The sequence below is a fragment of the Beta vulgaris genome, chromosome 3, assembly GCF_026745355.1.
Source record: "Beta vulgaris subsp. vulgaris cultivar EL10 chromosome 3, EL10.2, whole genome shotgun sequence".
In the NCBI taxonomy this organism is placed as follows: domain Eukaryota; kingdom Viridiplantae; phylum Streptophyta; class Magnoliopsida; order Caryophyllales; family Amaranthaceae; genus Beta; species Beta vulgaris.
The window spans coordinates 56,663,554-56,735,642 of NC_079204.1; the positions used below are offsets into that span (position 1 = coordinate 56,663,554).

A 72,089-nucleotide genomic window follows, 5' to 3' on the forward strand; every position below is an offset into this window, starting at 1 on the left:
CCATAAAGATGCTGAATCTTATATTCAATCCCTGATAAAATATCATTTTTCTTCTTGTTCAGAGACAACACTGCAAACTTTTTGTTCCCATGTATTGGGAATTCCTTGGAATGGTAAAGATTATGTAAGCAATCTTTGGTTTATCCTACCGGATTAGTTCCCAAACAATGAGCCACATTTGACTTTCAGTAGTGAAAATTCACAAAATTCAACTACAATTCTTATAAAATATTATATAGATCGTTATAACGTCAAAATAATATTTCTAGATTTCTCAACAAAATATACTCCGTAAAATAATCTTATTTTAGTTCTCAATATGATCTGATGGAAGAAATTTATCGTACAACTTGAGAGTCGATTGTAAACGTCAAATGTGGCATATTACTTCTAAATGAAGAGATAAAAGAATCATGAAACTCTAATAACATATTAATATATTATGTACTTCCTCTGTTTCGTTTTAAATGCAACAAATGGGTATTTTTTGTGAGATATAAAATATTCATTTATTGCATTTAAAACGAAATGGAGGAAGTATAATATTTCGTTTACCGGCCTAAAAACTTTCCGGAAATCGGCTAGTCAAGGGTAACAGACTAACAGCTTGAACTTGCCATATGATGGGCACATACAAATAACTAGCTGTAACTAAATTTTCCTTCATGTTGAATTCTCAAGTGATAAGACCTTTCAGCTAAGAAAAGTAGTGAACATGGATTAACTCAGATTATCAAGAATAGCTTCAAACTAACCACACTACTGTACAGTAAAACTTGTGCAGATCTTACAGAACAACATTCTTTCGGAAGAACTAGTCTCAATGCGTGCTAACACATATTCCTCTCATTTTCTAATATCTGTACAACCCAAACTGAGCAATATGAAGATTCAGTACAAGTGACAAACATGAGTGAGTTGAGGATGACCATCTTGAGGAACTTCAATCAAAGATCTCTTGAGCAGTAATTATGCTATGTTGACTGCAACAAAGTAGTTTAAACATCAAATATGAATTACTTTCCCATAGAAAAACTAGAAAGAACACCCCCCCTATTCCTCTCATTTTCTAATATCTGTACAACCCAAACTGAGCAATATGAAGATTCAGTACAAGTGACAAACATGAGTGAGTTGAGGATGACCATCTTGAGGAACTTCAATCAAAGATCTCTTGAGCAGTAATTATGCTATGTTGACTGCAACAAAGTAGTTTAAACATCAAATATGAATTACTTTCCCATAGAAAAACTAGAAAGAACACCCCCCCCCCCCCCCCCCCCCAAAAAAAAATCAACTCTCTTGTTTCGATACATGGGAAGTGAAGAGGAGAATGGAAAAGATTCAATTTCCTTCCCCTCTTACTAAAACCAGTTCCTCCAATGTTAGAAAGATTAACAAAAAAATATCAAGCTCACTCTTCCCTCCCCTCCCCTTCCGCTACTTTCTCTTCCCTCTCGTTCTTCCCCCGCCTTTCCCTCTTAACTAGTATGCAGACAAATAAAAAGAACCTATTTCTGCCAACAAATGAAAAAAGAACAATTAACTGAAGTATCTCTCATATTTGTATTTCAATTAAACTATAGAAAGTACCATCCTGTCTTTTATTAGTTGTACTACAACAGTTTGACGTTCGCACTTACCAATAAGTAACTTACATCAGGGATATCTTTAAGTATCTATTAGTGAAAATGATGGAAGTTGATATTGTGTAAGTATACATTAAGATAAATCTAACAATTCACATGCTAGAATTTGCTTTAAATACTAGTCCAAAAGTTTCGGTCAAGATTAATATATGAATAATGCAAAAGTCAAAGCGTTTTAACTAATAAGTGGAGGAAACTATTGCCCTTTTACATGAAATGATATAGATTTTTGAGTGTTATGGCAACATTCTAGGATTATTTACCTGAAATCTTTAAAGAGTCATTTTTTTTATAAAGATCAAAATCTTATTCATAAACTTTTAGATTTTTTCTGAAGCAGCAAACTTTTCCCAAAGAAACCCTACTTTTGAAAACATTAATTTTCGTTACTGTATAGTAGAATCACATGTTAATGTAGTTTCACACGTTGATAAATATCAAACATGAAAATTTACTTTAATAAAAGATGATATTTAGAGGCAATTTCGTAAACAAAAATGAGTTTTTGAGTTTGACAACAAGTTAAACTAGAAATTTAGGATAAGTTGGGATTAATATATAACATTCGGAAAGGTCATGCACTGCCTGCTGCTACATCTATCCTTGCCATTCCATGTCCTTCCTGAAAGACGCATTTCCCTGGTCACCACCCACAATGACATCTTCTGTTGCTACAACGTTCCTGTCTATGGCCATTACCACAAAGGTCACATGTAGCTTATTCACTCCCCCCAGACTTGTTAGAACCACAGTCCTCCTCATCTTGCTGCTATCTTTACCTCCTTCCGAATTGCCACCCTGTCCTTAAAGCTCTTAATAATGGCCAAGGGGTCACCTGAACCTCCATGTTTCATCAAGCCATGACCAAAATCAAACTCTAAGCCCTTAATATTTTTTGACTTGTGTACCCCCTGTTTGCTAGATTCCATGAATAGCAACGTTTGAGCCCTCTACCTCTGACAGACTATGGCCTGAGCCTAAGAGGCTCAACACCACTGCACAACTTTAATGAACTGATAATCTGGACAGTAAATCTGAAGGAAGAAGATGAAGATTAACTTAAAGAAGAAGAGAATTTGAGGGGAAATGGAATTGATTGTAATAGCAATGCAATTACATCATCACCAAGGAAATCACAATCCCAGACATTCGAGTGGCTGGACATTCCCAAGTCCCAACTACAAACTAAGCGAAAGTAAAATTCACTCGAGAAATTTTTGATTCTCTTCTCTTTCTACTCTCCTCTATTATAGCAGATTTTCCATACATTTCCTACTCTCTCCTCTAGCTAGCTTAGCTGCCATCCTCCCCGAGCTCATCATAATAAACTACTGTGCATTACCGAAAGTGCCCCTAGGCTAGTCTATTACAACAATTCCTAAAAGGTGACAACAACATACTAGTTCTGTTTTCCTTCTTTGTCTATCTCCTTTAATTCTTTAATGATCCTCCACAACAGGACATTCAATTTAAGTAGTTATAAAATTCAGACAGAATATTCCTTTATTCAACCATCGCCCAAGCATGCACCATATTGTTGGGTGTACTTGATTTGGCATATTGCACATGTGGGGAATACTTAGTGCTATGAATTATGATCAGCCAATTTTTCTAGTTCACAGCCAACTCCTATCAGAAGTAGAATTTTCTTTACTTTTTCAAAATAAGGTACATATGATTCTTGGGCCGAGCCACCTATCTTAGGTGCAAGTACAGCCCAATTAACATCCCCTCCAAACTCACCATGCTCCCCATGAACTTCAAACCTGTGACCATTGTGAACGGTTGTTGCTTGCTCAACTACTATCAAAATTTCGTTGTTACTGCGTTTTGAGATACATGATGTGTTAACTGTTTCTAAAAGAATTGGAATACGAAACATATCCATCGGGGACAAACTTGAATATAAGACAACTATGTATAGTAGGGAAGTAGCATAAGGTAGCAGGTAGAAAGAAGGCCCTTACTGCTCATCTTTGTAAACTCGGTAATATTTCTCCGCATGCTGCCGTTGTCCAATTAGTTGAGCAAATCGCTCATCATGAGTAATCACAATCAGCTGAAAATTTTCCTGGCCTTTCCTGTCCTCCATGATTCTTGAAAAGGATGAGCCAAAAGTAACATGATTAGAACTTACTGAATCAGTAGTAGAAACACGTGACGGTGGCATATATTATGTTTGTATACCTAAGAAGAGCAGCAGCCAAACTCTCAGAATTTGGGCCATCCAAGTTTGTTGTTGGCTCATCAAGTGCTAAAATACCACAATTCAGGCAGAAAGTTTCTGCTAGGGCCAACCTTATAATAAGTGAAGCAAGAACCTAGATACGCAGTTTCATGGAAGTATAATGTCATAAGAACAAAGAAACTATAAAACAAAGTACAGGCAATATCTATGGGGTAGCGACATGCAAGCTTTATTTGACAATCTCACCTTCTGGCCAGCACTGCACCTTCCTCGCATTTCCAGTTCTGCATCACCCGTCTGCATGAGCACCTAAAAAGATATTGTAGCTATGTCAAGATAGATACCATGAAGTTAGAGGGCCTCATTGAAGCATCAGATCTTGACAAGAATATGCTATTACCTTATAACTGTAAGATCTAGTTCCAACACCTTCAGAATCCGAATGTATGTATATGTAATCAATGTCTTGACCTCTGTATGTTTGCTGCCAGAGTTCCCGAATGATTTTATTTATTTCTTCCATTTTCATAGTGTGGAAACGCATGAGTGCCCTGAAGGAAGGTAAACTCAGTATCTGAGCTATAGTAGATATTAACACTAGCAACTAGCATAGAAAGCTGATAGAAAGCACCAAAAAAATATGCATGAGATGCATTCACAAACTTTCTGGAATCTAATACACAAAAGCGAAAAAGATTTGAGTCTGCTACAAGTTAATAATTAACCCTGAAAAATAGAATTCACGGCCAAAAAAAAAAAGAAACTCGTAAGATGGTATCCTTGTTAAAAAAGCAGCAAATTTTGAGACAAAAACAATGTAGGCTGTACACCTAATAGATAACCTCACGAGCAAAAGAAACATGACAATGAAATATGGCAACAATCTCTACATAGACCAAGCCAATACATTAGATGTCGCAATTTTTAAGAACAAATAATTTTAGAAAGGAAAGCATACTTCCAAATAAAATGAATAGTACTTGAATAATGAGAAAGTGCTTACTTGTCAAGAGCATTATAGTATCGATCAAGATCTTTATTTGCCATTTCTGTAGTCTGTCAGACAGAGACACCACTCAATAATGTAACTCAAGGAGCTTAAATAAAAAAAATGCAAAAGCTATGTGGAAGGTACCTTGAGCTGGATTAGTTGGTCGAAGTGGCGTTTGTCTATATCCTTGTACTGTGGCTGTTTGAGATCAATCTTACTTTTTGAGATATTACTCTCATACACTGACATTGTTCCATGAATTTTATTCAACTGCAGAAGCAACAGAAGTTAATTTTTATTAATAAACCCTACATCTTTTGGCTATCTAACACCAACTCGGATAATTATTTCATGTAGAAGCATATAGAACGACATGTCACCTTTTTTTATATGACAAACATAAAGTAAGAAATTCTAAGAAAGATATGAAAGATGGCTCCATGAGCAGACAAAAGAAGTGCCAAAACAAAGGTAGAAATGCATGCAGAAGAATAAGAGGATATACTTTGAGTGGAAATTTTAACTAAGATGTACAAAAGGGTGATGTATGATGTTGATTGAGCCAAAGTACATTTTCAAGATATCAACTTTTAATGAAAAATTAAATACATTAATAGTCAAAGTTGTGCATCAACAAGTATGAGTCAAAGAGGTGCAGCTCATAAGAATAAGGAGGTAGTATACTGTATAATTGCTAAAGCAGTACCACATAAGCAGGAGTGGCAGGTAACGGAACTTATGTTCCTTATTTTTCATGCAGCAAAGTAAAGGGCCCTAAGGCTAGATTGTCATGATACATCTGTACGCCGAACTCAGTATAGAAAGCTTGGGTCCCACCAGCATAGATGCTTAAGTAAAAGGCCAACAAACTTCAAGTATTGCAAAATGCATCACAGAATATCTAATTAATTGAAAAGATTGTAGCCTTTCATCTGATTAAACCTTTTGATAAAACCATATATGACTGGAATCTGATAGTAAGATAAAATTCAAGACTCCAAGTAATTAGGTTCAGACAGGTCATTACTCTTATTAAGCAAAACCAAAATCACCCTACCGCTGCAAGTAACCACATATCATCTGACTATACTAAAACAGATGGAAAATAGTAAAGGTTATTACAAAGAATCAAAAGAGAGAATGAACAATGACTACAGTAAAACCGATATCAAGATTAAGAGTACCTCTGACAGAAGCCTCTCTCTTTCTTGATTTAATTTTAATAGATCAGACTCGATTGTTTTCTCACTACCAATCTGTACTTGTCTCTGTTCCAGTAACTCAAGCTCACGAGTCAGCTCATCTACTCTAGCTTTTACTTTCCTATACATAATGTTGTCATCAATATTACGTCTCAGTAACTCTTCGCTCTGCTTGGTTTCCTCGGCGCTTTTCAGTTCAACAGATATATTCTTCTTCCTTTGATTACCGTTCTGAAGCTGTGATTCTGACTGTGAATTTCTTATTTGGAGCTCCTTTAAGCGCTCTACTTTTTTTATCTCATCATACCTGTTAGGAGAGTGTTATGGAATATTCCAACATGCAAAAATTACACAAGAAATGAAAACAAATAACAAAGACGGGATTGAGCCATGTACTCTTTGATCTTGGAGTTGAGTTTGAGGAGGTCTCGGACTTCCTGCCGCTTATTTCTTGTTAGTTCAGCATGCTGCTCGAGTTCGCAATTAAGTCCTTTTTTAAGAGCATCATGATCATCTGACAGTTTCTTTGTTTCTATGGTTAAAGGTTTGATGGCTTCTGCAAGTTGCTGCATATATCAAAAGAATCTAACTTCAAGTCATAAAGTTATATTCAAGATGAATCAAATTACTCCACTTTTATGTCTTTTAATCTACAATAAATCAAAAAAAAATAATATCAATGGTAGATCTAACCAGGGAATCAAAACTCTCCCGTTCCGTTACAGAACGGCCATTCTGTAACGGATTTTGGATTTGCCGTTCCGCGAAATCCCGTTACGGAACGCCATAATAAAATTCACGTACTTCTCGCCGCGTTGTCCGTTCCGTAACGCGAACTCGCCGCGTTGTCCATTCCGTAACGCGAACTCGCCGCATTAGAACGATTTTATCCCCGTTACATCCGTTCTTTTCAAACATTGGCCAAATTTTTTTTATGATTTAATTATATAGTTGAGGAAACATGATATTCTATTAGATTTGATGATATTATGTTGTAATAATGTTTCATAAACTAAAAAAATGCAAATAAGGTTAAAACATATTAATGTGAATTTTTTTAAAAAATTCACGCCGCGACGGCCGCGAAACGTTCTATTTCGCCGTTACAAGCCGTTCCCGCGACAACGCGACCGTTCCCGCGAACGCGACCGCGAGCGCGTTTTTTTTCCCTGGATCTAACAGAATTGAAACCGATTATAAAATTGTTAAATATAAGTCCAACTTTTACTATGTTCAACAAAAGTGGACTAAGAGTAATGTTGTCAACATATCCATATGCGGTGTCCCAAATAAATTAGGCAAATTGAAGATATACAATGATTACAATCACAACTGATGACCATTGGACAAAAACAGGAGAAATAATATGCTCTTGTTTATGATGAATACCAATGATAAGAAATAAAGATTGAGAACAAGTAACAGAGTGGCCACTATCATCAAATCAAAATAGATCTGATCTACTTATGAGACTAAATACATTGGACATATGCATAGAAGCTAATAATTGATAAAATAGAAAAAAATAGATTAAGGATTTGTAGGAAGTATAAGTCTTTGTATTCACATTTTATTTTGGAATGTTGTCATCTCATATAGCAAAATAGTTCAGTAGGCGGACAACTTTGTTGTATTCTGAAAGAACAAATGGCAAAATCATCCTAATTACCTATCTAGTCGAACAAATCCTCTGAAACACTGCTTTTTCCATTTTTTAGTGAGTCCCGTTGTCATTTACTTGAATCCTACAACCTTGTCTTCTCGGTTTGACAGTGATGTTTCTTCTGCATATGATTGTTTAAGGTTTCAAATAGGCTTTGAATCAACCATAGCTAAAAGCATTAATAAATATATCTTTATTGTTTTATTTGAATGCATCATCAAGAGTGTTAAAAAAATGCTTGTGGTCTTATCATAGGCCCACCCTTGTTGGATCTTTTCAAAATAAGATTATTCTCACATATTACTGAATTACATTTCATTCTCTAATATTTGACAACCACTTGAATGGCTGGTGGGTGAGGTATGGGAGCTAATCATGAAACATGAACCAGTAAAAACTTCAATTAATTTATTTCTGCAGGTATTCCACAGCAAAAGAGAAAAACATTGATAAGACCACAAAGGTAGAATATGGCCCTGCGCTTAACTTAAGACCCTCTTTCTGTATAACCAAGAGACTATCAGAAAGTCATTTCAACAATTAACAAAATACAGGCAACAGGTGTAAAGCCCTCATAGGCATAATATTCATCCAAGAGTGTCCTCTTGGCTAACGCAGTTTTTTGAGATGTCCTGGAACCAACACAGAGATATGACTTCCTCATAATTGATACTTCCAAATGCGTAGAAAGCTAAAAAGTATAAGACCCTCAACTACAGAATGGATGATGATTCTCTAATCAAGCACGTAACCGACTCAAAAAAATATTAACCACTTCTGCAGAAATAGTAATATATTTTTCATGCCTTCCCTGCAACAACCTGCTAAGAAGCATCCTCCCCCTCCCCTCAAAATAGAACTAATGGTAAATCACAATTTCAGGAGTAGCAGAATTTTGGGATGGAACAGTAGGTATTGTAGAAAAATCGACATTATCCATGCATATGATCAAGGTAGTACAGTAATGATAAATTTTACTAGAACCCTAGGTTCTATGGTTTACCTTCTCCTCAAGCTCAAATAAACTTCTCTCCTCCATCAAACGTTCAAGCTCATCCTCCACCTTCTTAAGATTTTCTAGTACAGGAACAGCTTTCAGTTTCTCCTCTCTACTTGCATACATCCGTAAGTTAGCAGTAGCTATATCTTCCAGGATGTTCTTTTTTTCCTCTCTTAACTTCTCTATATCATCTTGAATAATATCCCTGGACAGCACACAGTAAAAAGCCCTAACCATGAGACAAATTGCAGTCAAATGCCATATTAAACAAGTAAAGCTGTGCAAGTTCTCAGTCTCTTGCAGTGCGAGTGCACATTGCACTTTCATAATCATTGCTGGACATTTGTCCAATTTAATAAAGTAAATTAAAAAAGAGAAAGCAAATGGGAAAAGGACACTTGTCAACCGAGAATGTGAGTTTTTCTTGCTCTCTTAAGGGCAAAGGTACATTAATATATGATAAAGGTAATAAACATGTATATTCTGCAAGCAATGAGCTAGCACGAAGTACACATCTTCAAACATCAGTATCGAGCTTGAAGTCAAATTCATCTTCTTATCTCCTCATGCTCCTAGTCCAAGGGCTTCTATCTCAGAAGAGAAGAGATACATATCATGCTCCATAATGAAGCAGAAATTGAAGAGGATTCCTATGATATAATATGTATATATATATTATATATATATATATAGATATATATATATATATATATATATATATATATATATAGAGAGAGAGAGAGAGAGAGAGATAGAGAGAGAGAGAGAGAGAATAGAATTTCTTATCTCCGAATAGACGAGATACATAGCATGCTCTACCATATAAAAAAACATATAAATCAGAAAGATATATACTTCGTGTTTTGTAGATTATCAAGCTCTGACTTTATTTCCTCAATTGATCTAGCAATGGCCCCTCTATAATCAAGCATGCCCTCCAAATCATCCAGTTGTTTTTGCAAGGATTGTATCTCTAGGAAATGCCTGTTTGCTGTTTCCGCATGCGGCATCAAGGACTCAATTGAATCCTTGTCAGCCTGTACTTGGGCAACTACACCTAAAATCTTCATTAAGAAAAAATGTTAGATTAAACAGAAAAGTGTATCATTTTAGATAAAACATCGTCTACTCAATCTCTTTGCAACACAATCTTAAATTCCAAGTGGGGAACATAGAGAAAGCTACATCAGCTCAAGCACTTAGTCTGAAAAAAGAAAGGCAAAGATATACCTTTAGAACTTATCACCCAAATTACACAAAACATGATGCTAACAATCTATCTAGGAGATATCAAAGATTATTAATAGGCAAATGATTAAATGTCCACAAGATGTATATGCCAATATAATAATCTACATCTCAACTCAGACATCACCACCAGCGGGCAACTTGAAACAGAATACTTCACGTGAGATAAGATCGAGCTAGTTAAGTTCCTTTCGCACACAAGCAAAGTGGATAAATCTAGAAGACAAGACTAGCATAATTGCTGGAAGATAGACAAAACAAGCAAAAAAATTACATCATCAAGTGCTTGTGTCTTCTGATCCAATTCTTTATTTAATTCAGATGATTTTGCCTCTGCTTGAGGTATTGTCTCTTTACTAATTTTAATATACTCTTCATACACCACACGGAGGTTGTCCAACTGCTTGAAAATGGAATCAATATTTGCAGACTCTGTGCCCACTGCTTTCATACGCTGTGCAGAATCAGAAACTACGGCTCTTTGCTGTAAATAAACAGAATGAAGGACATCTTGTCAAAATAAAGAAAGACACTGCAGAGATCACTACCTTCAAGATCAAGCAACAAAATAATAATAATAAGAAAAAAAGAGTATTCAGTAAAGTAGACATCCAACCATATCAATACCGCAAATATTACCCAAGTCCCTCATAAGGCTCCTTGCCTACACTGAGGCAAGGAGCCAAATGTATGCAATCTTACCCAAGTGATTGAAGAGAGTAACTGCCAATGACTCTTGGCCACAAATGCATAGACTAAGGGATAATCCAATATTCGGGGACAACACTGCCTACCTTCTGGACAAACTCATCCTCCTCTTCAGCAGAAAAAGGGCGTTCACAGACAGGGCAAATATGTTCGCTTCGAGCAATCTGTAGAAAAGGTTCAAACATTTGGCGCATACCATCTGCCACGCTACATTTACTGCACCGAGTAACTAGAACATTAGTACACAAATGAAAGGTCAGACATGCTTTTAGAGAACATCATAGTACCAACCTTTTCAGGTCATCTCTTTTCTCTTTGGCCCTATTCAAGGCTTGAAGATAGGATTCAACTCCAAAATACTGCTGATCCAGTGATTGAAGTGTTGACTCAATGACCCTCTTCCTAGCTGTAAATTAAACAAGAAGAAACATAATAGATAGGTTAATAAGATGGCAGTCACAGACTCACAATGGTGCAGTTGACTGTAAAAGCTTCACATGATTGACCAGAAATTGAAGGTATTTCTTCCTCTTAATTTGTTTGTACTTCATATATACAAACATATTCCAGGAAGAGAAGGTTTCAACATGAGAAATGGAAAGCTAAAGTTCAACCATGGATCAAAACCTTTGATAACACGGCTGAGCATGACATACCAGTACAGTTCAAAAAAATTCCAATTATTAAAATCATCCTTAATCTTTGTGCAAAACTGCTGTTTCACATACATGGTGATGAAGGGAGTTAAAGCTTAGCCTCTACAATATTATCTTCCCATTAAATTTCAAAATTAAACTTACAGTTCATATCTATTAAAATTCAAAATCAAACTTACAGTCCATATCTTTTCGCATTTTGATTGAATTATCATTAACTTCCTGGATCTTCAAATGTAACTTGTCAACTTCCTTTTCAGCTTCACGGGACTTGAGGCTAAGGTCTTTAAGCTCGTTGCTTGTAAAGCTGCACATGGAATCGTGAAATTCAAAGGTCAAGCTATAGCCTAGGGGTTAGAAGAATATCTTCATTGGGATGAAAAACATAGAAGTACTCTTCAACCTCTGGTTTGGTTTAGCCTTTCCAGACAAGCTATCCACACAAGGCTCAAGAACAAAACTTTTTAACACCTTATATTTTAGAATAAATCTGGATATAGTTAGAAAAAAAAAAGGGTAAAATTTTTAGGTATCATTTCCTTTAGTGGTTACAAAGAGGAGACTTTTTACCATTTCCGCAACTGTCATGAACATTTTTGGTTTGCAGGGGGGTAATTTTGGAGTTTCTCTAACAAGAGTAAGCATTCATATCAGAAATGATAGTCCATTTCCATATACTATAAAGATTATGTTGTAGAAACTTCTTCATTTTACAAGTCAATCTTTTAGCTAATAAATACAACCCTAATTATATGGTTTACCTCATTTAGGGGTTAGGAACCAACCATATCCTATTTCACTTATATCGGTGCATAGCAAAATCAAGAAAAATAAAACAAAGCAAAAGATCAAACTAATACTTCAACAGCTTGAAACCAACCTTAACAATTGGAAAATTTCATTCTTCAAGTCCTTCAAATGTGGGAGTCTCCCTTTTAGCACTCCTCTAATCTTATCCTTGTGCTCATCCATTCTAGAAATAGCACACAATATGTTCAGTTCAAAGGAATATTAGACAGCACAGAAGTTTAAAAATACAAATGACTACAGTTAATGTACAAAAGTTGAAGGACTTGAAACAGTAGAAAACACGTGGACTGACATTTTATTCAACTTTTTCTTTTGATTTTCCAACTCTGTTTTCTTCACTGCCAATTTTATTCTATTCTCAGAATCACTAGACAAGACATCTCTTTCTCGATTCAAAGATTTGATCTTGTTGTCTATGTTAACCGATTCAAATTGCTTTTGGCTTATAATTAATTCAAAATCTGTTTCAGCAAGTTGTTTTTCCTTCCTCTGAACCTCAAGACACTGCAGCAAACAAATTACCAGACATAATAGTTAAAAGTGTAGCAGACAAGCAGGGAAAACATAATAGAAGGAAGCCACTAAGCTCATACGATACCGCATTCCTTTCTTTTTCATCTAAGCGAGACATATCAACATTAGATATCTGAGCTTCATATGACTCGCGATCTTTCTCTTTCTCTTGAATTTGTTTGGAAATTCTATTCTGTAACCAAGAGTCCAGACAGAAATGTAAGCATTTGTGGAGAGGAATGAAGTAGATCTTTTATAAAAAGTAGCAACCTTTGTGTCCACTTTCGCTCGTATTTTAGCTTGAAGATCCTTAAGATGGTTATCAGCATTCTCATAGGAGTCCCGTGCAGCCTTAATTTCTATTTCATTTGAATTCTGCAAAAACTTTTTCAGATTAATATGTTGTAGGCTCTGAGACATCGTTGGAATGAGAGTAGGTTTATAGTAAGTAACAAAAGCGCAAACATAATACAGATGATGCTGCTTCGCCTGCATCCATGCTAACAAGGGGTCAAAGAGGAATAAAAGTTGAGAACCTGTAAGATACTAGTATCAGGGAAATAAAATCACCCTCAGTGTTACCTTATTTGCTATCTAATTTGCCTTCCGGATTCGCGATAGCCCAAAATGGGCCAAAAATAAACCAAAACCAGCCATATTCACTTGTCCTAGTTCGCAATTCGCAGGGGGATTAGTGAATTAGGTAACACTGATCGCCCTTCCCTCGAGTAATTCTTCCTCCTCAACTCTCTCCTCTATTTCCACCACTTAAAAATGTCATTTCTATTTTGTTGTTGCCACTTTGCTTTTCAGTCTCTAACAACAGAGCTGTGATCATAATATCGGTACTTTTGTAACAAATTGGTCAATAATTATTTTATAATTTAAAAAATTCTAGTTAAAAAAATGTAGAAGGTCAAAATTTGACCTTAAAAGTCTAAGTGGGAACAACAAAAAGGAACCATATAGCTTTAAATCTAATTGAAAGACATATCAGGCCATGTATGCTTTTGCACATCACAAGCATCAGAAAGCTCAAAGATTGTCTGCGAAATGACAAAAAAATAAGGTATATTTGACCTTTTTCTCCTGTAAATCCTTCTCCAGGTCCAGAATTTTCTTCTCTAGACGATTAGTACACCTCATAGCTGTTTCATCACTGAAAGGGCCATTTGCCAGGGAGCCTAAATTATGCGTAGAAAAGAGCTCTTGGATCATGGAGTCTCTGTCCCTCTTCAATGAAGCATGAACCTGAGACAAAAGAACAGAAATATCCAAAATAGTAAATAACATAGCGTAGAAGCAACATACAACACATTCAAATTTGTAAAGGGGAATTTCACAAGAATTCTTGTGTTTGACAAAATGTATAAGTAACCAATGTGAATAGTCTAGCCCTGACGGTTTCATCAACTGTCCATTTTTTTATTATGAAATCTTTTCAGCAGACATTATGACCCTCGAGATAATGCATGTCTCAACTCTCAACTGGTGTTGGAGCAACAAAACAGTCCTCTCCCCTCTCAATTTCTTTTCCTACTCATGTTTTCTAGGAATCATAACATTGAATAACATCCACCATCAGTCAATGTAAAGTTCTAAATATAACGAATCAACATTGAAACAAGAGTATAAGAGTCCAGATTCTTCTTTTTAGGGGGTAGGAGGTGGATTGGACTTCTCGTGCCAACTATCTCAAGCCAAAAACCACTGGAGATATCCCCCCCCCCCTCCTCCCCAATGAGACTTGATGTAATAAACTGGATATCTGCCACACTAGAATCAAAAAAAGATGAAGATGATTTTTGATTGATAGAATGGAAATTACAGAAAAAAAACAATAGGTTCAAGTTCTCTCAGTTACTTGACACAATCCCAAGTTAACCACTAAATTGAACTCTCAAATATAATCTCCATATTTTTTCCTATTACTAATTTCCTATATTTATAGAGCTAACTCGCTTATTTACTCCCCAAGCCAACCTAGTTATATTGTACTACCCATATTACCCCTCCCCCTAAACCAATCTATTACACTTGATCCCACAACGGCACAAAATCAGTAATGGGTAGCTTTAGCAACCTGCCCCCACTAAGCCTCGACATAAAAAAAAAGGATCAGATGGGTATAATGTAAATGCAAGTTTGCCAAAGATTCAAAAAGAAATATATATTAACAAAAGAAATGGATAAAGGTTAAAGAATTTAGAAGATAATAAGTAGTTGGAAAGCTTCGTCATGCCAGTGCCACTATCAAAATAATGATGCCAAAGCTCGTGATAGGAAAAGATATGAGTTTTACAAAACCCTGAGGTTGATCATGTTCGCAAATACCGTGGACCACAAATCATTGTGTAATGTCTTGTTAGAAAAACAAAATTAACTTGTAAAATTTCCCTTTCTTAAAGTGGAGACTTACATCTGCTTCACTCTGAAGCTTGCTGATCTCTTTGATATTCTGATTTATTGTATTGTTAAGATTTTTGCTTCTTTCTTCTAGGTCAGCTCCTTCTCTTTCCAGCCTGCTAATTAGCAAGTCCTGCTGAGAAATCCTCTCTTTAAACTTTTCCGCCCACTCTTTCAATTCTTCATCAGTGTCTGAAAATACAACAGTATGAAATAAAACAACCTGAAAAATGACCGTTAATCTTGATATGGGACTATTGGGGGTGGGGGGGGGGGATTTGATAAAGCAACTAGCACAATCATTAAGTAATGGGACCCATAAAGAACATAAGAATGAAAGCATAAGCAATCACAATCATGCTTTCCTATAGTGAGTGACAGACCTTCACAATCTTGATTGAGATCTTGATGCCTTTGTTCCTGCTCTCTGAATGAAGCACTTCTTGTGGCACGCTTTTCAGTTATCTGGACCTGTAACTTACGCAGATTCTTTAGCTTGGTTTCAGTACAATCTTTCTCAGCAGTAATCTCTTCAATTTCTTTATTCAAATTTTGCTTTTGAACTTCCAAGGATTTTGTTTTTTCCTGGTCTTGAGCAATGCTTTCTCGAAGCTGTGGAAAAATGATCAAAACCACACCATCAGAATATTTAAGGGAATCAACCATAAATGCTTCCAGGCTTTAAAAAAACCTATATCACAAAAGCTGAAGTAGAGAAATTAGATACAAATCGCTAGCTGAAATTGCAGCATCAACATCATATAGTGTCAAAGAATTCGTTTGGGGTGGCTGTGAATCACAAATTAGAAAGGGCAAACAAATTCACAAGTTCACCTCTAAAGGGGGCTCTTCGCCTCTTCCCTTAAACAAACAGCTCTATGCAGCGAATCCCATTAGCGACTCTGAATTATGTGACACTGATGTTATGCAAGGAGACTCGAAGGGTGAAATAGAAGTATCAAAAAGTCTAGAATTAAACAAGAACTGTTCAACTGCCTCCTTGATAAAATCCTGGCAAAGAAAAACGCTAAACATGAAAAAAAGAAAGAATTTAGGTTTGCCAAGCTGACACAATCACGACATCTGCTGCTGGTATTCTGGTGATGTTCAGGAACCATGAACTCCCTATAACATAACCTTCCGACCCCATAAGCCTTCCCATGACTGGTGAGTGGCGACCACTTGGGCTTACACTGCACCATTCCCCCATGTCTTCCCTACCAATATTTAGGGTGGGAGAGGAGGCCTGGGAAAGAAAAAAAAAAGACTGTCCCTTCTTTCTCGTGATTGATCTGAACATCCTCTAATCCCTCCCCAACTCCTACCTGCAGCTACCAGAACCTGTACCATTATTTACTAACCACAATTGACGACCAGCTACTCATATCTAATGCTGGTGAGTTAAATCGAGGAGCATGAAGGAGTTAATGGGGAAGTAAAATTTAACAAACTGCAAGGAATCATAGTGGAGTCACTACTAAGCCTCTAATTACCTACGTCAGGAGGGGTAGAGAAGGAAATGCACAACATTTGGCCACCTCACACTCAGCCTTGAGCAAGAGGAATATTCTGCTGTGATTTGCTGTCACCCTGACAAGTTAGTTATTGTAATTATCTGAGCTTTACAGCTATAAATAAGAGCTGTTTAGAGAGAGAAAATCATCTTGAATTTTGTAATAGAGTGAGACATTTCTTTGGAGAGTCCTTGCCTCTCGAATTGATGGCTATTGTGTTAGCCGTGTTGAAATGGAGGCACTACCTTCTAGGGCGGAGGTTCATCATCAAAACCGATCAACAAAGTCTGAAATTTCTCATGCAACAACGACATATAGAGCCGGAGTATCAACGATGGGTTAGTGAACTCATGGGTTTCACTTTTGACATCATATACCTCCTAACCTGTGATGTGGAGGGTGTAGCACAAGGATGGGAGGCAACACCACCAGCCCACCTCCAAACAGAAATTTCCTTAAATTCCATTATGGGTTTTGACACACCCCAAACTTTGAAGCTCAGAATGAGAGTCAACCACCAGGGCATGGTGGTTATGGTGGATCCAGGGGCCCCCATAATTTTATCTCCCTCACCACCGTCCATAAATTGGGCATTCCGGTCACCCCAACACATGGATTTGGCGTGACACTCGGCACCGGAGAAGCAGTCATGGGACAAGGAGAATGTAAATCCGTCCTCCTCCACCTACAGGGACACCCTTGATGTCATTGAACCTAGGTAACTCTGATCTTATCTTAGGTATTCAATGGCTAGCTAAATTAGGTACCATGTCTGCTCATTGTGCTGAAATTTAACATTGGCAGTGAGACTGTCACGTTGAGGGGTGACCCGTCCCTTGGCAGATCCTTGATATCTCTAAAAGCTATGATGAGAACCTTAGCCAAAAAGGGTGGGGGCTTCTTAATTGAATTGAATCGGATGGAAACTTACCACCACAAAAGAAACCTAACCCTTTTAACAATGCCCCTCTTTACATTCAATCTACTCTCTCATACTACCACCACATATTCTCTCTCTATCCGTGGTCATGAAGACCCCATCATCCTTAAAGACGACACCGATCCCATAAGTTTCTGCCCCCTACCGATACCCCCAAATCCAGAAAGATGAAATCGAACACCTGATTGATGATATGCTCCAAGCCGGAATCATAAGGCCCTCCACTAGCCCATTCTCAAGCCCGGTTTTGTTGGTAAAAAAGAAAGACGGGTCTTGGCGTTTTTGCGTTGATTGTAGAGCGTTGAAGATAAGTACCCCGTACCCATCATTGATGAGCTTCTTGACGAGCTCTGGGGGCCATCGCTTTTTGCCAAGCTGGACCTCAAGTTCGATTATCACCAAATTCGGATGAAAGCCGGAGACGAACATAAAACGGCTTTTTGTATACACCAAAGCCGGAGACGAAAACCTGATTGATGATATGCAACAACGGCATATAGAGCCGGAGTATCAACGATGGGTTAGTGAACTCATGGGTTTCACTTTTGACATCATATACCGGTCCGGCTCCACGAGTGTAGTGGTCGACGCCTTGTCTAGACAAGACCACTGTGCTAAATTGGGAGCACTCCTCACTACCTGCCATGTGCCTTGGGAGCAGCTCCAAACTCAAATTCTGCAAGATCCTTTTATTTCTCAGCTCACCTGAGACATACAAGAGGAAAAACATGTTCCAAAAGGCTACACCCTTCTCCATGGCACGTTATTCTACAAAGGAAGGCTAGTGATTCCAAAAGGGTCTTCTCCGGTCACCACTCTATTGAAAGAGTACCATGACTCTCTGGTAGGGGGTCACTCGGGGGATTTAAAAACCTATCAAAGGCTAGCTAGTGAGTGGTTTTGGCCCGGTATAAGGCGAGATGTTACTCGGAATGTCTATGCTTGTCAGACATGTCAACAAAATAAGCATTCTTCCCTGGAGGTTTGCTACAGCCATTACCCATCCCAACCAAGTGTGGGAAGACATCAGTCTTGACTTTGTGGAGGGATTACCTAAGTCCAAGGGTTTTGATACCATTCTAGTGGTGGTAGATAGGCTAACAGAATATGGCCACTTCTTATGCCTCAAACACCCATTCTCCGCTCCAGCGATCTCTTTTCGTCAAAGAAGTTGTTGACTCCATGGGCTCCCTTCCTCAATTGTTTCGGAGAGAGACAAAATCTTCCTCAACTCATTTTGGAAAGAATTATTCTGACTACAGGGGACTTCATTGCAGCGTAGCACAACCTGTATCACCGAGGGATTTTCTACTATCACCCACAATCGGTTGGCCAAACCGAAGTGGTTAACAAGAGTGTAGAATCTTACTTGAGATGCTTCGTCAATGGCAAACCTAGCTCTTGGTCTAAGTGGCTTCATGGGGCGGAATATTGGTACAATACTAGCTTCCATTCTTCCACGAATTGCACCCCATTCAAGGCTCTCTATGATCGAGATCCTCCTTCTATCATCAGATTCGTGCCAACTCCTATCTCATCCTTAGAGGAACAAATGATCGAAAGGGATGCGGTTTTGGATGATCTAAAATCTCACTTACTCAAAGCTCAACACAAAATGAAAGAGTACATTGATGGCAAGAGGCGTGAGCTTGAGTTTTTAGTGAGGGATTATGTATACCTCAAATTACAGCCGTATAGACAAAGGTCCTTGTCACATCACTTCAATGAGAAGCTATCCCCACGATATTATGGGCCTTTTCAGATCATCCAAAGGATTGGGACAGTTGCTTACAAGCTCCAGCTGCCTCCGGAGTCAAGGATCCACCCTGTTTTCCACGTCTCTCAGCTCACGAAATATGTGGGTCCACTTCCTAGCTCTCCTACTATTCCTCCTCGACTTACCCCTCACCTCATACTAGAAGTGCAACCGGAGTCACTCTTAGACTTCAGGACATCACGTGACCCCAATTATCCAACTCCACAAGTGCTCATTAAATGGCAGCACCTGCTTATGAGGCTATTTGGGAGGACTTTGCTACTGTCAATTCCAGATTTCCCTCCTTCCACCTTGAGGACAAGGTGGCTCTTTGCAAGTGGGGTAATGCAAGGAGTCATAGTGGAGCCACTACTAAGCCTCAGATTACCTACGTCAGGAGGGGTAGAAAAGGAAATGCACCTCATCTGAGCCACCTCACACTCAGCCTTGAGCAAGAGGAATATTCTGCTGTGATTTGGCTACCCTGACAAGTTAGTTATTGTAATTACCTGAGCTTGAGAGCTATAAACAAGAGCTGGTTAGAGAGAAAATTATCTTGAATTTTGTAATTGAGAGTGACATTTCTTTGGAGAGTCCTTGCCTCTCGAAGAGTGAGGGTTGTATTTGGTAATTCTACCTTGGTGTTTATCAATACAGCTATCTATCCCCCTTTGGTTCTGCTCTAATTTTCCTGCTTATTCTTGTTGTACGGCCTGTTGGTTTACACCACAAACATAGGGACTGACTGTAAAATGGCAACTCAAGAGTAGAGAAAAAAGGGGGTGCTACCGTGATAGTGAAGATAGGTTATTGAAATGCATGGTAGGAGAGAAAGTTATAGGAGATAATCGCTGCAAGCCTCCAAATGGTAGTGTTCTGATCCAAATAAAGCTTGGATTCATGCAAGGCGCCACAAGCACTCGTATCTGTCTCGGAAAGTTCCATTAATCCGAAAAATGTGTTGATCAGCAGCAAATAAGTTCTACGAAAATTGAGTTTCTCCCTTGCTGTGGATCCTCAGGGGGTTTAGTGCAGAGATTGATACTCTCCTGAACTCTATTTCATAAACAAGTTCCAGAAAGAGTTGCTACAAGGATTGAAAAGATCAAGCTGAAGATTTATATAACCCCTAGAATCACATTTTTGATAGAGAAAACTAAAGGAGGAAGGACTTACGTCTCAGGGTCTACACTTGAAAGAAGAAAACTAAAATCTTCCTATGCATCTGAAAGATAAATTCAGGAGAGTCCAATGAGCATGTGACACCAGAAAACTAATATCACATCCTCTCCCACATGAAAATAAATACTCGACAACCATTACAAACCAAAAAAAAAAAAGGCTTGATTTTTCGCAACAGCCAAGCACACACAAACTACAGCAAATATAATAAATTGCCACAACCCCTTCAGCCCCTCATTTCTCCTAAATTCCACACGAGAAGACTCATAAGTGCTCCTAGACTGAAACAGGACACAAAGCAAAACCCTGGGACCTACCACACTGCGGAACTGGTTTCATATAAGAGCCACCTCGCAATGCAAAAACAAGAGACGTAATGACTTGTCAGTTCTCACTAGGTAAGTAAAGAGCACACAGCTTTGGAGATAAAGCCTTGTCACGTCTCCATAAATAGAGCCTTGTCGGGTCTCCATAACTTCAAGCCTACTACATGTTTTGAGTTTCTCCAAAAAAGCTGATCAAACGAAGCTCTGACACACACATTTCAGGACCTTAGTCTTCCAAATGAGAGTGGAGATAGGACAAGGCTGTGCGTCTGGATCTCATTCAAGGTGATTATAAAGAGTTACAAGAAAAACACTCCACTAGAGGAGATATTGCTACAGAAATTGCTCAAGGGCATTAAACAGGTTATCAAGCTCATCCTCCTACAGATGAAAGCCATCCCTTCTAGAGTGGAAGTTCCAAGACACAGTACCAGCAATTTTCATCATAAAAGTAGATATAAGAGTAGTGGACAAGCAATAAAGCAAAGGGAAAAGGACGAAGGTTGGTCTTGGTCCCCACAAAGTTCTCAAGAGGCAAATGACCCCCAAATGCCAACCAACCTTTCAACTACCAATGAAGAAAATAGAGGAAACCCGAGAAACAAACTTGCAACCAACTCTGCTAGTGCATCCCAGCCATACTTCTAGAGGTTTACCTGCTTTCAATAAGAAACTATGTGTCATAGTGTTAGGATTCACCCTTCCTTTCCTTGTAATATATTTTCCTTGTGCTTATTATGATTAGCTTTATGCTTTCTAAGGATACTTTCAGGTTTCCCTAGGCCCCTTAGGTATGTTCGTTGGGTACTATGTCTTTTGACCCTTGGGCATAACTTGGTGCAAGCTTCGATGCAAACTATGTTTTTCAGCTGTTTCAATGTTCACAGAAGAAAGCAGCTATCTGTGGTAGGGTACTGATTGATGGAACAAAAAATTTACACTGTGCTTAAATATTTGAATTGTTGTTTGACTAACCTGAAACTTGGTATTGTACTCTTGTTAATACTTCCCAACCATCAAAATACCACTTTCATTGTCTGCTGCTGCACACATTCCAGTCCTGTTGACTAGAGTTGCACACTTGCACCTTCTCTGCCAAAAGACAAGAGTGCACCACAAATATGAGTGTCAAAGCACTCAAACCATGACACATAAGGCAGGGCATCAGATTCTACCGGCAAGCTCTAGAGCCATTTACATATAATTTTGGACACCAGTTCCCATAAGCCACACCTCCTTCTTCTTCGGGCTTGTGGATGATGTCCCTAACTTCCAAATAACTAAAATACATTTCTTATCACCTAACTTCAGAGTTAAGCAAAATCCCACAATGCAGACTTCCTATAGTCAGTCCTCGAGAACCCTAAAGTAGGTCAAAGGAAGACTAAAACACAGAACCAAAGAACAAAAGCCAACAAGGGGGAACTAGTCTTATATCAATCCCAGTAACACTAAACTAGTGAACTTTTACAGATCAATTTAGTCCTCAAAACTAACTCAAAATTTCGAACAAAACTTCAATGGTAAAAAAAAAAGATGTCGTCCACAAACTCCAAGTAGGAGATCACCACTTATGTACCCACATAAGACCAATAACCTAACTTATGAAATCACCCTTAGAAACTACCCAGCCTAAGACATCCACCACCAAAGCAAACAAAGAGGGAAACAAAACATCCCCTAGCCTCAAACATTAAAGGCTCAAAAACACCTCCAAGGGTGAGCGAGTGACTATTAACTATCACCAGGAAGTGCAAAGCAGAAAGGTACCTTGACAGCTCGTTTCATAGGCGAAACTAAATGATGATAAGGGTAATGAACTCATATGTAATGTGCAGGGAAATGCCCAATTAAACACCATGATAATAGAATCTTATCCCAAACATGTGATTTTCTTCACAAAGTTCCATTCCTGTTATCAAGTGTTAATGGATGGTAATAAAATTTTAAGAAAAGAGGTGTTCTGGGACGAAGTAACATTACCAAGGATGTTGACATAGGAAGTTCCTTACAAATTAACACCAAAATTGCATTACCATCACCACCATTTATGGTCGCTTTTCCAAACCGGCCTTTGAGTCCACTACTTTCACCTGGACCCAAACCTTTTCCTCTTTCTAAACTTGTTCATAAAGCTTCATCCCATCATTAGCTTTCATGAAAACTAACTCTTATAAAATAAAATAAAAAAACCCTTTCATCTATGAACTTCAACTCAAGCTCTATCATCTGCCTTTTACCTACAAATCACACTCAAAAATAGGTTCCTTAAGATATTAATAAGATCTTAGCAATCAAACTAATAGGCCAAAAATAGGCCGAAAAGCCTTAGCATAAAGATCCTTCTTCTGAACTAAGGTGAGAGAAGAAGAATTCACTTCCTCTGTTCTAAAGAATGCAACATGTTCTTTTTACAGTCTCCACCATATATCATTGAGACATTGACCACGTATGTCTTAAATTGCATGCTTGTACAAATTCTGAAAACTTGGTATTTGTGGAAGGACACCTTGAAACAAATCAAAAAGTATCACGCATAATAATATTTTATTCTTACATATTAGTGAGAATTTACAGTCAAATACACGAAAATGAACCATTAAAATTTCATGTTGCTCTCTTTCAAGAACTCAAAGTTGCATTCTTTCAAATTGTCAAGATAATTGCTCCATAGCAAGTCCGTGCACATTCAACAAGCTAAACAGAAGATTTTGTAGGTGACTAAAGAAAAGGTAGAGAGGAAAAAGTTACCACATAGGGATAAAGCAAATAATCGTAACATCCCAAAATGGAAGTGGGCTACACAACGGGAGTAGTCAATACTCAATCCGCTTGTGGAAATCTCATCAAACAACTAAGAAAGATATTCCTTTACATCAATGCAAGCCTCAAAAAAGCTAGAGCTAAGTTAAGCATTTAGGACCTTGGACAATCACCTATGTATGAAACAATTAAATTGATCCTAATAGCCTCATACGGCCTCTCAACCAAGCACAATACAGTATACACAAAAGGATTCAGCTTGAATTAACCATCAGCATGAAACAAACGGCTCTGAACAAGAGCACTTTGATCTCTAAGTATCAAACCATCCAGGTATTCAAACTCCTCAATTGAACTTCTCTTAGCTTTAAAAGGCACGAGATAGTGAGGCACAAAGGGTTCCTAGAGCCTAGGCTTCGCATCCCATTGGCAAGGCACACCATTATTTCTAATCTTTAATATCTATTTATGCTATTTCATATTGAATCTTTAGTAGATGAGCCGACATATATGCAAAAGAAAACAAAAGCTCAAAAATGAAATTCCTTAATAAAAAAAGATCCCTTAGAATATCATATTTCAGGGAGGAAATGGACAAGAAAATCAAGGAAGAATATCGCCCCTGAAGTCGCGTTCGTGGCAATGTCGTGACGTCACAGAAGCGGCTTGTAATGGTCAATAGAACAAAAACGCGATGTGATTTTTTTTCCATTAAATTCACGTAAATGGATTTATCCTCAAATTTGCTTTTTCTAGTTTAAGAATTTTTCTTTCCACGTGAAAGGATTAAACCTATCATATATAATTAGTTGAAACATGAATGCCCTTCCTATTATCTTTACTAGTCGTATAAGCACGCGATGCGTGCGTCGACAATATTATATACGAATAGGCATATATTTTTTTAATCTAAAATTATTTTGGTAGTGATTTAAATTATTGAGGTTTTTTTGTAGATGTTATTATCTTTTTGAACTAAAGGTGACTGATTTTTAACTGTTAGAAAAATTTGGTCGAGATTTAATAAATTCTTGTCAGCGGCTTTAGTATAGTTCTACGATTGTAGATTTTAATAAACCATATTGTTTAAACTTTGTAAATACAAAGTATTATATTGTCAGGATATATCACTAACTTTTTTTAATTGAAGATTCTAATTAATTTCGTGAATTGATCGTGTCAATCTAGTCAAGTCATTAGTGGTGATTGCATATTCCATTTTTGACTTATTCCATATGGCAAGTTGCATTGATTCTCATTTTTAAATTTATTATAAAAAAAGTTGTTTTAAGTTATTAGAGGGTATTCTAGTCATTCCAAATGGAGACACCACACCTCCTTCCGTGGCTTATATGATAGAGATGTAAATGGACACAGCTCAAATACATTACCCAACTTAAAGGCCACGTACACTTTGTTCTCCTATTTTTTTGGTACATGGATGTTGTTTCCCTGTTTCAATGTATGTTTTTCCTTTCTCCTTTTTTTGGCCGAAATAAAGAAGGAACGAATGAATGAGAAAAGTAACGTTCTAACACGCCGCATCACTATTATCAAACATACAAAGCGCCGAGGATGTAATTTTATTGTGGCGTTCTTTAAAAGCATTTCAAACGGCAAACCCAAACCTGTTACATAATGGCCGTAACGCAAGGAAAGGAAGAGTTTCAATTCCATAAATCAGGGGCAATGGGGTACCCTTCCACTTCCACTAACTGCATACTCTCTCTTCCTCGCATTTTACCCTCACACTTTCTCATCCTAACTTTTCTAGAAAGAGCCAGATTGGTACACCCAGTCAGTAGTTAGGTAAGACTAGACAGAATGGGAGAAAAAAATAAGAATATATATAGAATAAACATAGACTTTTAAACACCTCATTGCAAAGGCCGGAGGAGAAAGAGTGAAAACATAAGTTCCAGAATCCAGAACGGAGAGAAAGAGAGGAGAATCCAAACAATGACCAAAGGGGATGAGGAAGAGAGAGGAAGAGCAAATTGATAGGAGAGAGAGAAGGATAGAGAACGGAGTCACAGATTGAAGAGAGATAACAGATAACATACCTGAAAATTTCACCGGCAACAGCTAGCAGATCATGGTGCCTAACAATTAACATCACCTCATTTCTGTTCACTTGCTTTTATGTATAACCCTAGTATACAAACTTTCACCCGCAACCACTAACATTGAAGTAGAACCCCAATTCACAAATTAGGACTTTCCACCAGATAGGAGCTTTTGATTTGCTATTTGAAATTTGAATTGAAGATATTTCATTCAATACATAAAGGGCTTTTGCTCGAAATGTGAATATCAAAGCTTATATAACATTTTAATTTAAAAATTCTTTAGTCTTCTTCTTTGCGTTCAACTTAGATCTCTAACATGCATCTTTACAAAAAGATGGCATTCCCAGCGTCACAGGCAACTCTAGGTCGTTCCGTCAATCTTTTTAGATGTGTTTTCCCAGCGCTCGGACTCACACCTCATCTAAGCATGCCTTGGTAGCACTATTCAACACCAGGCTTTTTCTTTTCCGATCCAAAATTTCAACTAATTATACCCGCTTCTTAACCCACCTAAATGGAGTTCTAACTCCAACAAACTCATCACACCAAAGAGCAAATTCTAATTAGCGCAAAGCCAAGCTGGAAATTTAAGAAAAGTAACCCAAAGTCCCAAACTTCTACTGCACTAAGTCTGCTCTCCTTATTAATCATGAACAAAACTTCTATGAAAAGATAAAGACTAGTTTCTCTAAGCATTTAGGAGTTAGAAACAAATTGAAGATCCACATTACATACTGGAGTTATGCATAAAAGCAAGTGAACAAAAATGAAAACCTTATAAGCAGAATCTTTCAATGTTTGCAGATGCTCTAACTTTAGCTTGTATGTCTTGATTTCTTGGGCCTGCTCCTTATGGAGCTTTTTGATAACCTCTAATGCCTTAGTGTACCTGGTCAAAGCATATAGAAAAAACTCATTCCAACTATCATCTCGGGATGTAATGCATATTGAATATCAAGTCAAGGAGCCAATAGATAATAGTGGATAAAATCTCACAGAGTTATGTCCTCCATGTTAACAAAAAAATTGCATTGTTTAGCAATTAATAGAAACCCAACAATGACATAGGAGTTTTGCAAACTGTCAGTCAATTGTGAGTCTATGAGCCATCCTTTCATGATGTTTCCTTTTTACTATTCAATAATTCTCATCACCTAAACAAGTGCACCATTTCTTGATAGGCTTGAGCTTAGACCTAGACTGAGTAGAAAACGTTGACCAATCAAGATCATAGAAACACCAGAAACTGCAAGTCTTCACAAGAAAGGCCGCTGTTATGACTACTAAATCGAAACAACTATGACAATCATTAGCAAGAATGGCAGGGTAAACAACAAAATAGAAAGCTCACTCAAGCCTGATGGAGCATAAACGTCTCAACTAATCTTAACGAAGATTAAAAGAAGCAATGTTTATGGTCCATAGCTCACACGGAGCAAAACTCAAAATCCACAATATGTTTTTTAGTCGTACCGGGTTGCGGAGAAAATGTCATCAAATTTTTTCTTCAGAGTGGAGGAATCTTGCAATGGCCAGTTGGCCTCATCTTGGTGCACAAATATCACATTTTCAAGAATAGCCTTAGAAACACCCATCAACGCGGGAATTTCTCGATCCATATCCGCACATCTATAACTCAGACAAACTTTCTGAGAGACAAAAAAATAGATTAATGGAGGATCCCAACAGTCAAACATCTATTTCAACAAAAGATATACTTTGTACAAATTATCGATTATACACACACTCGCTCAAGCACGGTCCATGTAACAAATAAGAACAGCAATATTTGAAGCTTTCAACATAGAGAACAAAATACGAGCTGAGGAACATAATTATCACACATTCACACCCACCAAAAGCTTAAGCAGCACCAATCGGGTAAAGATTTTTCTTGCATTTTGAAGGAATCTCATAAAAATGGTTTGTTAGACACTAAACAGGAACCCACTTCATATAAACGCATCGAAAATGTAAGGCTCCAAAGTAATAGACATTCAACAACACATAGCCTTATGAAAATTGCCTAGATGTACCTTGCTAACAGCAACACATAGCCTTATGAAAACAAACATCAGGGAAAATGTGCTAGGAAATGCATTGTGCAAGAGAAATTCAAACTAGCCAGCTAGGCAGTTAGCTAACAAATATAACATCCCTTTTTATAACCAAATTCAATTACAATCAAGAGCTAGGAGGGTTGAAGGTTAAAAATAGTCAGCTCAAGTCCTCCCCCTCAATATATCTCGTCAACCAAATCATACAAGTAATAATAACTAGAACTGCCTTTTCATACAAGTCATAACCTTTCATACAAGTGATAACAACTAGAACTGCAAAATTTCCAAAAGTTACCAAGAAAATCCCTTGCAATAATCATCACTATCTAGTAATAATAGCAACATCTATATTCCATATTCTGTGACTGCAACATAAAACAAATGAAAACACAAAGGAAATAATATTAAAGAGCATAATTATAGGGCACCACCTCCCCAGTATTAGGATTTATAGTCTGTAGTACACTTTCAATAGCTTTATATTCCATCTTTGATGCCTTTTGTGTTAGCTGGAAGGACCTTATACACACAACATCTTTCCCTGCAGCTGTCTTAAAACGAAGCTTAATCTGCGCTTTCGTCTCTGTTTCCCCTGCCACCTACCATTCAGAACCAACAAAACAAAAACCCTGTGCATATTAATCCCGGATAAAAGAACAAGACATGTTAGCTATGCTTTTATAAAGAGAATGAGAACCTTGGGATCATGAATGAAGCTCTGACCAGACCTAGCATTGGGAGGCAACTCCCCAGTGCATGCAAGCTTCAAGCACTCAATTATGGTCTACACCCAAAAAAGGGAAACAAAAAAAAATTATACACTAAACAATATAGACTATGGAGTAATGCCACATCAAACATTTAGACAAGCAAAAGGTGTTACACTGGCAAGTATTTCAATCAAGTTTTGATTTCTTTTTTCAGTCCCCACCATGCCACCATTAGCAACTGTACACTTTTTGCTTGAGTGTACGTATATAGTCCATTTGGTAAATCGTAATCCTAAAATACGTACAATATATTGTGTAATAGCTATCATATTAATGTCCATGGTAATGCTTATCCACCCAGTGGCTGATGCATTTGGCTCTCATAGGGAGCAAGTGCATCCCCATTTTCTAGAATTTTGACCAATTTTTTAGGTTCAGTCCAATTTAAAAGATAAAAAAGCCCATTTTAAATTTCCACAATCAAGTTAAAATTTATCTTTGCACCCCCATTTTAAATTTTCTAGATCCGCCACTGTATCCACCCCCAACAAACTTGTGATTTTTCTTAATAGGATTCCATAACTAACTTGGATGTGGTACTAAGTTGGAATGAAAATTTATGAAGAAAACCACATGTTCAAGGATGAGTCTCCATTACCATACAGTCTACCAGACGAGGCGCCAGCCAATTACAATTAGTTACAATATATATATATATATATATATATATATATATATATATATATATATATATTATATATATATATATATATATATATATATATATATATATATATATATATATATATATATATATATATATATATATATATATATAACATTGAGAACAGACATTGGAACAAAAATTGATAAAATGAGGAACAAACAAGTGAATAATACAGCAAAGCAGACATGAGCAACTCAATTACAGTCAACAGATAACAGTAAATTCATCAACAAATACATCAAACTACAAAAAATAAAAGAAACCCATTTATTTAACAATGAAAAAATGGGTAACAAAATTCATACTTTCTCAAACAAGGAGGAAGAAAAACTCACATTATAATCTTAAAATACATAAATCACCAAACATACAAACATACCCACCAATCCATAACTACCCCAAAACCCAAAAATCAAAATAATTTCAAAAAAATAAATGAAACTAAATTGAGAAAATGAGCAACCAGAAAAAATAAAAAAAAATAATAAAAAGGAAAAGAGAATAAAAAGAAGAATACAGTTTTTCCGGCACCATTGGAGCCGACAATTAAGGTTAAGGGTTTAAAGAAAGTGACGACGTTTTTGTTTTCCGGGTCGAAACTCCGAATTCCTTTGATCAACATCTTGTCTACTGTGCTCATTTTTCTACTTTTTTGTGCTGCAAATTTTAAAGGGTTTCTCTGATTAAGAGTATATTTTCTACTTGCAGTGAAATTGTGCCGGAAATTTGATTACCGGCGAAAATGAAGAGAGACGAAGAAAAGGGTTTTGAGGGGAGTTGAGTGAGCTGTGTTTTGTGTATTGGGCGCGCAAAGTTGAGGAACTATAAACCGATGAGGCCCCTAAACAAAATATAAAAATATTATTAAAGGGTCAAAGTAGTCGACAGTATAAGGATGGAGATGAGAATCCATCCTAAAATCATTTGAAATTAAGAGCGAAGCTCTAATCAATCGAGCTATACCTCACTCTCAAAAGAATTAATATGTTAAAATTAAAAATATTGTTATGTGACTTCGAGATTACATATTAAAAGGTTTAACGTGATATTTGGTGTTATTGCTTTAAAGTGAGATATTAATAAATGAATAATATAAATACATGTGTGTAGCTCGAGACTAAAATTAGTAAACAGTGGTTTTATACTGATTTTCATATACTCCTTTTCTTATTTAATATACCACATTCATAATACAATAGCTTATTTTGTTAACTATATCGACAAAAATTGATATGAACAAAGTTGTACTTTTTTTCTCATGAGACTATGTTGTTTTCACCTTATTTTATGAGATAATTACGAATTTTGGTTAGAATTATACCATACGTCAAATATCTAGACTATATTAAACTACGCCGTCTTAGTTCTATTTACATGTTACCATTATATTCAATTGTGTATTATGAAAAATTATGAAAATTATATTTTGAAATATATCCAACAAGATCCCATATGAATATGTACTTATTTGTGAATTGACATATAAATGTGGTATTTCTCTAATTCTCTTTCAAAAAAAAAAATATAAATGTGGTATAACCACACTGTGTTTGATCAAATCAAGAAGACTCATACCCCATGAGACCAATTTTTAGTTATTTAAAATAAATCACCTTATTTTAGATGAGTAGAACAAAGTTTAACACTAGGCATACAAGTTCTCATTCCGTTAGTTCACACGTAGGGAAAGTCATTCTAACCATGTGAGCCATAAAGCTAGCTTGAGAAAGAGTTACTATCTTTTTATTTTAATTTTAAAGTCGAAATTCATCAACTTTGACCATATTATTTTCGCTGATTCATAATACTAACTTTTACATGGGGATCTTGGTAGACCCGTTTTAATTTTTATATGGCGCACATCACTTACGCCTCACCAATGGCCATGCCAACACTATATAATTACCTTCTCCTACGCATCTTCAACTATTTTTGCTTCAATAGTGTGGTTTTTACTTGCTTCTTTTTATAGCTTTTACGAATCCATTTATACCTCCATCGCAATGCATATAAAAAACTTATAGCATAAGCTATAATTTGTCTTTTCTTTGAAGAAGTGGGAGAGTTGCTAAGAATTGATAATTGTAGCTGTCCTAAATCAAAAAATTATCATAGTTGGCAAAATCAGTTGACTTTTTTTTTCTAATGTTCATTTGCATGAACTTAAACGTGTCGTCAGAGAACTACTACTCTATCATTGTGATACATGAATAGTGTATATTATAGATTTAGATCACAATAGTATTTGTGTAATTCGATTAACAAACTTCTCAAATCACCTGCTATATACTTTGTAAATCTCCAAATTACACGACTATTTACTTAATAATACTTTTAATTAATCAGTTGGTCTTGCAAGAGATCACCTACCTTTAATTTAACATTAGGCTCGCTCCAAACCAATATTAATAAGATAACATGCTACATCTTTTTAATATTGTGACCAATTTAATCTATTCAGGAACCAACTTAAGTTATTTCATGATCAGTTTAATGTATTCAACAATGGTATTCTTTTATCCATTCAGTGACTAGTTTAATCCATATAGTGTCTACTTTAATCCATTTAGTAAGACTACCAAATTATTTTTCGAAATTATCCGTTGGAGTTCGAGAATCAAGAAAACAAAGGAAGGAGAAGAGAAAGGATGACTAGAATAGGGTTGACTATTGAGTTAGAGTGAAATGGAATAGAATTGTTAGAAAAATTCAATATTAAATTCGTCTAATTTTATGTTAAAATTTCAGTACCTATTATAATAGTTTATGTTAATTCTATCGTCTGAGGTTGAATATAATTCTAAATCACCGTGATAATTTAGGACAAGCTCGTGAGTCGTGCCATTGTGTGATGGCTTCTGTGACCGTTCCGATTGCGTTTTAAATCCGCGGGTAGCTACTACAAATTACTCATTCTCTAATCCAAACTCAAAACACATTTAAAACTTTCACAAACTCCGCAAGAAATGAATTCTTCATCTGAAGAACCCCATCTTTCACCAAAAACAGTAACAACAAAAACAGCAGTTACATCAACAACAACAACAATAATTCAGTTTGAAACAGTAGTTGATGATTGGGATAAACCCTTCTCAAATGAAGAGTTAGACGCCATTGAAGCAGCTTTCGAAGCAGCAACATCAACTACTGTAACTATAAAATCTTCTTCATCCACCTCATCTTCGTTGAAAACCCCACGTAGCAGCTCTTCTGCTAATAACGAAGAAGACGACTCCAATGGCAGAACCAAATTTCGGCGTCGATTGCCGGGTTCTATTTCCTGCTCAAATGGCGAACTGGGTTCGCCTCAAACTTCAAGATCTTTCACTCTAACACCTTGTTATGGTATTCGGAATTTCCAACAAGGTAATTTAATCACATTGTTTTGAAATTGGGGCTTATTCAATTTAATAAATTTAGTTTTTGTTTGGAAATTTGGGATATGGATGAATTGTTTTAGCATATATTAGTATTGTGGCATAGTAGCAATTTGTAAGTAGAGTATTGTAAATTTGTAATAGATTGAATTGTGTAAAATTTGATTTTTGATAGGTAATGTGAAGATGAAGTATCCTGCAATGAATTTTGGGGGCCGCATTGTGTATTCGCGGACGATGGAGGAGGTGGAAGAAGCTACATTGCAGATTTTGAAGATGTTGGAGGCTAAGAAGCGCGAGACTGGCAGGGCTGTGATTGGACTTGATATAGAGTGGAAGCCTAGCTTCGTTCGAGGTTGGTTTACACCTTGTTATTCATGACTTGAGAGTGCTTTATTTTGGTAGTTTACCAAGTTTGATGTCCTAGTTTGGCCTATTGCTTGTTTGTCTATATTTGCTATGCAAGAGAAGTGAGTAACTGTATTAGATTGCTTCCTTTGATGAACTGTATGGCTTTTGTGATGTGATTTCGTTTAGGTATCTTCAGCTGCCACTGTCATAGAGCATGTATTAAGATTCTTGAAGTCTTTGGCCGTATATATTCACTTTAGAGGAGGCTCAGTAAACATGTTATTTGAAAGACATTTCTAGATCACTCATATTGTGACCTAGTCCCATTTGGTTCCATTTGGTTTGAGTTGTTAGCTTCTGAGTTGAGGGATCCAAGATCTTGCTCAATTCTTGTAAAACGACACTTTGCAATCTCTCCTTGGGGTCATCTAGATGGCATATGCATAACTGCACAAGTTAATGACTACGTTTATTTGGGGACTGGAGTCCACATATGATGCTAAAGACTAAGTTAGAAGTTCATGAACCTTATCTATAATGCTAAAGTTCTTAAAAGGTTTTTGCAAGATCATAGAACTTGAAGTTCAGTGTCTACTATCTCATAGAAAACACATTAGTCTGGCTCAGTTTGTGCCCTTCAATGTTTTAACCTTCTTATCTGTTGACCTTCATAATGTTAGTTCCATTGTTGCAGAACACATGAGATGTGTTAAAAGGCAATAGGAATTCGGATCCTCAGCATGAGGCAAGAGGTAAAGGTGCTGGCCTGAGCACAGTAGTGGACATTTGCAGACTTGCAGTATCAAAATGTTGCCTTTCCCATAAAGTAAATTTATCCATCATGTATTATGTTAATAAGTGATACGTGTCACTAATTTTCCACAGTAGCCCATCAATTATACTGTATCACACAAAGAGTATCGTAGTTGCGAAAAAAAATTTCATGACTTGTATTATGGTGAAAGACTTAAAATCTACAGTGAGAATTTGGAACCTAAAGGTGCACCTCCTTTGCCTAAGCTTTGTTTCAAACAAGACCTCATTGCTTAGAGCCATAAAGGCAATCACCTTGTGCGCCTTGTGACTTGCAACTTAGACGCGCGTCCTCCCTTTTAGGCTTAAATCATGATTCTCCTATAACTCTTGACGACCACAAGAAGTGAAATGGAAAGGGGAAAGTAGGTTTTCTCTTTTAACATCTGGAGGCGAACTACATCCAAATATTTCTTTCTTACCTTTCATAATCTGAATCCTAGCCTCCATCTCAGGAGGTCAGATTGGCCTATTTTAGCACACGTGCAGATGCTTCCATCCCTTTCTCATTGTATTTCTGTTACATCTTTTTCAACTTAGTTGCATTTGCTTTTGGTTTCATGAAATGTCTTTCTTAATTTGTGGAATAATCTGTGACTTATAGTGGGATTATGTCCTTCCCTGTCGCGAGACGTGAGTGTATGTAAGATTGAAGATGTGAAATATCAACTGGATTATGCTTCAATTTTCTTCCCTGTGAATTTTTATTTTGAAAATGCATTATAACTTAAAACTTCTACTCTAGTGGTCAAGATTACACCTTTGTTTAGGAGTTGTCTTAAAAGGTGGTAATCTGTGAATGGATTAAAGTGTCTCTCATAAGTCATACCTATTAAGTACTTCCTCTTCCCTTTTGTTTGTCCTGGTTGCTTTAATTTCATACTCGTAAAGATTATAAAAGTTGATATTTTAAATACACACTCAAACAAAAATACAATATTCTACATGATAATGTTTTCTTAAATATTGGTGAGACTATCTGGTCAACCTTTGGCTTGTAATTGAGAGATTTTCATTTTAGAAAAATTAGATAGGAAGTAGGAACTGAGGGAGTATTAATCAAGTGCATCATCACTTCATCAGTGTAGATGTCATAGCACTACTTGTGATCGTAACTTTTCTTTTCTTCTATATGTATAATAAATAGCCAATAAAAGTAGCGAGCTGAAGATAGGGACATTCAATCCATGTTTTCATTCTACATACATTTCTATTGAAAAGTTGTCTGATTGAATCTGATCTTTAGTTCTCAGATCACTTATTTCCTTGTTCCGAAGCTGTTATCAAGTGCATCATCAATTCATCAGTGTTGATGCCCTAGTACTACTTGTGATTGTAACTTTTCTTTTCTTCTATATGTATAATAAATAACCAATAAAAGTAGGGAGCTGAAGATAGGCACATTTAATCCATGCTTTCATTCTACATACATTTCTATTGAAAAGTTGTCTGATTGAATCTGATCTTTAGTTCTGAGATCACTTATTTCCTTGTTCCGAAGCTTTTACTTGGTGTTTCATTGATACCTCCTTATTCAGTTTAGAATGACTGAGTTTGAACTTTGAAGACCATCCCTGAGGGATTTCCTCTATGAGTGCTTTGTCTGATCTTCTTTTGTATATTTTTCCGCTCTTGACTTTGTTGGGAAATTGTTGAGGTGCAATTAATGGTGTCTCTCCTCTGATTTGTGCTCTCACTATTTTTTCCTTACTCGCTTATTCTTACAAAACTCACTTTCCCTCCATATTTTTACTATGATTCAGAAAGTGTATCGACATCTATTATGGTGTAACTCACTTTATGGATCACTCTCCTCCTTTCATTCTTGTATGATTGCTGGTTGGTTGCCTCTTGTGATACTAGGGCAGGTAGAAGGTTTGCAAGCTGTTCTGAAGGAGTCTGGAGTTTGATGTGACTTTCTGATCACTGGCTTGTGTGAATGTAGATTGTAGATGCTTAATATTGAAAAAATTTGGAGCCTTTTCTTTCTATTCACTATATTTGTACGTTACAGGTATTCCCCAGGGTAAAGCTGCAGTCATGCAAATATGTGGGGATATGACTCACTGTTATGTATTGCATATTATTCATTCTGGAATCCCTGGCAGCCTGCAATCTCTTCTGGAAGATTCTGAGTTTATCAAGGTTGTAAAATAAAAAACCCTGTGTACATATGTTGAGCTTTTCAAATATCTGTCCCATGAACCTCTTCTTCAATGGTGAATTGATCTTGTATTATTCACAGGTTGGAGTTGGTATTGACAATGACGCTGTTAAGGTTTTCCATGATCATAATGTGTCTATTAAAGCTGTGGAAGATCTCTCCATTCTGGCCAATCAAAAGCTTGGTGGATTAAAGCAGTGGAGTCTCTCTTCACTGGTTGAAACGTTTACTTGCAAACAAGTAATTAATTGGTACCTTTTGTTTTTATCGATTGTTGATTATTGCCTCCCCTGATTTTTTAAGGTATTATATGATTTTCAACGTCTATGTTGTCTTCAACTTTAACTGATTACTCTCCTTCATAAAATGCTCTTTCTCTTCCTGTTACTCCATGTCACCAGAAACTATGCAGGTTAGCTTGTCTTCATGAAAAATAGCGATAGAGTAGAAATTTGTAAGTTAGAGGAAAGCAAGTGTTTTTATGATTCTTTTTCTAGTAATTCAATAAAAATATAAAATTTTTCTTTTGAGGTGCTCCTGACTCCTGAGTTATGTCCATTGTGAAGATAGTGTTTTTCTGTGTCTGTATCTTCTCAGTATCCATTTCCTTTATGTTTCAACTTATAACTTGCTCTTCTTTTTATTATTTGGTTGTGATATGTGTTCTTGTCGAAGTAAAGATTTAATAATTATAGATTGTATTGAATCTATGTGTGCAGCTCCTGAAGCCTAAGAAGATTAGACTAGGAAACTGGGAAGCTGATTTTCTTTCAAAGCCACAGTTAAAGTATGCAGCAACAGATGCATTTGCTTCTTGGAATCTCTATGAGGTAAACCATGATCAGTTTTTTTGTTCTTCTCGTTTGGCACTTGTATATAATCTTTTTACTATTATTGCATTTTCCCCACTGTAGGTGCTGAAGAGTTACCCAGATTTACCCCAGAATAAACCTGAAAACTAAGACCTTAAAAAGCTTCAGGGATTAAAACTCGCGAGCCATCTCTGTGCAGTGTGCATCAACAACTGTATGGACATGTGAAGGTTCTCCACAAAAACTGAATTAAGATGCCACAACCAGGTTTTCGCTTTATATATTTATGAAAAAATTGACAGATGTAGGCTTGAACTACAAGCCATGAAGAAAAAGGCTGAACTAAGGAAGTGTACATAAAGAACAGTGAATTATGAACCATGCTAACAAAATGTGACTTAAGTGATTTTGAAACTGAAATTTCAGGCATCTAGAGCACCAGAAAGAATGAATAACAACATTTTTTTTAGTGAATGTTCTCGTCCAGCATCACTAGAAAGTTCTTGTTTCATTCATAGTAGTGATTCAGATGCCTGAATTTCTAACTCTAACATCACTTAATCAATTTTTGTTCATAGTTCATTCTATAATTGTACAAACTGATACTTCAGTCTTAGTCTATTTGATGGTATGTACTTCAGCCTATTCTTGTCAGTTTTTCTAATACTTACCAGCAGTATTTTGTCTCTGTATCTAGTATTCTAGTTATTATCTAGCTGATGAGGACTGGCTCTGGCTGTAAGACTGGGACAGCAAATGGTGAACCCAACCTATAGGAAAACCTTCAGTCGAAAACTTGGCGAAAATCCAATTAGAAATCACTAATACCCACCCAACCTTGAAATTTCAGAGAGATCAGATTATGAGAATAGAAATCATTACATTATTATTGTAATTAATTACATTATTATTGTAATTAATTATTCGAAACGAAGCTTGTTAATATCGTATCAGTTAATCATATATTTATTTTTTTGGTGCGGTGTGGCTGGTGGTGTGGGGGACTGGAGGGTGGTCCTCTTTCTTGGGAAAAACCATCCCATGTTTAGCTTGATAAATCATAAATCAATAAGAATTCAATGTACTTGTAATCTGAAATTGAATGTGCCATTGATGATTCCTCTGAAGATACTAGTGTTTCTGAATCTGGGTTTTTTCACCCTCTGAATCCTAAGATAATGTACCATGTTATATTACTGTGTTATCATAAGGTGCCCCATAACATGAACATCTCCTAATTTAATTTTTCTTTCACTTTCTCTCTGTGAAAGTGATTGAAGGGTTGGCAGTTTGGCACTGTTGATTGCCACTTGCATGTGGGTGGGACCCTTTTCCTCTTGTTTTGATGGTAATGTGATTTCAATGGTCTCCATTTCCTCTCTCTTTCTCCCTAGAGATGTGGGGTTGTATCCCATGTGATTAAGGACAATTTTTTTTGGCCACTTTTTATCTTTGAGCTGAAGAATATGACAGTCAATATCTAAAGATAAACACTTTGTGAAGTCTTCTTAAATTTCTGTGACTTTCTAGCAATTTGTGCAATTGTTTGTGATTTGGAGGTGAAGTAACTATTAGTTTGAGAAACTTCTTTTTTTTAGCTTACTATTTTTAGCAATTTGGGAGGGATTTTCTTAGCAGTACACAAGTACATGAAATAAAATTGATAGTAAACATACTAAGAGTACACATGTCATTGTTTTGTAGTACTAATTATAAAAGCCTTTGTATAGTTGTATATGATAAACTTATTTATATGCAAACATAAGCCATAGATTACTTTCATAGAATAGCTTGGTTGATAGCTTTGATGGGGGACCATAAAAAGCTGGAAATGTGCATTTATATTTCAGTAGAACTCCATATTAGAGATGTCAGATGTGCATATAGAGTGTGCATCTAGATTTTTTTTTTTACTCATATGAGCAACGAAGGCAGTTTAAAGAAGGAGGGGGGGGGGTTTCAAACCTCTAACTTATCGTTCACAACACTTCAATCTAAGACATCCTTGGTAGAGTGTGCATCTAGATTGGTATAAAAATTAGGTTTATTTTCATGATTCAGATAAGAATAGCTCTATTTTGTATTCAAAAAGCTTGATTTTAACCTTTTGGGTTATATGTATAGCATCTTATTTATTATCATATGCCTTTTGCTTAATGTAAGTTTATATGCCTGATAAATATGATAAGTTTGGAATTCTTCTATTATGATATAATAATACTTACTAGGAATTGTTATCTGTGAATCAGAGTGCCTTTACGCCAGGCCGTCTGATTACTGATAATATTATGGTGGCTTTTGAGCTTTTCCATTATATGAAACATCTACGGAGTGCTGAAAGAGGATTAGCGGTGAAGTTGGATATGTCCAAAGCTTATGACAAGATTGAGTGGGATTTTCTGGAGGTAGTGCTAGGGCGGTTTGGTTTTGATACGGGATGGAGTGGAAGGGTTATGGAATGTGTCCGCTCGGTCACGTTTGCGGTTCTGGTAAATGGGAGGCCGACGGAAGACTTTACTCCTAATAGAGGGATTCGACAGGGCGACCCCCTTTCCCCATATCTCTTTATTTTGTGTGTCGAGATTTTTTCTCATCTGTTGCGCAAGGCCGAGGAAAATAATTCATTACGAGGTCTTAAGGTGGCCTCTTTGGCCCCTTCTGTCAACCATCTCTTGTTTGCGGATGATTGTATTATTTTTTCTCGAGCTTCTATTCAAGATGCAGAGGCGATTAAGCAGGCACTGCAGGTTTATGAGATGTCGTCGGGGCAAAAAGTGAATTTTGATAAGACAACAATTTCTTTTAGCCGTGGGGTGACGGGAGTTAGGCGACACGCTATCTCGAGTTTCTTAGGGGTGCAGGAGGTTGACATCCATGATCGGTATCTAGGCTTGCCCACGGTGGTTGGTCACTCGAAGAAGGTGATTACTAGGGGAGTGAAGGAGAAATTGTGGAAAAAACTCCAAGGGTGGAAGGGGATGGTTTTATCTAAAGCTGGTAGGGAGGTCATGATAAAGGCTGTGGCCCAATCTCTTCCTACCTATGCGATGAGTGTTTTTAAATTTCCATCTTATTTCTGTGATGAGATGAGGTCCCTGATTTCTCAGTTCTGGTGGGGCCAAAAACATAATGAGCGGAAGATTCATTGGGTGGCTTGGAAGAAGTTATGCAAACCAAAGGAAGTGGGTGGCATTGGTTTTCGGGATATGAAGATGTTTAACTGGGCCCTCCTGGGAAAACAAGCATGGAGACTAGCTATGTCACAGGGGAGCCTCGCGGAACAAATCTTAAAAGCTCGCTACTATCCAAATTCCAAGTTCATGGATGCAGAGTTGGGATCCAATCCTAGCTACACATGGAGGGGTATATGGGAGGCTAGATGGGTGCATAGAAGAGGGTTGCGATGGAGGGTTGGAAATGGGGAAGAGATTCAGATATGGAAGGATCCTTGGGTCCCTGGCACCCAATCACGTAAGATTTTGTCGCCTAGAGGTGAGGCGAATGTTGATGTGGAGGTGGGAGCCTTAATTGATCCCATTAGTAAGACGTGGAACCGCGAGTTGGTTGAATCCCTGTTCTTGCCATTTGAGGTGGAGCGCATATTGAGTATTCCGATTAGTCATAGATTGCCGGAGGACAGGTTGTGCTGGGATTTGGAGAAAAATGGCATATATTCGGTCAAATCGGCTTATAGAGCCTTAATGGGGGATGTGTGGTCATCTTCGGAGGCGTCAGCCTCTAATGCGGTGCTAATATGGAAGCAGGTATGGGGACTAGATATTATTCCAAGGGTTAAGTTGTTCGCCTGGCGAGCGTGCTTGGAGGCGCTTCCAACACGGTCGGGCCTCAGCTCGCGGGTCCCCTCGATTAGTGCTACGTGTGGATTATGCGGGGAGGGGGATGAGTCAGGCTTCCATGCACTAGCTGCTTGCGGTATAGCCCGTTTGGTGTGGAAGGCGAGTGGGCTAACCCATGATTTTCCTAGGGGTTGTACGAAGGTGGTGGATTGGTGGGGGTTTATGTTTGATGCTCTTGATCAGGAGCAGGTATGTTTTTTTGTCACATTGTGCTGGGCTATTTGGGGGGCGCGTTGCAAAGCCTTGATGGAGGGTGAACCGGCGGACCCTAGCTCGATTGTTGCTTATGCTCACAAGACCTGCCAAGATACTTTTGCTGCGATTAACAAGGAGAAAAAGAAGGCTGGGGGTGAGGTGGCTGTACCGGCGAAGTGGGTGGCTCCAGAGAGGGGATGGTTGAAGTGTAATGCGGATGCGGGGAGGTTGGGTGAGGTTGGCTCGGGTCTGGGCGCAGTGGGCCGGGACGAGAATGGGTCGGTGGTGTTCTGTGTAGTGGTGCAGTCGACAGCACGCTGGGAGATTAGAGTAGCCGAAGCCAAGGCAGTGCTGATGGGCTTGCAGGCAGCTAAGGAGCAATGTTATCAGTACGTGATGTTGGAAAACGATAGCCTCCAGGTGATCCAAGCCCTCCAGAATGGGGTTGGTGGTTCTAGTGACTTCCATTTAGTACTAGATGATATTCTTGCTTAAGTTCCTGATTTTGAGTCAGTCAAATTTTCATTTGTAAAGAGGACAGGGAATAGTGTTGCTCATGCTATGGCTCACTTCCAACCTATGGAGATGGGCAAAAGGTGGTGGGAGGATGATTTTCCGAACTCAATTGTTTGTTTGGCTACTAATGATTTATTAAATTAGTTCCCCGGTGAGGGTTCCTTTCAAAAAAAAAAAAAAAGGAATTGTTATCTAACTATACTAGTTAGCAATGTTTTTTGAAGGAAAATTACATAGAAAATTAGGGTAGTGTTCTCTCAATGATCTATATTTGGTTGGAGTTACGATCTTTTTCTTTTGGTAGCTACTCCCTCTCTTCCTTGATGTTCGCGTCATCATCTTTTTTTAACGTTTCAACACAAATTCGACAAATCAATTTTCTTATCACCTCCAACTTCACACATTTTGACCTTGAATTTCACGAATGTGAGAAGAAAATAGTTATGTAGGATTTTACTAGATATATACTCCAAAAATATCACTTTTAGAATACAAATAAGAAAAAAAATATTACGGAGTATTACGAATTGGGATTTGGGACTATGAAAACAAATCAACAATTTTTTTGTGGGATCGAGGGAATACTTTTAATCATACTTTTCACTATGTTAACTGAAATAAATACTTTCTTCATCTTTTTTATTTTCTCATTTTCTTTTTGGACAATAATAAATAAAAATTGTCCCATTCAATTTAATTTTATCTCGTATTAACTCCACCCAACTAAATTTTTTAAAATCAATATAGCCTCAATAGAGCAAACAAAAAGAAAAAAATAAGTAGCAAAAACAATATACTCTTTTGATGCCTATCACAAAATTATTTGCCGACAATTTTTTTGTTTAATTTGATAATTTATTCGGTGAAGAGAAAGTTCCATTCATAAAAAAGAGCATTAATTAAAGCCAAAGTGCTTTTCTATCATGCATTCATATTGAATATGACATCCTCTAAGAACAAAATTTAGTCCATCTCTTGTGTTTACAGCAACATACTATATTGTCGAATTACAGTAGTGTTCATGTCACTTTCTTATGAATATCTGACTAAATCTTATCCTAAGCAACAGAGCATGCATAAATCTACACTAATTGACTTGCATGAAATGAAATTTACACCATTTTAAGTTTGCATGAAAAAAAGTGGTCACTACTACTGTAGAACTTGGTAATTTTTGCTGGGAATCCTAAGGAAAAGAGCATGCTTACACTGGATAATGTGGATATCCCATAACAGTATATATTACATTCGGATCTGAGTCCATACTTCATATGACGAAATTCGCGTTTTTTAATTTTTTAATCTAGGCAAAATTGACCTTAACATTTTTTATTATAGTTTGGGTGCACTAATACCACCAACTATAACTAGTAACCTAAACACCATCAACTACAGGGTGGGGTGCAGTCTTACCATCAACTACGGGGTGGGGTGCAGTCTGTACCATTAAAATACATTGTCTTCGGCAACATATTAGACTTTCGGCCTCATTTATGATACGGAATACACCTCACCCTACAGTTGGTGGTGTTTAAGCTACTAGTCGTAGTTGGTGGTGTTGGGTGCACCCGAGTTATAATTGGGTGTTGAGGCCAATTTTGCCTTTATGTATTCATTTAGAAATTTATGACATAGTCATACCTCAATTGTCGTAGCTAACACTTATTATAACTTCTTATATGCAACTCTTAAGGTTGCACACGTCATTTTCTTGTTTTCAATAGGTCATTTTGTAACCTACAACATATTTTAAAATGTGTGAAATATAACCTTTCCAAAACAATTTATATTTATTAGGGATTATTTATTATTGCGGAACTCAAACTGTTTTTCCTATGGATTTTTTTTGTAGGCCAAAACCATTATGTCGGGCCAAAATCACCTAAGGGACTTCACAAATAATTATTCACATTATGACATCAATTTGAGCAAACAAAAATTCATTGAAAATCTGACAAGTGGTAGCAATAATAACGTATAATAAGATGTAACAATATTCAACTTTTTTTTTTTTGGAAATAGCTCTAAATCATAAAATTACTATAAGGCATTAATTGAATTATTTTCATAATTTGTATCACAATTTTTTCTTATGAATTCGCATAATCTAAAACTTGCCAATTTCAAACACGAGCTATACAATTTTCATCATATAAGGTTATAAATCTTGTGGACGTCAATTAGCTAAATTCGTTTAAGTGTTGCTCAAGAATTGGAATGAAATCCCGTCTACATCATTTGCTTTTGTGGTCTCTCTCTGATCAAAATAATATGTTATAATTTAATCATATAAGATTATAAACTTTGTGGACGTCAATTAGCTAAATTCTTCAAAGTTGTGCTCAAGAGTTGGGATGAAATTTTTAATCATATGTTATAATTTTTAATCATATAAGATTATAAACTTTGTGGACGTCAATTAGCTAAATTCTTTAAAGTTGTGCTCAAGAGTTGGGATGAAATTCCGTCTACATCATTTGTTTTGTGTCTCTCTCTGACTAAAAAAATATGTTATAATTTTTCATCATATAAGGCTATAAATTTTGTGGACGTCAATTAGCTAAATTTGTTAAAGTGGTGCTCAAGAGTTGGGATGAAATCCCGTCTACGTCATTTGCTTTTGTAGCTCTCTCTGGCCGAAAAAATATGTTACTTTTACTTTTTTCCAAAATTTTAAATCCTTGCTTTTTATGCAATATCTTTCCTTGGCAGTTGCTTATCTTGTTTATCTTCATTTCCTGTCCTATGCAAATGTTATCTCATTTATGTGGGCACACCAAGTTGATAAAATTATAGCATACTCCAATTATTTGATGTTGCACAAAGAATGTGACATTTCATAAGGAGGATGGGGGGAGGATGCCTTACTATCCGCAAATTTCTTGTCATGGCATTCAAATCTCAGACAACTTATAACAAGTCTGAGTTCTTTGCTCAAATCACGACGAAATCATGCATACTCAAAAAACAGAGCAAAGGAACCAAAAACACCCTATTAGTGAAGGATAGAGATGGCAACTTAGTCTGGATCCGATCCTAGTCCGCTTTAATCCAAAGGAAAAAAATCCATTGCCATTCCTAGTGAATGAGAAAAATTCATATTTTTGCATATAATGAGTTAATGACTCATTGTTGAAACCTAGGGTACTATCAGCTTTTTGTTCTTTATTGAAAAATTTCTTGCTTGTATCCTTAAATAATAATTGGAAAATGATTTTGTACCAAAGCAAAAATCATATTGGAATATTATGTTACAACGACGTGTTTGAATCACGTGATCCATTTAAAGTTTTATAATGTTTGTTCAACTTATACAAATGGACGTCGTTATATCGTTCTTAAATAATTAGGTTTTCAGTAAATGTTATAATCTAACTTAGTTGGTAAAGTTTTATAGAGGCATTCGTGATATTTAAGATTTGCAATCGAATTTCATCCACATCATAGTGATTATTCATCGATTTACACCAAAAATAAACTTCTTAATTTTCATGCATGCATGGCAAAATTTTTTGAGAAAGATGTTGGTAGAATTAGCTATATTATTCTTCTCTATGATATTATTATGTGCCTCTTGGAAATGTTTATATATTCTTTTGAATGAAATCATACCAAATATAATTTTAAGTCAATTTCATTAGGACGACATAACATTTTCTATCCTTTTTATTCTTCTTGTAACGTTGAAAACTCTTTTATTTCCAACAATTTCACACTGAGATAATTCACAAGGTATCCCCAAATATTTCAAACATTTAGGATGTGTTCCTATTATTTTTTTTATAATAAAAACTTTCAAATCTAATTAGTTTAGAATTTAGATAAACTCCAATAAATTATAAAATACATTTGAAAAATTTCAAATAAATTTGATATATTCAAATAAGTTTAGCAAAATCCCAATTGGATATATCGTTGGTCAAATATAAAGATGTCTATTCAAATACGTGTTCCTTTTTATGCTCTAGCATAGTACACCTGCAATATGATAAAGATTGTATTAAATATATCGTTCGTTAAATATGAACATGTCTATTCAAATACATGTTCCTTTTTATGCTCTAGCATGATACACCTGCGATATGATAAAGATTGTATTAGATATATCGTTGGTTAAATATGAAGATGTCTATTTAAATACGTGTTCCTTTTTATGCTCTAGCATAACACAACTGCGATATGATAAAGATTGTATTAGATATATCGTTAGTTAAATATGATGATGTCTATTTCGAAGTCATATAGCTAAAGCATATTATAAATTTCTTCATCAAAATAACCAATTACTTAACGTTCTCACCTGTCCTTGTGTCTTGCTATTATTCATGTGATAGAAAACCGACTACTCGGTTAGAAACAGGAAGAATTTCTGAAATAGGAGACTTTCCCTTAAACCTTTCCATATAGTAGTATATATTTTGGATCATCTTTTCTTAATTGCACCGACGGAAAGCAACATTTTCCCTCATTTTTTTAATACTCCCTTACGTCAATCATACCTTGATACTTCCTATTAATCCTATCTTCGTCAAGACGATTATATATACAAAAATTATTATAAGAGACGGTCTAATTTTAATATAAAAGTAGATCTAATTACTAAATAAATTGAATTAATCACCGAAAGAAATTAAACTAGCAAGTCACTATTGGACTAATTCTCTTTTTAATATTAGGCTTACCATTGCCTAATTTTAACTTATTAAAAATAGGCAGTCTCTTACAAGACAACTCTCATATATATATATATATATATATATATATATATAGGAATGAGATCTCGTGAAAACTATCTTTAGGCTGAAAACTGAAAACAAGGTAACTTTTAACCCCTTTAGGGTAACTTTTAACACTTTTAGGATAACTTTTGCCAGTTTTGGGGTAACTTTATTATATTAAGGGTAGTTGTATATATTTGAAGGATAACTTTATTTATTATAAGACTAAATATTACCACTTTTAGGATAATTTTTACCGTTTTTAGGCTAACTTTTAGCAATTTTAGGGTAATTTCATATATATTTCAAGGGTAACTTTATGCACTTTTAGGGTAACTTTATATTGCGTGTTTATGAAATCTTATGGTTACATTACTTGGATGTTGTTGCTTTCTCTGATGTAAAACTGATAATTTTAATTTTCCTAATCTTTCGTTTCATGTGGTATTGTCTACTTTTTACTTTTGGTGTTCTCTCTGTTATTTTTATCTTGTTCATTATGGTGTAGCATACTCTGTTTTTATTAGTTTCCAAAAACTTTTATTAGTTGCTGTATTAAAGCTCTTTGTTACCCCCTCTCACTAACATATATTTGGCGAAATTCATACAACCTATTAGCTCAATTGGCAAAACATTGTGTAAGACACAAGATGTAGGTTCGAATCCTTCATAGGTTTAACTATAATCAAAGTTAAAATAAGTTACCCTTAAAATCTAAAAAGTTGTCCTAAAAATGGTAAAAGTTACCCTAAAAGTGGTAATAGTTACTCTTATAATAAATAAAGTTACCCTTGAAATATATAGAACTACAAATATAATAAAGTTACCCTAAAACTGACAAAAGTTACCCTAAAAGTGTTAAAAGTTACCCCAAAGGGCTTAAAAGTTACCTTGTTTTCAGTTTTCAGATTAAGAGCTGTTTTCAGCGGATCCTACCCCTATATATATATATATATATATATATATATATATATATATATATGTTGAGCAAATTTAAGTATGTTGATGATCACGATGCCATATAGGTATGTGCAGGGCCGGCTATGGGCCTGTGCAAGCAGACCCATAGCACAGGGCCTCGGATTTTTTGGGGCCCCGCATTCTACAGCCTATTCATTAAGTTCCTTGTTTTTCTCTCTTTCTTACTAATAGGTGTTTTGTACTTTCCTTATTTTTCATTAGATTTTCAAGGCTACATAGAAACTTTTGATCTTCCCTTCCCCTGATTACTCTTTCTATCTTAGAATTCCACAAAATCAATGGAACTTCCGGATAATTCTTGTTTTTCTTATTTATTAATTAATTTTTCTCTCATAACCAAAGTTCCAGTTCACCATCTCATCACCTTCCTCTCTCTTTTTTTTTTTTTAATCCGAATCTCACCTTCCTCTCTGAATTAACAACCATTGTAAATACATTTTCATCAATTGATTATTTCGTTATCGATTAAGAATCTAAGATTACAGTTATCGATTATTTTGTTTTGGGACAAAAAAACAAATTCATTTGGGAAAAGGAGTAATGAGTGCTGATGTGAAATTTGAAGAATTTTCTGCAAGCGGCTGCCAAACAACTAACAAGTCAATCTATAAGTTCATAAGATTGTTTTCTTTTGTGCTAATCTTATTTTTTAGATTACTAATGTTATTTTTTGTAGTTGTCAAACATATAGGATATGTTTAGATTTACTGAATTTTTGTTAGTCGTGCTGTTTTCCATAATTTTTTTGTGTGTGTGTGTATTGAATCAGAATGGTAAAATTTCATTTATAAGCTAACATATCTTAACAGTTTGTTGTAGGTTAGACTTAGACACTTAGTTAATACTGTACCAAGATTGTTGTTTGTTTTATATTATCATCCCTTTTTTCTCTTATATTTATATTGCTGAGTTATCTATTAAAAAAAGTGTTCAGATAGTTTCTTTAAAAAAAAAAAAAGTGTTGATGTTTGATAATTGATTATAATTGCATAGTTTTCTTTTTCTTTACAAAAAAGCATGTATTAATGGCTAATCTAACTATTATGAGAATGAATTATGGTTAAGGTTAAAATTACGAAGAGAAATGTTGCTGAAGAAAAAATGGCACCTATTGATAGTTGATACTAAGGGCCTAATTTTTCATATTAGAACAGGGCCTCTAAAGTATTTAAGACGGCCCTGGGTATGTGCCTATGTGGTATGCTAGTTAAAGAGAACGTACCATAATTTAAAGAATAAGTAAAGAAATACAACTCTTGCGACAAGTTTTAGCTATCTATATCATGCGCATACTTAACATGTATGGTCTCTGGAGAGTTTCCTTACCTGACATCAGATTAGTCTGGAAATGTATGTTGTCTATAATTCATTTTGTATACTAAAATTTATTTTGTATATTAATCAAAAACTATTTAACACCTAATGAAAAATAATACTTCCTCCGTTTCTAAATAAGTGCAACATTTGCATAGTGTTTACTATTCACAGTTTAAATTTTAATTAGCTTTGGTGATTTACATTTTAGGAAAAACATAGTCATGTGGGATCTTGTTAGATTCGTCTGAATGTGAATTTTTTAATATCAACTTTTTATAATTTTTACTTATTGATAATTGAAGATATTAATGGTTAAAATAATGTATTGGCAAACGTGCAAACAAGAAATGTTGCACTTATTTAGAAACGGAGGAAGTATATAAATAGTGTAAAAGTCAAGTTATTATTGCAACTAATAAAAATAGGAGGCACAAAAATATATGCTTCAATTCACACACTTTGACCAAATATCTTCATAACTTGTGCACTAGTTCATTAGTTAGAGTAATACTTTCAAATGTGGATTTTTTTATACATTTCTTATATTTATGTACTACAAGCATTAAATATACTCTTTTATTTTATTAACAATAATTCTATTTTCAGTTTCTTACGCTTAACTAATAAGCTACACTTCTTCTTTTTTTTATCTTCAGCAAATGATAATTATTTCTGTAGTGTTTCTGTATTAAGTATATTTTAATCAAGTGGCTGGAAGAAAGAATCAAGGTAACAGTCATTTTGACTTTGACATTTTGTAACACTCGTCCACCATTAATAAAGTTTGCAAGTCAATGTTAATGACCGTTAAAATGTAGTTGTACTACTTTAAATTATAACAAGTTTTCTACCTTCCCCCAATTGCATTTGCCTTAAAGATAACTAAAATTAAATTATAAAACTATCCTTGAATTCATATCTTCTTCATTCAATAAGAGTAATATTTGTTGGATCTTCTAAAAGCAGACAATTCAATACATGATTACATGTTAATGAGTGGTTTGGTTCAAGGTATGGAATGAACAGAGAATGTAAACAAATAGAGCAGATAAATGGTAATAAAAATAGTTAGCTTTATTAGATGTTTGGTTCAAGTCATAGAATGAAAATGATAGTATTACTTCATATTTGTTAGTATTATTAATGCTTAAAAACGGTTAAATATTTCCACTTTTATCTTTGTAAAGTTAGTTCTTAGAGAGGTACATATCATATATCACATTGTAATCATAATACATTCCATTGGAAGAGAGAAGAGATCGAGGTGAAAACAAACTTAAAGGATGCCTGGACCTTCGAGATGGGACAAAGCTTTGTTCCCCTAGATCTGTAGGAAAGTAAATTGGTAACAAATTAAATTAAAGTATCTTATAATTGTGGCGTGAATTAAACACTGACTTAAAATACATATTTTTCTCAATACGATATTTTTGGGAATTTTTGGGAAAAATACGTATTCGGAAGAATATGCGACGTATACTTAATTTACGTAATTTTTTCCGGAAAGAATCATATTTTTTTGTGAAATATGGGCTAAATAAAGGTGAAAAATAGAGAAAAATAGAGGAAAATTTGGAAAAATTATGAAAAAATATGTTTCACTGTATACTTAATTTACGTTTTTTTCCAAAAAATTAATTTATTTTGACGAAAAATGGGCAAAAATAGGCAAAAAATAGTGAAAATAGGGGGAAATACTTGGAAAATATTTTACTCCTTGAAAAAACTTTCAAGGCTCCCCGGGTGCCTAATGATTCCCCCAGGTTTCTCAGACCTTCATCCTTTGTCCACTTTTGCCTTCCTTGGCTCGCTTAGCACGACCCTTGTTAGGCCTAGGAAGGCATTCGGACGGCACCACATGACCCTTCCACGACACGAGTGTGCCTTCAAAGGGCCTCTCATGGCCCCGGATGCACCCCATGAGCACCGGTGCCCGGACCCCGCAGGCGCCCGGATTCGTGGACTATAATCCGCGATTTTTCCAGTTTTCGGGCCACTTTCCGACTTCCCGAGGACGACGAGTTTTTTCATCTTTGACCTCCCTAGGGTCCCCAGGGTGCGTCTGGATCCTCCATGGGGCCTCAGACCTTCATTTCCTTCCCACTTTTGCTTCATTTGGCTCGCTTGGCACGACCCCTGGAAGGCCTACGAGGGCCTTCGGTCGGCACCACCTGTCCTTTCCAAGGCACGAGTGTGCCTTCAGAGGGCTTCCCACGACCCAGGTTTGCACCCTATGGGCACCAGTGCACGGGCCCTGGGGGTTCCCAAATTCGTGGACTATTGCCCAGATTAGAGGAAATTGGAAGAAGATGAAGATGTTTTGTGTTTTTCTGTGTGATTAACGAGTACCAGCGTTCAGATCATAACGTGGGAGAAAACGTTCAGTAATGGGGTTAATGGATGAAGACGTGGAGAGTATTTAGGAAAAACGACATTTAAGGAAAAACAGTAACTTAAATTAATTAATCAAAAAGATAGTTAAGTTCATTCCCCAAGGCCCGTGGTCCTAGCCCGGACCAAGTGGACAGCGCGTGATAACAACACAGCACCACATATATACCTACTAAAAACCTCATTGCTACTCAACTCAAAGAATAGAGGAAGAGTAATGGTTCTACTAAAAAAGACTCTTCATATTTTTTTGAGTCAAACTTAGTGTTTCTACTAAAAACTCCAGCAATATCTTATGATCTTACCTTATTATAGGATATGGAAAGATAATTTATTTTTTGGTGTATACATGTATTTGTAAAGAGTAACAAATAATGGTGTTGTACGTAGTCTTGTTGTAGAACTTATATTCACTCATTTATAGATTAATAGATAGCCTATAAGGCTGTAGCACCCTGACCTGCGAGTTGTTATCATATGCATATTTAGTAACGAGTTACTTAGTTCCCCTCAAAAAAAAAAGAAAAAAAAGTAACGAGTTACTTAGTAGTTACAAATAAAATATGCCCCTACTTACAAACCAAAAACATATCCTTTCAACATATAACCCTTGAAAAATTTCTATGCTCACCATCACAAGATAGTTCATAGCAAAGCACGGTAATATCTTAGCATACGAGTAACCTAAAATAAAGGTACACCTTATCATATAGGCAATCGTAAATCAAATTATAAACAATTGTGTATTTCCTCCGTTTTTTTTATACTTGCAACACTTTGTTTCCATCAACTCCAATGTAAAATTTGGGTAGGAGAGAGGTACAAAGGAAAAAAAAGAGATGACTCATGTGATCGGAAATAGATAAAGAAAAACGAAAAGCTGTAAAAAAAACCCAGAGAAAGTATATCAAATTTAACACCGCCATAACCTTACTTATCTGAATTTGAGCTAGTTGTCAACTTGTCATCCATGTATAACATGTACTTTCATTTGTAGAAGTGAAGATCAGCCGACATGCCAAGAGATTTTAGAAATCCATGAGCTAGATGTGAAACCACATACATTATAGTTTGTAGATATGAGCAACATTAATATGTAAGGTTCAATAAATAGAATGGGAGAATACAAAAGAGCCATCATACTCTTTCATAAATTTAGTGGGGTAAGTAATCACCTTATGAGTAACGTTACTTGAGATTTTTGATAGTATCTAACCGTACTTAATACTACTATACCAAACAACTTTTCCTCCTGACCATACCTGATACCCCTATAACACTATGATTTTTGTACGTTGTCTTGGGGCCAAAGGACGATTGACTCTTTAATTTTCATGCATGAACTTATATCAACACTTGATAGTATATACAGATGTCATGGCATTCAAAGCTTTGTTTGTTTATTCTGTCGAAAAAAGGAAGGAAAGCAATATCAAACAACAAATTTAAAAGATAGGGTTTCATTCAACCAGTATATACCACACCTACCTGAATTATAAAGCTGATCAAATCATGTTTGATCCAATCATATATAATATTAAAGGAAGAAAATTTCTGCCTCCGTGTCAAGCCACCATTATTTCAAAGCCTCACATTGCTCCTCGATTTCTCCTTTATATTTCATCAATCTGCCACGTGTCATTAGCCTTAAGATCTCTCATTTTCAGCTCATAATTTTAGACGTAATTGAATTCCTTTTATCCATGATTCTAGCATTTTAGGCAACAAATCAATTAGATGTTAGGATTTTAAAATTAAATCAATTACTTGCCACATAAGTGTAACCTTTAAGGAAATAAAATCAATTATATCTGGTCATAAGCCAGTTTTAAAAATATATTTTAATTACACGATATGATAATAAAAAATTAAATCATGAGCTAATATTCAACCATGATTTTAAGAGAAACATCCTAAAATCTTAAATTTATAAAATATTCCCCCGTATTTTAATGTGTTTTTTTATTTCATTTACGTACCTATTTATAGGTGTATATATCACGATTAAAAAGATTGTTTAAAATGTTGTAAAAAATTATTTGTATATATCATGAAATATAATTTTACATTTTATATTATTTCAACCTTAAATGCATGAAATCTGATTATTATGAATTTAATAAATTTGGAACAAAAAATACTTAAAAAAAACAATTCCCGTGCATTATGCACAAGTCCAAATCATATCTCAAACGTATAACTTCTTGCCACAAAGTAGAAGGGACAGGCGAAAAAAATAGAAAATACAGAAAAATTATTTTGTTGGGAAAAAATTATAGTACGAAGTGACATGTGTTTCTTGTGTAACTTTTAGTAATATAATATAGATCGTAATCTACATAATATATATGACTTTACACAAGATACCATGAAGTACAAAAACAACTATTAGATGTAATTAAGTATACCTAAAATAGTATTGAACTTCAAACATATTGCAAAAAAAAAATGAAAATTATGCGTACAATCTACAAGGGTCTAAAGCAATATGTTCAAAATGTAATTTTTCGACAAGTTAAAATAATTGTTTCCAACTATTATATCTAGATGAATAATAAATTTTATTGGTAAAAGCGGTAACTTTTAATCTTAAATGGATCACTTCTAGATTGAGAAACTGATGTATTTGTGACAAAAAGTTACCCTCAAGTAACAATAACTTAGGGCATGTTCTCTTCGGCATAAAACAGCTGGACTGAACTGAACTGAACTGAACTGAATTGAACTGAACAGAATTGAACTGAAATGAATAGTGATATGTGAGAGTAAAAATATTGTCAAGAGCTGAACTGAACTGAACTGATTTGAACTGATCTGAACTGAACGACTGATCTAAACTGAACTGAATTGAACTGAATTGAACTGATCTGAACTGAAAATAAGCTGGGGAGAACATGCCCTTACTGTATATTTGTGGTACTAAAGAATTTGTATAAATAAAAAAGTCAATCGATATTTTTTTTAGTTTTCTAATCAACAAAAAATTCCCGTGCATTTTATCATGACATTAGTTACATCAATCACTGAACACACGGGTCATAAGTCGGTTTTAAAATATATTTTTAATTACACGATATTATTATAATAATTCATGAGCTACTATTCAACCATGATTTTCTGAGAAACATCCTAATAAAATCTTTAATTTATAAAATATTCCCCCAAGGTGGAGTGTTGGAGTATTTTTATTGATCGGTCATATGGGCCCGGGTTGGACATCCAATTGCTTTGATTTGAATTATCCGGAGGATACCTTATACTTAAGATGTAAAAAGTAGGTCCGATTTTATTGCCAAATAAGAAATAAAAAGATGTTTTGTTAGAAAAAATATATGTCACACCATGACTATGATCAGAGGTTACATATAATAAAAAAAATAACAACTTAATCTTTAGTCCCGAAGTGGTCTAAGGTGGGCTAATATGAATCATCTTAACAAATAACATCCATGACCAATACATACTAATTTTTTTTTTTTAAAAAAAAAACAGAGTTAGGGGTTGTTCTCTTTAGCATAAACAACTGAACTGAATTGAACTGAACTGAATTAAATTAATACTAATAATAATGATAATAATTTAGGAATTGAATTGAACTGAAAATAAGTTAGGGAGAACAGTACCTTAAAGTGAGAGAAGTAAGACAAGAGACAATATATGAAATAAGAAATTAAATAAGGTAAAAAAAAGTGAAAACCAACATAGAGGGTCGGTTCACTTCAACTTATTTTGACAAAACTATGACGATATAAGTTCGAAAAAATTTAGATGCTTAGGTGATCCAACGGGCTGTCAACCCTCTAATTAGTGAAATTTCTTTGGCCAATAGTACATTCAGACATTGATTTTATGATTGTTCTCTCTCCAATTTATTGTATATATATCAATATTATTATTTTATTGTGTCTAAGAGGGTTTAACATTCTATATAAAAATTCTAAAATAAAGGATTAGTAGAGAGAGTGAAACATGGCCCATGTGCTTAAATTATAAAATATAGCTTTCTTTAATGAGCTTCGAGACACTAATTGAGAAGGTGAATCAACAAAATGAGTTAATTATATATCAAAAGAGGGATTTATAAGTATTCAATTTTAGTTGGTCTATAAGAGAGTAAAATGTCGTTGAAAGATCATAAGTTATCAAATTAGAAAAGTTGTAATTTGCCTGTGCACTTTATTTTGACAACTTCTTTTTTTTTGATGTAAAAGATAATATTGAAATGTAAATCATATGGAGAACTTATAAAACACACATACATTATACAAGTACTGTATATTTATATTTGTTTACTATACAAAATTATCATTTTCTAAACAATTCTTAATATTAAAATTGTGGTGGCTTAATATATTTTAAAATTGTTTTTAGGAAGAAACTAATGAGTAAGGATTATTTCGAGTAGCAACAGGGAATAAGGTATTTAGGCAAAAAAGTAAAGTGGGAAACCCCGTATGATACTCATTACGTCAGATGGAAGGGGAATAAGGTATGATACAATATATCATCGAAATTGTGGTAATTTCAGGTAGCAACGGGGAATAAGGTATTTATACCCCATATGGTACTTATTTCGTCAGTTGGAACAAAATTTCTTATGATGTTACAAAAAAGCAGTTTTTTCAGCCATGTGTTAAAAGTCAAGGACAATCCGTATCACATGATAGGTTTATATCTCCCGAGACCAGTTCTTAGTCATGGCTAATTTTATGTAGCCATTTATCAGTCACGAGTAAAAATTGCCTAATAGTACTAATTTATGAGAAACATGGGAAGTCTAACACTTTAAGGCCATTTCGAGTAAAAAAGAAGACTGTAGTGTGGAGAGGGTTTCTAAGACAATTGACCCCTAAGTGGTTAGTGGGATAAGACCAAGTTCGTGCAACTTTTCTCCCTTTTTGAAGCAGTTGAGATCATTAATTTACCTTTGTCATCTCAACCCTTAGATGATGGCTTTGTGGGGCTACGCCAAAATTGGTATATTATATTCAATTATGTCATCACTTTATTAATTTTTCAAAGAATTCCATACATAAGTTATTAGCGGTTCAATTGTATCGAAAGTGTGGAGAAAATATGGAATTTCAAAGTTCCTCTTAAGGTGTTGTTGGCTTTGCTTATGACTATGTTATACAACCTCCGTTCTTTTTCTACTGCAACAATTAGTAATTTTCACGTTTGCCAATGCACTATTTTAACTATTAATATCTTTAATTACTTTTTAGTAAAATTATACAAAATTGATATTCTGAAAGTATATATCGAGACGAATCTAACAAGACCCCATATGACAATATTTTTCCTTACATAAAAATCATAATGTGTAGTGAAAGGTTATGATGGTGAATGGATAGTGTAAAAATCTCATTTTGCAATATTATAAAAATAGAATGGAGGGAGTATCTTCTTAATAAATTTTGTTTTGCACTAAAAAGAAGTCTTCCAAAACATATGAGTATTATTTATATGTTAAACAACTTTATAATTAATATAAAGGTGTATATCTCTTAAACACAAATTTTTTTATCAAGTTAACGTAAGAATCGTTTACAAGTTTTCATTATAGCTGATACATATACATTGTTATTATACTAAATAGTTCCCGTGCATTATGCACGGGCCTAAAACCTAGTTATTATTATTAAGGAAGGCCTGACTTAGTGGTAAAGATTTGACCTTATAACTTCAATGTTATGAGATCAAATCCCACTATGGACTATTTGGGCCTTGGGGTGAGGTTTTCCGTACCATCTCCCTTTTTCCAAGCAATCTGACCTACAAACCTAGCTGGTTATATCTGTGCGAAGTGCTAGTTTAGTAGGATCGTTCATGTTAACAACTTTTAAAAAAAAGCAGCCCGATAACAAGAGTATGAAATAAAAATCCTAGTCGTCTCTCTTTTACTCCTTGAAAACCCTAGTCTTTCTTTGCCAATTTGGGGCTGCCACTATCCTTTGTGATGGAGGTGAGCACTAACCTCTACTTACATGCACTCATTACTCTAGTTTCCGTTAATAATGATCCTCTTTTCGCTCTCAGTTCAAGAGTCTTTTACCTAATTGATGGGTTCTTTGTCTTCTCTAGTGAGAGTTTAGAGTTTGATTCATTAGTTTTTCCTTAGCTTGTGGGAGTTTAAAGTTTTTATTTATGGTTTGTTGCAAAGATGCAATTTATTAATGGTTTGTTGTATAAATTTGCAATCAGTATTTGTAATCAGTATGTTATCTAAACAATTTAATAAAAAAATATCTTCTTAAAACTAAGTCAGAATGATAGATGCTCTGGTAGAAGGTTGCATGTATGATTCAGCATACAAACAGAGATCATGCTATATTGTCAAACTAGCTTGGTCCATTATTATCATAGTTTTATCGTACAGGAAATTTATTTAATCAAGTTAGGTTATGTTTCATTTTTTTTAATACCGATTGTAGAAGTCGTATGGCTTTTTTCAATTAATGAGATTTCTCTTTCCCTTCAAGAAAAAGATTATGAGAATATGAAATAAATCAAAATTGTTCAACTATCTTGTTAAAGAAAATATATACTGTATATTACTCCTCTAGTCTAAAATTAACTATTAAAAAGTGGCGAGGCTATGTTGGGGCCTAAGAGACCATGGCCCCTGCAGGTCTCAACATAGTTTTGAAGAAAATTAATGGTTATCAATAGTTATATCTTACTTTATTGGTAAACTGGTCTCATCCACAACTATGTTTAGAATTCTTTGTTAAATTGGCCCCCTCCACAACTAAATCTGGCTTCGCCCATGACTGTTAAACTATGATTTCAACTAATTTGAACACATGTGGTGATGTGGTAAGCATATGGGCATTATTATACTAATTAAGAACCAAGAATTAAGTCAAATGAGAGAGCTAGCTACACCCTACATGTTACTTACTGTTAGGAAGCTGCGTGAACCATGTTACATAGCCCCTCCCCTGAATCCATCCTGCAAACCTGCAATTTCCATTGAAAGGAGAGGTGACAAAAACAAACTTTTGATATGCTAAACTAATTATTATAACCACATACACCACCGACTACGTATTTTATACTAATACTATTTACTATTAGTCTTTAGTCTAGGCGTTCTTATTTATAATTTATTGGAATTTCATAATTTGACATTGTCAGGAGAAATTAATGTATTTTCATAGTATACATCTGCCACAAGAGAATCTATGATTATTATGCATATTGTACTACTCAAAGTAGCACTTATAAATTCAAATAGTTAGATCTTTACAGTATTATTGTCAGCTCTATAATCTCAATGTATTGTCATTCCATTCTTATTTTTTAAAAAGAGAAATAACACTAAAGAGGGACCTATTGAATTGACTAAAAGATGTCAGATACACATGGACAGATGAGAAGCTTTCTTACTTTTTAAGGACGTCCAAAAGCCACTATAAATATCCATCATTTTAACATTTTAGGTACTTTTTTAAACCCACCTGACCATCATTTTTAATTTACAACTACCAGTATTTTGTACTGACAACTTCGGCTAGAGGCTCACTTATGTATCCTGTTTTGCAGACTGCTTAAAGGATCCAACTGACTTGACACTCCTACTTCAAATTATTTCATACTTGAACTAAACTTATTATATTGACATGTAGAAAACTAAAATAAGAAATCACAAAATCATATAACATTGTTTTTCTGGATTCATAGTAATACTACTAATTAACCCACATCCCATGGGCTAAATAATGACGTGGATGAGATTCGATATGAAATCTTATGTAACACCCTCAAATGATTTTTATTACCAACTAGACTACTATTCCTACATAATTGGTTTTGTTAAAGAATCATATTCATTAATTAATTAGTTAATCTAGGAGCTAGAATTCAAAGAAGCATATATATATTGATGTTTCATATTTGACCTACTCTTGGCCAACGGTTGATAAGAGTTTGCTAGTTAGTTACAATCCTTAATTTATTTATATACTTAAACGAGAGTTGTTTACTTAAACTAGTAAGTTAAATACGAAGTTACTAATGCAAGTATGAAAGTAACATGAGCTTTGCTACGAGGTTTATTCTTAATAAAGCGGCCTACGTATTTGTTTCTTGTTTTAAACCTTCTTTTTGTCCTTTTGAACTTTGTTGGCTTTCACTATTTTATTAATCCTCTAGCTCTTTTTACTTTGTTCTTGTGTTTTTCATCAAAAAAGTTATCAACTCAAATGATTATTATGGACAAGTTTTTGTAGTTTTACCCTAAGAGGTAATTAAATTTCAAGATAGTTTAATTTTATGTAAAAAACAAATTAAAGGAAAATTGTTTTAAATAAGTCCATTTTTGCACGGTCTTTTCATTTTAAGTGTACTTCTTTTATTATTCCTGATTGAGTTAGGCTTGTATGTCTGTTTTCTTCTATTGAGTTTTAACCTGTTTGTGACTTGTTTAGTAGGGTTACTTATGATACATGTTACAATGTCCCAACTCCCACCCCCACCTTCGCCTCCTTCCCCTGTTTTAGAAGAAGGAATATTGTAACACGTATCATAAGTAATCTGATAAACAAGTCACAAACAAGTTAAAACTCAATAGAAGAAAACAGACATATAACTCAATTAGGGATAATCAAAAGGTAGACTTAAAATAGAAAGACCGCGCAAAAATTGACTTATTTAAAATAATTTTTCCAAAAATAAAAATTGAAGATAGTTTTTTTTTCCTTGCCAATCTGGCTTCTTAATTACTAAACTTTAGAAACCAAATGATTCCTATCTCACTTTATTATACTACTTTTTTTACATTCTCTTGTTTTATAATGTTCTCTTTTCTAAAGCTAAACTTAGTTGCCAAGCTAATTAATCATAACATATCAATAGTGTTTGTAATCTATTTTGCGAAGGTCCTAGAACTACAATTATGACATTCTAAATCAATTCTTTCATTATTATTAGCTAGTTTAGACCGTATTCAAGCGTAAGCATGCGTTTGTTCTAATATATATCAATAAATTCACAAATCGCGATAATTAATGATATAGCTTCTTCACAAATATGCTATCAATATACATAATTGAAAGGATTTTTTTTTTTAACCATAACCACCTTGTAAAGTTGGCTTTTTAAAAAAATAATCATCTTACGAAGAGTTTATTTTGTAAAAAACCGCCTACTCCTAAATTAAATTTAGACAATGATGAGTCAAATATTAAGTTCAAACAACCAATTTAAAGGAATTTGTGCAGCGTGAACTGTGAAGAAGGTAATTCTCACGGATTTGTAAATTTGGTTTTATGCAATTAGGGGGAAATTTTGGTCAATTTTTTTATAAATTAACACTTCAATTCTTCAATAATCGAAATAAACTTAATTTGTTTTAATACTTGATGGTCTCAATTGGGTTGAAAATGGCAAAATAAAGTGTCAATTTACACATAATTTGACCAAATATTTCCCCGCCAATTGCATAAACCGTAATATATCGATCCATGATACTTGCCTTGACTCTAATAATTAAAAAAACTTCATTATCTCCTCCCACGTCTAACTTTTAATAGAATAACAATTGATAACCATACATCAATTTATCTCCTAAAATTACGTGTCATGATAACTAATCTAAATAGAAAGCGTATGAGATTAATTTTTGGTTGTCTAACACTTCAAACGATTACCGTTAATTATGTATAGCCGATCAAGTTCACTTCAATCGAATAGGGGAAAAAAGAGTAAAGATATTGCTTTTTTTATATATATAATTAGAGTAAAGATATTGTTTTATCAAAAAAAAGTTTTGTAGACATTGTACTCCGTCTGTCTCCTAATACTTCTTGTACATCCTTTTTCACATTTGCCAATGTATATTTCATATCATTAACATCTTTACTTATATATTAGTAATAATTATAAAATTTTAATTTTCGTATGTATACAATGAGACGAATCAAACAATACTCCATATAATTAATATGTTTTTTTCTTATATATTAGAAAAAAAAATTGAAATTTTTTCCTTATCAATTAATTGTGTCAAAATTAGAAATTGAAAATCTATTAAAGGGTGGAGGAAGTAATTTTTTAGAGAATACATATAGAAACTTAATTGCTAATTTGCTGTTGGAAATTTTTAATATTTTCTTTTTGGGGACAAAATGTAGTTGGAAATTATGAGTGTGAAAGAAGAGGAAAGATATTCAATGAGAACACGTGTTCTTCACATGGTAGGAGGATTTTGTAACACGGTTTGATATAGCTGGCAGTGGCGCTTTGGCCTCTAGCATAATTCAGAGGTAATTACAATATTTGTCATGGAATGAGATCATGATAAAAGATTGAAGTTTTTGTTACAATAGCTTTACTATTATTATTATGTGAGTAAACTTAACATTGAGAATAATAAAAATTAAAAATGATACACATAACTTTAAGGGTGATATCTCTATTACATATAATAATTTAGGTAGGGAGGTCTGGTTCCCACTTTAAAATGACTATAATACCCTTTAATAACTTAAAACGACGTTTTTTAATTTATAAAAAATGAAAAAATGAGAATCAATGAAATTTACCATATAAAATCAGTCAAAAATGGAATATACAATCACTATTAATAACTTAAGAAAATAGATTGACACAATCAATTCACGAAATTAATTAGAGTATTTAATCAAAAAAAGTTAGCTATATAACATAATAATTCGTATATACAAAGTTCAAACATATATGGTTTATTAACATTTATAATTGTTAAGAGAACTATACTAAAGCCTCTAATAAGGAGTTATTAAATCATCGACTAAATTTTTCAGTGACAGTATTGAACAGTTAAAAATCAGTCACCTTCCATTTGAAAAGGTAATAATATCAACAAAATAACCTCAATATATAATTTACATCACTACTAACATAATTTTAGATTCAAATAAATGTATACATTAATATATATATATAACTACATAAGGTTGTTGATTCATGAATCGCATGGTATAACTATATAAAAAGAGGTATAGTTCCAATTAAAAAAGATATAGTTATGTTCATCTTTGCGGAATTTAATTCAATGATGCATGCCTATATTATACTCTCACTTTTATAAACAATGTATAAAGAGTGTATTTATATGTTTTCTCTACAAAAAGTATTGTTCAACAATGAAAGTTAACATGAAACTCTCTTCTGTGACTAAAAACAGTAATTTTGGCCGCCTCCTCTCCTACTCCCTCCCTAATTTTCTTTCTAGTGTTTTTAATTTTTATGGCCTTCTAAGTCGAAAATAGTCTAGTTTCACATTTTTGACCCTTATTTTAGTTTTTAGGGTTATTATCTTCGTTGTTGTTTTCTTTTGTTTTGTTTTATGAGCGTTCTTGTTTTCATGGTGGTAATGAATTGGAAAATGATCTCAAACCATGAGGGTTTAGGTTATTTTCAAAATTATAAATGGAAACAATTATATCACGGAATCAAATTGTGAAGGCATTCAATTACAAAGATGCAAAGACATCGAAATACACGGCTCGAGTCAAGCTTGAAGCTGTGCAGTTTGAGTTGTGCTCGTATATGCTTAAGATTAATTGGTTCCATTTTGAAAAGTATTGTGTAATGCCAAATCTATATTTTTCAGATCTTAATAATCATTGTATATGTCATATATATCTATTTTTCTTGTTTAATTCTCCCATTAGAACTCATTAAAAATGATAATCTATATTTAATTAATATTTGACTAGATTTTTCATGAAGAATTTTTTTTTCTAATCACTAACACTATCAAAAGACTAAAATAAAGAAAATCAACCATTTGAATTTTCCACAAGAGTTAGTTAAGTGTTATACTCCTACATAAACTCTCCAACTTAACAAACTAGTCCTACTTAAATACCATCATATCCCCTCAAAAAAAAAAAAATACCACAATTTTTTTTAACTATATAAGCTATATTAATTTCTACCTCTCTTATCAAGTAAAAGTAAAAGAAACCAATTAAAAGCATAAAAGCACACACTAATACAACTTTTTTTTTCTTACCAAAAAAAAAAAATTATATACTTTTTTTTTTTTTTTTTTTGCATTTAGTGGTCTCCACCCAACTTTCCTTCTTTCTCTCTCCTCTCATTTTTATATTTATTTTTTCATAATATAATTAAAATTATTCTCTCTCCTCACTTCCTTCTCTCCTTTATATTCTTCAACTCTTCCTCTCATTCACTCTTAGGCTCAATGATTCACCATTCTCATCTCAAATCTTGAACCCTTTTTTTTTTTCACAACAACAAAAAAATCAGTTTATTTTCTCTCAAATTCTCTGATCCCAAAACTAACTAATCATAAAAAGTATACAACATTATCTTATACTACAACAACTACTACTACAACTACAAGTCTACAACACAATAACAAAAACTATGGCATTATCTTCAGACCTTAGCAAGAGCACAAAACTAGAAAGGTACAACAGCTACCTACGTCGTGTTAACAATACTAAGCTCTTAGCAGCCTCGTCAAAGCTCTTATTTCGCGCAACGCTCCTCGTGGCACTGCTCCTCGTGTTCTTTTTTACGCTCAATTACCCTATTACGGGTAATGATGCGCAAAACAATGCATCTATTCATACTACGAGCAGGTTTTTTAGCTCGGGTTTTTATGGGTCTGGCGCAGCCTGGGAAAAACAGGTGCGCCAGTCCTCTACCCCGCGGCGCCCTAACGGGTTTTCTATACTCGTTACAGGCGCCGCAGGGTTTGTCGGTACCCATTGCTCCATCGCCCTCAAAAAAAGGGGCGATGGAGTATTGGGACTAGACAATTTTAACAGCTATTATGATCCGTCACTTAAAAGAGCCAGGCAAAAGTTACTGTCAAGGTAAATTTTATTCTTCAGCATCTTGTTTTCCTATATCCTACTTTTTGACATTCATTATTTACACTTTATTCTCGTGTTTTTGGCCTTGTAACCAATATAGGATAATATTTGTTGCATATAACAAGATTATTTGATACTAGTATAATTTGATATGAATCTTAGATCTTAGATTGGTAAAGCAATGGATTAACTACAATTGTCAAATTATTGTAGATCTTCAAAAAAAAAAAAAAAATTGAGAATAATTTTTATCCTACTCAATATTGGTTAAATTTAACTCAATTCTAGCTTGTTTATCACCTATTTAATTTGATTTGATTGATACTCGATCATACAAAAATAAAATTCAACGCAATAATGGCAACTGATGAAAATTCTAGAGATCATTAATATGTTACTAATTAATTACTAATAATATTTAGTAGTACGCAAACAAGCTGTTTTTTTTAAGAATATTTAGTGTATAGTTGTATATATATATAGATAATTATTATATTATGAATGGAATATAAGTATTAATTAAATGTTGGTTGAATTACAGACAGCAAATCTTTATAGTGGAAGCAGATCTAAATGACAACCCAATGTTGATGAAGTTGTTTGACATAGTCCCATTTACCCATGTGCTACATCTTGCGGCCCAAGCTGGTGTTCGTTATGCTATGCAAAACCCACAATCTTATATTCAATCCAACATTGCGGGCTTTGTTAACCTCTTAGAGGTAACCAAGGCGGCGGACCCGCAGCCCGCTATCGTTTGGGCTTCGTCGAGTTCTGTTTATGGGCTTAATAAGGATAATCCATTCTCGGAAACGGACCGGACGGACCAGCCCGCTAGTCTTTATGCGGCGACGAAAAAGGCTGGGGAGGAGATAGCCCATACTTATAATCATATTTATGGGCTTTCTTTAACTGGGCTTAGGTTTTTTACTGTTTATGGGCCGTGGGGTCGACCGGATATGGCCTACTTTTTTTTTACCAAGGATATTTTGCAAGGGAAGCCCATTAGTATTTACAAGACCCATGATGGGGAGGAGGTGCAACGTGATTTTACGTATATCGATGACATCGTTAAGGGTTGTGTTGGGGCGCTTGACACGGCGGAGAAGAGTACCGGGAGTGGGGGCAAGAAGCGAGGGCCGGCACAATTGAGGGTTTATAATTTGGGGAATACTAGCCCGGTACCGGTTGCAAGGCTAGTTTCTATATTGGAAGGATTGTTGAATGTGAAGGCTAAAAAACATTTGATCACAATGCCAAGGAATGGAGATGTGCCCTACACACATGCTAACGTTACCTTGGCCCGTAAAGATTTTGCATACAAGCCCACTACGGATTTGGCTACTGGGCTTAGGAAGTTCGTTAAGTGGTACGTTGGGTATTACGGGGTCCAACCATCCGTAAAAAAGGAAACCACCTCCAATGCAGCTAAATGATTATTCAAAAAAGAATAATCACCAACAACGTGATTAATATACTTCAACAGTTTATTACCAAGAACATGGGTACCTCTCTTTTTTTTTTTAATATAGATTTTTTAAATATAATTTATTTTTCCTTTTGCTTGGGGAAGAATGATGTTGTATCATAGATATAGAAACTTTTTAAGTGTTCATATTATATAATTATTATTTATAGGAAAAAGTTTGGGGACAGAAAAAAGGTGGGAGAAAGAGTGATAAGTGTAGAACATGGAGAGGTGAATAATGGAATTTGGATCCACAGAAAAGGAAAACAAATTGTAAAGCCCAGGTAGTATTCTTGGTGGAATATGATCTGCTCAAAAAGTGCAGCAGATGAAATTCAGAAATGTTTGGTTGAATATCAAAAGTCAATATGGAATTGTAACAGAAATGAAAGAAGTAATTTTATGACATCAAAGATGTTTCCTAATTGTTCTTTTACTGATTTTAGAATACAATGTTAGAAACAATTTTTTGTTATAGAATAAAGTTGTGTTCTTTTTACTTAAATTTGTATGAATTGTACTTATTACATCTAATTCGATCTTTTTAATCTTGATTTTATCTATCTATATTTTTTATCATTCCTGGTTATATTAGGTAGATGAAGAGAAGTCATGTTAAATGCATCTACATATATTTAAGTGTATCGGTATGTAGGACTTTTTTCTTACCCATTCTTCAATTGATAAGGCTTTTTACTTACACATTCTTCATTCGGGAGTATTCGTGTTTAACGTATTCACTTAGATTGACAAGAAACTTATTACCTTTATTTGAGTATATCTTATTTTTGACATTCAATTTTTTTTTGATAATTTGTCAATTTTATTAATCTCAAAGATTAAAAAGTCCATCCTTTGTCTTCATCACTACAAAGTAAGAGAAGAGGGGGATTGAGCATCACATTTATGAAATGTGAGACTCCTAGCTATGACACCTCTGACTTGATATTACAGCCATTTAGATAACACAGAACGCTATGGGATCCTTATAACCATGCGATGAATTCAGAATTTCTATGAAGTCCTTGTTTTGCAAAAGTGTTTGCTACGTGATTTGCACTTCGAACTTGATGAGTGATCGAAAGGGAAAGGAAGCGCTTTTTTGACATTCAATTTATTTCATTAACTGAAAGTTATACGATATCTATAATATAACCGGGAAAACTTTCTCTCTACAAAACTTCGATCATTTGAAGAGATTTGACACTTCTGCTAACCCGACCAAATTATCTTAAAGATCCCGAATGTTGACCATTTTCCCTTGTTTTGCCATAATCCAGCCTAGTACAACCAAAAAAAGCTCTCTTAGCTCGGGCTAACTCCTTTTCCGTTCCAAATGACTTTCTTTTCAGCTTAAAACTTGATTGAAACCACCTTTTAAACTTTAGCTGCTTTATCATACACATATACTCTTGAACAAATAATTATTACACTCACTTCACTTTAGAAGAGTACAAGACAATTCTGAAAAGAAAAAAAACATAAAAGAAGTAAAATGAAAGTATGTTGTCTTCGACATAAAACAATTGAATTGAATTGAACTGATTGCAACTGAATTGAACTGAACTGATTGTAACTGAATTGAATTAAATTACAATTAATAGAAATGACAATTAAAACTGAAATAAACTGAATCGCAATTGAACTGATTGCAATTGAACTGAATTGATTGCGACAGATGAGTTTGCACAATATTAATATTCCCGTGGGCCAATGGCTTCCTACGCGCAAAGAAAACAGTTGTTGCTTTGTTACCCTAATAATTGTTTCTTCTCATTTTCTAAGTATTTGGCCTTTCCAAAAGGGTCAATAGTTTTAGTCATGATTGGTAAACACAATTGCAGATTTTTGAGTGATTGGTAGATTAGTAAGCATAACTGGCTGTTAAGTGTTAGGCCATGGAGTACTTTTTATTGACATTTTGGTAGATGCATTTGGCCAGCAAGTCAAGGAGTAGGCTTGTCTTATTATATCACCGACAGATCTATATTAAGGTCCGATTGCATATCAAATTAAATTATTGTAAGTCTTAAGGTGTGGGACTAACCGACTAAGTAATGTTCTCGAAATACTCTCAAATCAGAATCAATCTTACTTTTTCTGGAATAATAATTCAGAGAGCATTATTTTTTTTTCTAAAATATATAATTTGTAATCTCTAAATAAGTATAGCGAGAGTTTCAAATAAGTAAACGAGTAAAAAAAAATATATATAAGTGGGAATGATAAAGCTTATAGTTGAGAGAGCATTAGTTGTTCTAAAATACTTTTTCTGTTTTTTGAAAATTCGAGTAGCTGAAGCTGAAACAGCTACTTTCGAAGTAACAGAAAGAAAAACAACGACTAGAGTGAGAGAGTCGGAGTCGAAAAGAGAATTCATCACTTTTTTCTCTCATTCAAAACCGTACATGAGAATTCATCTCGCACGGCTCCTAAGTGATAAAAGAAAGGAAATGAGTTTTTTTTTATTAACTTCCTCGCGTATGTATAAGACCGAATCCGTTAGATTTATAAAAAATATTTAACTTTTGGAGGAATCCTTCATAAGTGGTTGCGAAAGACACCATTTCTTTTTTACGTTTGCCGAGGCGCTTCTTGCAATGTCAATATCTCTAATTGCAGATGAGTAAAAAAACATAAAAATGATATTTTATTTTTCTTAAATAATGATGTGAGATAGCTTAACAAAGTTGGTTGATAAATAGGGCCAAAAACGAAATGGAGCAATTTATAAAAATAAAACGCAGAAGTATTAGATTTTGAAAAACCTATGATGGTCATAATAATTATTATATTGATTTTGGACCAACATTTTAAAACTTGAAATACTGTGGACCACTTGATTCCCATAGTCATCTTTATATATTACCTATAGTTTTCAATTAGATATAGTATTACCTTCTTTCTATCTATCTCATGAGAATTGGCAACCATTAGAATCACCTAAATATTTTTTGTTAATAAGTATTATCCGCGGAAAAAAAAAAACTCACATTAGTATAATCGAACTTGAATAAATTGATTATTACCACATTAAAGTGACATTATATTGTTGAGTTATAACTGATTAATCCTAAGACAAAAGATCTAGAAACCCAATGCTACTATCTCACAGTACATGGATGTTTTGAATAATTTGGAGTCGAGACTTCTATTAGCTTAATGTTTTGTAATATACTTAAGCATCATAATGTATAACAAAGGATGTTTTGGCGTAGTAGTTGAGATTGACGTGATGTGAACGATAGGTCACAAGTTCAAATCCCCTCCCCTCTCCTTCTTTATACTTTATATTGCCTTCGTGGCTCGTACGGATAAAAAAAAACATTATAATGTATAGGAAAAATTGTTAGAAACTACCTATTAAAAAACACTTTTTAAAAAAAAACTACCTTATATCATGTTTATTTTACAAAACTACCTTATAAGTGGAAAAACTTTAAAAAGCACTACCAAATTCAGAATTTACTAACCATGGTTAACTATTTCCTCAAATTATCACTTTAATATAAGATTACTAAAATACCCCTTAAATTACCCCAACCCCTCTTTGTTAATTTTCCTCACAACAGCGTTTAACTATTGAATACCCCCTTAAAAGCACTACCAAATTCAGAATTTACTAACCATGGTTAACTATTTCCTCCAATTATCACTCTAATATAAAATTACTAAAATACCCCTTAAATTACCCCAACCCCTCTTTGTTAATTTCCCTCACAACAACGTTTAACTATTGAATACCCCCTTAAATCGTTTGTGTAATTTCTTCTCCCAACCTTTTGCTTCACCGATTAATTCTTCATTATGAGTAACAAAAGCAAATAGAAATTGGGTTCTGCGTCATGAATTGATGTCGTTGATGATGATGAAGAATATGGTTTGATGATGGTGCAAAGCTTGCTCTACTAGACACTTTTATTGCTGGTTTGTTTTTTGGATTGACGTTTGAGGAAGAGAAGGTGTGCTTGTGCTTGCCACATGTATATTTGAGAGATAGAGCATCAAGTGATCAAGAAAGTGATGATATCATAATTGTAACATACTGAATTTAGGGGGTATCATTATAATCTTATATTAGAGGGATAATTGGAGGGAGTAGTTAACCATAGTTAGTAAATTTTGAATTTGGTAGTGCTTTTTAAAGTTTTTTCACTTATAAGGTTTGTAAAATAAACATGATATAAGGTAGTTTTTTTTTTGAAAAAAGTATTTTTAATAGGTAGTTTCTAACAAATTTTCCTAATGTATATATGGAACAATCTTGTGTTAGCCACTAATAATGAAGTGTAAAGCTCAATAACATCAAAGTTGGTGTACTTAATCTTGTCGATGGAGATACTTGCTTTATATCTTGATAATGCTAGTTAACTTTAATAAAGTAAAATAAAGGAAGCAAATGATAATAAGATGACAAAAGAAGATGTAGTTAGATCATCCTCTTATTACCACAAATATATTATATGTGTGCACTTGGAGGACAAATTGGGGGACATTGTCTATTTATCTAGGTAGGTGGCCAAGTGAAACTATATACATTATTGTTGTAAAGCTCTTGATTTAGTTTAGACATTTTGATTGACAAGATTACACAAAAAAATTAAAGTGTTTTACATTGTAAAAAAAAGAAGAAAATGTTTTAATTAAAAAATGTAGCTAGGAAATTATTAATCTAGTCTTTTATATATATAAAATACATCTTGTAGAAATCATATATTCTTGTGATTAATTGAAACAAGATTCTATGTACTCTAAGAAAAAATATATTATATTTAGTAGAAATCATATCTTGTTGTAATCAATGAAACAAGACTCTATGCATTCAAAGAAATTTATACAAATATATTAAAAGGCGTGCGAAAACAAGAAAATGTGTCACGTGGCACTTTTCCTAGGGAGTTTTAGTTCATGTAATCCAAGTACAAAAAAAATTTAAGAAATTGCATAGTATAGGATTTGATCCCGAGACCCCAAGTACATATACTAAAGTTCTAACCACTAGGCTAAGTTATATTTAATGTTATTATCATAAAGTATTATATTAATAAATGAAATTTTTTCTTATCCGGAACATAGCCCGGGCCTAATAACTAGTAAATATTATATCTCGTATAAATCATATTATTCTGTGATCAATGAAACAAGACTCTACGTATTCAAAGAAATAAAATATTATATCTCATATTAATCATATTTTCTTGTGATCAATTAAACAAGATTCTACGTATTCAAAAAAGTAAAATATTTTATTTAATAAAAATCATATATTCTTGTGATCAACGATATGATTTTTAATTTATTATACCAAGAAATAGATTGCTACCTAAATTGCTATCTTCAAATAACTTTTTTTATAAAATCTAAGTGAATGATTTTTCACACACGTACAAGAGTCAAAAGTCAATCTACCATTGTTATTTCTTCTACCAAATTAATAAAAAAAAAAAATTAATGTTGTTGTACACTAGGCGAAGCATATTTTAAGGTAATCTGCATCTCCTTGGGATTCGAACATGAAACCACCTCATAGTTGTGACTTGTGAGTGCAGAAACAAACTCAATCCCGTATCATTAGGATTTAGGACGATATATTTCTTGGGTATTATATGAATGTATGATATTATATATATCCAGCATGTATCTTGTTATTATAGTCATATTTTCGAAGGTTTTTTGTTCAACTTTTTAATTCTTAACTAGTATATCGGCCTGGGTATTGTTTCGGATTGGTATTGTTTTCCAAACTTGATATGTATTTTTTTTCATTCTAATTAAAAATATATTAAGGAAAACTCAACATTTAAAAGGTACAAATATAATAATATAGATACTTAAAACATGATTAAAAATTGATCGAGATGGTAATTCTGTCATGGATAATAGCAAGAGGTGCCATGTAACATGTATGCTTTATCACGTAAGCCTTTTAATATATTTGTATAGATAGATTTCCAAGTTGGGGGTAATGAATTTCCCTTCCTTCATTGGCTTCAGCAGTGTCATCTTATACCCTTACTTTAGAATTTACATATTGATTTAATTGTATTAGAGGTTGTAAGATTACATTGAATCAATAGATAAATCTCTAATGTCCAATTTTTTTTTAACAAAGTCATCACAAGTTCGAGATTTGTAGTCAAAGTATTTCTTATATATATATATATATATACACCATTGTTGTTAAAATTTCGATCCGAATCTTACGATCCTACGATTTTACGATCTGGAAGGATTTCACCGATCCCGATCCAAGTCTTACGATCCTACGATTTTACGATCCGAAAAGATTTCACCGATCCCGATCCTACGTAGGACGATCTTAATTGTGTATGATCTTTCGATCCTGCCCAACTACACGCTACGACTCTACGATATGATACCATCGTAAAAAATCATAAAGAAATTTCACATATTATATTTTTCCTATTAGATTTTTGGTTGCACGATATTTCAATTTTATAGTATTAAAAAACTATCACCATTTAATAATAAAATAAATCATTCTTAATATGGGTAAATTTTTAACATGAGCGAGGTTTTCACCATATTATAGCACAATATCTCTATTTTATCGAATTGTAGGATCTTACGATCCACCTATTCGATCCCACCAATTCGATCTTACCAACCTCTACGATACAAAGTAGGATCCCGATTACAATGAGATTTATATTGAAAACTATGCAAAACTTACATTACAATGAATGAAATTTATATTATGGAATGAGAGTAATATTTTGTAATGAATAAAAAGAGATAAAAGAAGCCAAAACGGAAGAACGGAAAGGAAGGAGGAGAATGGGCAAATAACGGTGGAAGTCTTACTTTGTTGTCAAGGCTTGAGTGGAAAGTTTCATTTGTCTCCCAACACATGTTCACTGTTCAGTCCTTCCACTTTCTAGTTTTCTTGACAGCACTTTCTAGTTGGTGAATTATTCAATAAGTATAATGCAAAAAGTTCAAAGATATATATATATATATATATATATATATATATATATATAGCCCGACAGATTGTTTTAGAGGGCAAGTATTAAAGTAAAACTAGTATTTTTGACTCGGACGATGTTCCGTATAGTTAAAATTATCAAATATTTTATTACATATAAGTTTTATATTTAATTTTATTAGCTTTTTATAATTTTCTTTATTGTTTGAAATCAAAAAATGAATGTTATGACATGATAAATTATTTTTAAAAAAATTTCGAGA

General features: G+C 34.5%; 3 protein-coding genes across 5 annotated transcripts; 2 read left to right on the forward strand and 1 right to left on the reverse strand.

Moving 5' to 3' along the window:
* Positions 1 to 698: 698 nt before the first annotated feature.
* On the reverse strand, positions 699 to 29,904 carry LOC104889779 (DNA repair protein RAD50). The gene is made up of 28 exons (XM_010675085.3): positions 29,599 to 29,904; positions 28,342 to 28,428; positions 28,076 to 28,243; positions 27,058 to 27,233; positions 26,359 to 26,473; positions 15,418 to 15,646; positions 15,048 to 15,226; positions 13,709 to 13,879; positions 12,899 to 13,003; positions 12,714 to 12,821; positions 12,408 to 12,619; positions 12,186 to 12,278; positions 11,485 to 11,612; positions 10,941 to 11,055; positions 10,736 to 10,865; positions 10,216 to 10,425; positions 9,549 to 9,757; positions 8,697 to 8,898; positions 6,427 to 6,596; positions 6,013 to 6,337; positions 4,973 to 5,098; positions 4,841 to 4,893; positions 4,238 to 4,388; positions 4,084 to 4,146; positions 3,837 to 3,970; positions 3,617 to 3,745; positions 1,126 to 1,199; positions 699 to 983 (listed from the first exon to the last, which is right to left on the reverse strand). Exons 1-27 carry the CDS (start codon positions 29,719 to 29,721, stop codon positions 1,160 to 1,162), a joined length of 3,951 nt encoding a protein of 1,316 aa, XP_010673387.1. The 5' UTR covers positions 29,722 to 29,904; the 3' UTR covers positions 699 to 983; positions 1,126 to 1,159.
* Positions 29,905 to 31,961: 2,057 nt separating this feature from the next.
* Positions 31,962 to 37,766, forward strand: LOC104889780 (3'-5' exonuclease). 3 transcript variants are annotated; one of them, XR_008968529.1, is made up of 7 exons: positions 31,971 to 32,447; positions 32,634 to 32,813; positions 35,637 to 35,767; positions 35,868 to 36,026; positions 36,506 to 36,616; positions 36,701 to 36,865; positions 37,304 to 37,766. XR_008968529.1 is itself a non-coding variant. In XM_010675086.4 (6 exons), the coding sequence occupies exons 1-6, from the start codon at positions 32,048 to 32,050 to the stop codon at positions 36,746 to 36,748; spliced, it is 1,029 nt and encodes a 342-aa protein (XP_010673388.1). In that variant the 5' UTR covers positions 31,971 to 32,047; the 3' UTR covers positions 36,749 to 37,238. The 3 variants fall into 3 exon arrangements, 2 of the variants coding, with proteins under 2 accessions (XP_048496036.1, XP_010673388.1); XM_010675086.4 differs by lacking the exon at positions 37,304 to 37,766 and having other exon boundaries at positions 36,701 to 37,238; XM_048640079.2 differs by lacking the exons at positions 36,701 to 36,865; positions 37,304 to 37,766 and having other exon boundaries at positions 31,962 to 32,447; positions 35,868 to 36,037.
* Positions 37,767 to 62,737: 24,971 nt separating this feature from the next.
* On the forward strand, positions 62,738 to 65,431 carry LOC104889782 (UDP-glucuronate 4-epimerase 6). The gene is made up of 2 exons (XM_010675087.4): positions 62,738 to 63,409; positions 63,951 to 65,431. The coding sequence occupies exons 1-2, from the start codon at positions 62,955 to 62,957 to the stop codon at positions 64,843 to 64,845; spliced, it is 1,350 nt and encodes a 449-aa protein (XP_010673389.2). The 5' UTR covers positions 62,738 to 62,954; the 3' UTR covers positions 64,846 to 65,431.
* Positions 65,432 to 72,089: the final 6,658 nt, after the last annotated feature.

What these genes read in the sequence shown, in the direction of transcription:
- LOC104889779 (XM_010675085.3), bottom strand. Translation starts at nt 29,721, where the DNA reads ATGAGCACAGTAGACAAGATGTTGATCAAAGGAATTCGGAGTTTCGAC. An exon ending in ATGAAAAAGAAAGGAATGCG is followed by an intron (nt 12,620 to 12,713) that starts GTATCGTATGAG and finishes TGTTTGCTGCAG; the next exon opens with TGTCTTGAGGTTCAGAGGAA. An exon ending in AAAAGAGATGACCTGAAAAG is followed by an intron (nt 10,866 to 10,940) that starts GTTGGTACTATG and finishes TACTCGGTGCAG; the next exon opens with TAAATGTAGCGTGGCAGATG.
- LOC104889780 (XM_010675086.4), top strand. Translation starts at nt 32,048, where the DNA reads ATGAATTCTTCATCTGAAGAACCCCATCTTTCACCAAAAACAGTAACA. An exon ending in GAAGCCTAGCTTCGTTCGAG is followed by an intron (nt 32,814 to 35,636) that starts GTTGGTTTACAC and finishes TGTACGTTACAG; the next exon opens with GTATTCCCCAGGGTAAAGCT. An exon ending in AAACGTTTACTTGCAAACAA is followed by an intron (nt 36,027 to 36,505) that starts GTAATTAATTGG and finishes CTATGTGTGCAG; the next exon opens with CTCCTGAAGCCTAAGAAGAT.
- LOC104889782 (XM_010675087.4), top strand. Translation starts at nt 62,955, where the DNA reads ATGGCATTATCTTCAGACCTTAGCAAGAGCACAAAACTAGAAAGGTAC. An exon ending in AGGCAAAAGTTACTGTCAAG is followed by an intron (nt 63,410 to 63,950) that starts GTAAATTTTATT and finishes GTTGAATTACAG; the next exon opens with ACAGCAAATCTTTATAGTGG.